General features: G+C 43.3%; 2 protein-coding genes and 1 long non-coding RNA gene across 4 annotated transcripts; 2 read left to right on the top strand and 1 right to left on the bottom strand.

Annotated features, from left to right (window-relative positions):
• Positions 1-758: 758 nt before the first annotated feature.
• Positions 759-5,362, bottom strand: emc10 (ER membrane protein complex subunit 10). 2 transcript variants are annotated; one of them, XM_056407036.1, is made up of 8 exons: positions 5,232-5,362; positions 5,026-5,092; positions 4,363-4,475; positions 4,085-4,198; positions 3,215-3,399; positions 2,821-2,914; positions 1,754-1,851; positions 1,205-1,295 (listed from the first exon to the last, which is right to left on the bottom strand). In XM_056407036.1, exons 1-7 carry the CDS (start codon positions 5,322-5,324, stop codon positions 1,765-1,767), a joined length of 753 nt encoding a protein of 250 aa, XP_056263011.1. In that variant the 5' UTR covers positions 5,325-5,362; the 3' UTR covers positions 1,205-1,295; positions 1,754-1,764. The 2 variants fall into 2 exon arrangements, with proteins under 2 accessions (XP_056263010.1, XP_056263011.1); XM_056407035.1 differs by lacking the exon at positions 1,754-1,851 and having other exon boundaries at positions 759-1,295.
• Positions 5,363-14,250: 8,888 nt separating this feature from the next.
• Positions 14,251-27,775, top strand: LOC130188994 (uncharacterized). Its single transcript, XR_008830685.1, has 3 exons — positions 14,251-14,328; positions 26,279-26,314; positions 26,460-27,775. It is a non-coding gene; the product is annotated as an uncharacterized LOC130188994 (long non-coding RNA).
• A 6,308-nt stretch (positions 27,776-34,083) lies between these two features.
• On the top strand, positions 34,084-61,656 carry mybpc2a (myosin binding protein Ca; the record flags this gene model as incomplete). Its single annotated transcript, XM_056406904.1, has 26 exons — positions 34,084-34,192; positions 34,328-34,476; positions 35,619-35,736; positions 35,960-36,011; positions 39,344-39,400; positions 39,481-39,650; positions 39,883-40,015; positions 41,216-41,340; positions 43,670-43,775; positions 44,431-44,600; positions 45,490-45,655; positions 46,508-46,614; positions 46,702-46,731; positions 47,451-47,590; positions 47,751-47,910; positions 49,106-49,210; positions 49,351-49,539; positions 49,679-49,813; positions 51,353-51,520; positions 51,856-51,944; positions 53,292-53,487; positions 54,781-54,920; positions 57,516-57,675; positions 59,486-59,622; positions 60,839-61,025; positions 61,282-61,656. Coding segments are annotated over 26 exons (3,333 nt in total), but the record flags the coding sequence as incomplete, so codon positions are not given.
• Positions 61,657-72,089: the final 10,433 nt, after the last annotated feature.

The raw sequence follows: 72,089 nt of genomic DNA, 5'->3' as shown, positions 1-72,089 counted from the left end.
GGCTCTTAGCCTCAAGAAGTAAAGCAGCGACAGATTTACCACCCAGACTGTACTTGAGGGCCGCAACGATCTTTAATTTGTCATTCTCAAATAAACACATTTCAATACTTAATGTATACGTCAAGTTATATTCTGTTCTGATTCTTTGAGCAAAGCTTTGTGAAACATTCCTGGACTGCAGAGATTTAATAAAATCTCAATATTGTATTCAAGGAATTCTAAAACCACCAGAGGATGCTGGATGAAGTGAGGATAGGAGACGAGGAAGCTTTGGAACAGGAAGCTACAAACGGTTTGTGGAAATGATGAAGCCTTGAGGAGCATTGGGAAAATAGTTCTGCTCATGCTGAATGAATATATATATATTCATTCAGCATGAGACTAAATACAGAATGCCACTACAGTTGACACTTGTTGAGACGGCAGCAGCTGCTCTTATCCCAACTTGATAAAACCCGTCGTATTTAAAAAAGGATTAAAAGCTGATTGGAGGCTTTCCAGTTCAAATGTGTGGATTTGGTTCCCCCATCGGGGAGAAAACCAGTCAGAAACAGGCCAGTTTAAACTGAAATTAGAGTGGACTATGTCAACATAAAGGTTTATCTAGTTGTGTCTTTCCCTTTATTCTCTCCTTGTAGAACGTGTAATTCATTTCCAGTTAACAGCAGAGAAATGTATGAATGAAAGGACTTTAAATCAGCGTGTATTCATATTCAAAATAAACTACTAAACACCAATAAATAAAGACACACACGCACTACACTTTCATGTGACTTTATTTAGTTTTTTTCTCAGAGCATCATTATCGAAAACAATGAATATTTTACAACATGTAGTCTCAAATGTTTTTCCTTAATTAATCTGACTTTTCCTGATCACTTCTACTGCTTATTTAGTTTTACTTGACTTTACTTGTGTTAAAACTAAACCCGAGCCTCAGAGTAAAACTATGAGTCTAAAACTTTCCAGTCTGAGTGACGTAGAGAGAATTAGTATTAAATTATAATTAATTAGTATTAAAAATGTAGTCATCAGCAGGGCTCAATATCTCCTCTGTGCTGAACAAGTTTAAGTTGTGTGTGTGACAGACAGTCATCCTACTTAAATAATGTTATGTACAGCAATTAAAATCTGCTCAAGAGAACTACAGTTCAGGAAATGTTCAAAAAAACGTGTTATTTGATTGTTGATCATCGGCCACCGCCATTGGCTGCTCCGCCTGCGGCTCCTCCACCCGATTGGTCCTGAGCACCAGACATCATGAGGAAGAGAACGAGAGGCACGATGTACATCCACTGGAGAGGACAAGATAAAAACAATAGAAAAGGGGAGTAAATAAAACAATAGTCGTGTTCAGGACAACAATTCTCAACTGTGATCACAGATCAGTCCCAGATTGGTCTCCCTAGATTAGATTCTATTCATTTTCTGAACTGAAGAAAAGTTAAAAGTGGGTAAGAGAGTAGAAACAAAAAGAAATCTATGTGTCAACACCAAACACATGCGCACCATGTTCACACTGACTATTAAGATCGAGATGGTTTAGAGTGGAGGCTTCCTTGTACAATGCATTTTGGATTAAGAACAAAAATTGAAGTTTTGTTGTAAGTCTGGAATGCATTTGGCACTGAACCTGGAAAGAAATCACAGAGGAGAAGAGGGAAACAAAGTGGTGGGTTCAGTTAGTCGTGTAAATAGATTGACAGATGAGTCGGGACGAGGACAGAACAAGCCACAAGTAAGAAAATAGTACTTCAGTGGGAATCAGCTCTGCTCTCGGCCTCCCCCTGCTGGGGGCTGTGCTGAGTTGGAGACCATGAGGAAGATTGCACCTCCCAGAATCAAATACCACTGGAACACAGCACAGCATCGAGTCAACACAGGTCACCGAACACAGCCGGATACACAAGACGAGCACGGGGATCATCAGGGGGTCAGGGGAGCGGGGGATGGGACACAGCTTCCGTGTGGGAGAGACGTGGAGCTCACACCGACAGCCCCACGCGCCCCAGAGATGACACATGTACACGATGCCAAAGTTTAAACTTGAACTTTGAGGGCAGAGTAATCTCCGCTTACTATGACGTCATGCCAGTAGCGGTACACCGGCAGGCTGAGGCCGGTGTGACAGCTGTCAAGGTGCACCCCCCCCTTTTTGGGCCAAAGATTTTGTAAAAGGGAGGTCTGGGGCCCAGTTGCAAACGGACTCTGGCTCAGTTTGTTTATAGTGGGAAAGCAAAGCGGACAAAGCAACGTATAACCTGCATTCTGACATGATTTGGTAACCATGGTAACATATACAACAGAGGTCTCCCAACAAGGAGCTTGCGAGCTACTTGTTTGAGTGGTTCGCTAAACGGTTCAGAGAAAATGTACCTACATGTTATGAACAAAGTCACGACGTAAACCCCTTTAAATTTCGATATAATCCAATTTTCGGACATCTCACCCCGTTCTAGCGCTCAGAGGACAAACGTTTGGAGACCCCTGATATACAAACACGAGTGCAGGTTTCCCCCCTGAAAAACCACGAAAAAAAACTAAAAGTGAAACCATTTTAGGGGGACATCCCTACTTTTGCCACAAATATTGACAAATGAAATGGCCGAAAAAATAAACTGTGTACTACATGTGAACACATGCATCGAACAAGCTAAGGCTCTGATGGGACAACAATGAGCTCAATGAGCATTTTCATGCATCCATAAACCATACGGGCCATTGCAATCATCAGAGCCCAATTACCGAAGGCAGCAAGTATATATTTAGTCACAGCTTAGTGGTCTTATCAGCACTTTTCTTGTAGGTAGGAGTACTTACATATTTAGCAAAGAAAGATTTCTGCTCCTGTGGATTCTTCCCTTTCTTCTCAGTTTCTATTTCCATTTGTTCAACGAACAGAGCCGTCTCAGGTCTGGAAGAAAGTTGCCCATTAGAATTTAAACAAACCCCGAGACAGAAAGTGTATGTGTAAGGCAGAACAGAGCAGAGCGACTGGTTCTCCTCACGGGGAAACAGTGTAAAGCTGCTACGCCAAGGCAAATAGAACTGAATCAAAGACATCCGAGACAGCCACACAGGAGGATTTCATGAAAGCAGAAAGCTACAGAAGCAATGTTCTACCAAACGCAGTCGAGCTTCATCAAGCAGTGGAGATAGAAAGGAAGAAAAGCAAAAAGCAGAACATTTAGCAAATGTATCATTTAGGACTGACCCTGGTGCATTGACAGGAGCCATGAGGCTGAGTGTGGTGTTGAAAACCTCGAGATCGACTTCATCCTCAACCTCAGTGCCCCTGCAGGCTCCGGGTAACGTCACTATGGAAACACCGATGACGTAACCAGAGACGTCAGTGTGGAGGGAGATGACATCGCTCAGATGGGACTCAACCATGGCACACTGAGGAGCAGAAAGGAGGTCCATGTTAAAGATGAAGAACAAGTTAGTATCACTCACTTTCACAAAATATGGTTATGATACCATTTCATCCAATTGATCAAGTTTTAATTTGAGAAAAACGTTATTCTGAATTAACTTAAGCCGGTTAGATATTTCAGATGTCAGAGGACATAATACATATAATTATTGCATGTCCTTATGTTTTGTTGAGCTATTCTTGATATCTACACACTGCTTAGAATAGAAATCTGAAACACTGATTATTTCTAAATTAAATACGTGTTTTTCATCACATTAACCGGGCAGAAAAAGGAAAACATAAAAGACTGGCTGGCTGGAGGATAGAATATTACTTTATTGTCCACCAGTGTGTAAAATTGTCTTGTTCATACCAAAACATAAAAGCTAGTCAGTCAAAGAATATTAGATATGAGATAAGCCTCGTTCATACACAAAATAAATGAAAGAATTATAATCTCGTAAGCGAACAAAAAAAAAATCTTAAATCCATTCAAATGTAAAAAAAATAAAGTAAACCAAAAAGGAAATTGAAAAAAAATGTGAGAAGTTTTAAATAAAGATACCTTGATTAAAGTCCATTAATTTCACATGTATTATATAGAGGGTTAGATATGTTTTGTGTATCTGAACATAACGTCCTGGTGCAAATAAGTGAAATACATACGGCTCTGACGAATGCTGTGAGGTAACCTTCCATCTGCCGCTCGGTCTGTCTGTCCGCCTGCAGGAACACACGCGGCACTCTGATTCTGTACAGTCCGTCCACTGCAGCCACTTCCTGAAGTTCAAAACAAACGCGGGTGTGATGCCATGCTGAACACACTCAAATCCACGTGTATGACCTCTGGCTCTCAGAACAAGGTTTTTATTTGGGGCAGCTCTGTGGTTGTCCATGAGCAGAATGGGCCCCAAAGCACTTCTTCAAAACGTATCACATGTCACCTTTAGTTTGGCTCTGTCTTCCTCTGACAGCTGGCTCTGAGTGAGGGAGACGCTGGGCTCCCTTCCAGCTTTCAACATCAGTGCTCCACGCACCCGAAACTTTGCGACATCAGCTGAAACAATGCGGACGACAGACAGTAAGTAAGCACAAAGCAGAACGCGCGAGTGAAGAACTGAAGGGGCCTTTTCCTCGGCAGATATGTTGACATTAAACAGTGGTTTATTTAATCACATTAACGGTGGCTGTACTCCACTCCAGGGAGTTCCTGGTATTGTGCATGCTGGCTCAATGCAACAGCTTTCTTAAACATGCAATGCAACTGTGCCATCGTTCATGTTATTGATTTGATATACATATCAGATAATAATAATAAATACAATTTCTATCGCGCTTTTCATCGTACTCAAAGACGCTTTACAACACAATATACAGTATATACATTTAATTGCGTTTGACTCTAATGCAACATGCAGTTACACAACGTTACGTCGGCAGTTATCCACACGTATTGAACCAAACTAAACCTAATGTATCGATCAAATTAAACTGACAGACGTTTGAATTAATGTCTCCATCCTGATGTTAGCGCTGCACAGCTAACTTTAGCTTACCAGCATTAGCAATAACTATAAATCATGATATTAAGAATAAGAGGTCCTCACCAACTTCAAATGAGTGTTCAAGTGGTACAGAGAACCCACTGAATTCAGTCTCCATGACGTCACCAACCTGGTAATACAAATAGAAGATGTATACCGTTAGCATTCACCGGCTCGAAGCTACGGCTAACTTCATAGCTAACAGGTGCAGCTTCCGGTTAACGGCAGTCAAATGCTTAAAGGTTACATTTATATTATTTCACACTTACCCTTCTGCCATTATTACAAAATACAAAATTCGTGCACACGACAAACAAAACGGTCGAAACAGCTGCAATTTTAAATGGGAGTGGACGGGCCATTTTGACAGAAATAGGCACCGGAAGACAACGTGAAGAGAACGAGCAACTCAGCACTTCCGGAGTGCTTTTCAAAATAGAGGACTTTAAAATACGTGCCATGTAAATCGTTTATTCTGTTTATTTCCTTTTAGCATAGTTTCCAAATGCTGATTTGGAAGCTTTTATAGCCCCAGTATAACTAACTATAACAACTCATTGCAATTCATCATCAATCATTAATTTCACTTATTTTTATTTTTTATTATTTTTATTACATGTTACCTGCATTTTAAGATTTCCCACAAATATATTGTTAGGGTTTTAACCAGGTTTCCACAATCGTTTGTCTCAAGCTAAACGTCTGTTCCCCACTCCGACCCATCTCTCCACACGCAGCTATTTTGCGGACCCTGAGCTATTTAAGGTATGTGCTGACCTAGTTTGCATGCATGTTTGTTTACCACTCAATATATCTCAAATTACTTTTTATCTCTCACTTCTGTCATCTGTTGTTGCCAGCGCTGCTGCACAGGAACAGTATTAGGCTTCAAATGAGTATTTTTAGCATGTTGATGTTTATTGTATTTGAACCAGATATACATGTGTGCTGTCTTATAACTTGTCAGCAGCCGCTTCCTGTGCATTTTCATTTGTGCAAATGCAAGAGGTTCTGATTACCACTGTGGGTGCTCAGTAACACAGCTTAGTGGTACCTTATATTTTGGCAGAAACAAAAAAAAGTTGTAACAGGATGAATAATGTACCTAAAGATATATTGAGTTGTTGAATTCTCTCATTTGCTCACATATATGTGGCCTTTATATTTAGAGCACCATCCACTGTAAAATATGTAGTTTATTATATTTCAGCCATTTTGAGCTCCTTGACATTACAAACACACATTTGTTGATAATATCCACCCATTGATTCTGGATACGACACATCCAGGGCCAGCAGAGGCTGCTAATAGACCAGTAATGACCCTCAGCCTTGCTCTCACCCCCACCCCTCTCCAAAAGCCTCTAAAAGTGCAATTTGATCGGCTGAATAATACATATTTATATCCTGTGATGAAGAGGGTTGTTCGTGTTTGTAAATTCTTCATAGTCAGCATTCTATGTTCTACCACAGACTACATTTTATTTACTTAAATTTCCCTTTACAGGAGAAAATACAGAGTCAAACAGAGCAGAAAACTGCAGTTGCACTTATCTCAGGACCAAGATCAGCATCTTCTATTTATATTGTGCCTTCAGCTGGGACCGACAGCTGCAACACGAATAACCTTGAACAACCTTTACTGTATGTCTCGGGGAACACGGGAAGTAACATCAAATCCTTTATGTAATAATAACAAAAAGGCTGCTGAATTGGCATTAATTTATCCTGGATGAAAGTGATTTCCAGAGATACAACAAATGGTGTTGCAAAAATAATATTGTCAGTTTCCAAGGGCAAAATAATAAAGAATAAGCCCACGTTAAAAATAAAACCCATACGTGGATTGCAAGAGATTTTCCATGTGTTGCCAAAGAAATTGCAGAATTTCATCAGTTAACATTTATATCCAGCAGTGATCAGCTACAGGAGGGAATCCTGAATGTTTGTATTGTTCTGATAATTGTAGCCTATTATAACCTATTAGAAAAGACAAGGAATACATTCTAACCGCTTTACAGCAGCGGCCCGTCAGGCTCCACTGATGATCAAATGAGGTTCAGGTGTGGAACTTGGTGAGGCTCCTACCCACCACCAAGCCAGGTTCAGAGCTCAACTAGAGAGGAGACAAAGCCGCTCAGCCAGGGCCTTCACTGTTTAGCACAACCGTCACAGCCCTGGCCCCAGACCCCATCAGCAGGGCATCTACGGAGCAGCCCCTGGCCCCAGACCTCATCAGCAGGGCATCTACGGAGCAGCCCCTGGCCCCAGACCTCATCAGCAGGGCATCTACGGAGCCCCTGGCCCCAGACCCCATCAGCAGGGCATCTACGGAGCCCCTGGCCCCAGACCACCTCCACATCAGCAGCAGAGTTACGCTGCCCCTCACTCTGCTTCTTCAGAGCCGGGAGACATCAGAGAGATGCTGCACATCCTGTGAATACGTCTCCTATTGAACTGCATCCCACAATGAAGCCTGGAGGCGCCTCGCTTACGTTCAGCGGAGCAGAGCGTGCAGTAATTAGGGGGCGGGGCTAAATGATGCACAAGCCAATATATTGATATATAATATTATTCTGATGGCTGTAAAGTCAGCAGTCAACTGGCTTATGATGCAATGAGAGTATAGACGGTATCCTCCAGGAGAGAGAGAGAGAGAGACTGCTCAATGTCACCAGTTTGATTCCAGCCAGAGACCCCCCCCCCCTCATCATTTCATAAATAAAAGAAGGAAAAACAAAGATGGTATATATTTATAAGCTGTCTATTTGTCAATAGAGGAATGCAAATTTCTAAGATTATCAAGATTTCATATTTGTAAAAAGTCAGTGATTTCAATAATGCGACACACAAAGACCAAAGGAAACATTTATTCATTCAAAACTTGCAAAAATTAAACATATTTCAACACAAGGTTTTCAGTATTTCTGAACTGTCGGTGACTTCAAGATAAGTTCAAGTTATAAAAAACACAAATGTTGGGTGAATAAAATTGGTATTCTTTCATTTTTACTCTTCGAATACTTAGTGAAGGTTTACTGTCCTGGCAACAATGTGAAGGTTCATCTGTAGAGAAAGCTTTCATTTTTGGAAGGTATGAATCAATTCAGAATCTAAGGAGATGAGTATCTCGATTCTTACATGAACCGATTTTTCCTCCCACCTCAGTGCTGCACAGACACGTTTTATCCTTGTTTTATGGCAATAACTCAGGGCCGGTTTGTTTGCAGCGTTCGCCGAGCTCAACAGGCTCTAATACGTTGCACCTCCAGAGCACAATTTATGGATCGTTGTTTTATGTCTCTGGATCCCGGCTGCAGTTACTAATTTAACAAATGTTTGCAGTTGCTAAATCCATGTTTAACAGTGGAAGAGGTCGACTCCGGGGCAGCGATATCTGTGGCTTCTCTTATCTGGGGATTTGAGTCGAACCAGAGAGAAAACAGAAGCAGCAGCAGGTTCCTGCCAGATGTGATGGATGTGTTTTATTTCTCAATGCTTATTCCTGGCTGAGGAGTTCTGCTGACATGCAAGAAAACCCCACAAGTGAAAGGCATCCATCATTTTAAACTTCGACATTTAGGCATCAAAGTGCCCAGAAGAAGTTTTGAATCAATTTGGAATCCTTGAAAAATGTGGACCATCAAGAAGTCAAGACTTAATGCGAAAAAAGGACTTTGTTGGAGGGTGTCGCACCTGCTCCACGGTAACACCCAGTCTGACGTTTGCAAGAGCAATAATCTGGCTCACGACAAAAATATCAAAACATTTTGACAGGAATGTCCTCGATATCCACGGAAACCTCTCCCCGCTAATGCTACATCGACCTTAGAATACAGTACAAAACCCAAAAGACGACAAAAAGCAGCAGGTTTTCTCCAATTTGACACAAACATCGACTTGCATGTATATCGTTTGTGGCTAATCGTTTGTGACGTGCTTTTAGCACATTGTAGTTATCACATTACTGTCTGTATGAAGCAGTCTCCCTCCAGGCTCCTGTTGAGCATGTGTGTGTGTGTGTCAAATGAATAATTTTTTTTGCCTACTCATCTCCAGCTGAGGACCAGGGTCACACAACTTTCCTCCCATTCACCGCTGGCTCTTCGGAGAGATTTTTCCGGACTCTTCCCATTCGAAAGCCTTTCTGGTACAGTGTGTTCTGCATTTTCAACACAACCCAGCAGCTTTTTATCTTGAGCATGGTAAAATGTGCGTTTATTGTGTCTCATTTAATTTAGCGAGCTGCCTGCAGGCTACTGCAGAATGGACTAGAACGGAGAAACTATGTTTATCAACTATCGCATGAGATAGACTTTTTGTTGACCATCATCCGATTGGCGAGCCCGGCGAGACTGAGATAAATGTTCGCTCAACGTCAGGTGATCAGGTGTTGCGGGTTGACTCAACCGTCAGCAGCGGACAGCTCAGCGGCAGAAGCGGATGCAGTTGCCTTCGCAGCGGACTTCTTCATGACAGGACTTTCGAACCGAAGACTTGGACCTGCGATACTGGAGCCCAGCTAATGGCTGGAACACCGGGATCTGGTCGCCCCAGGGGAAAGAGAGGGCGAGAGAATAGAGAGTCGAGAACCGACATTCGAGTCAGCGTTCCCAGCAGCAGCCCGCGTCGGGAGTCCAGCTCTGGGTTACCAGCCGTAGCGGCCGCCCATCAGGACATATTGCTGACTGACATGAACCCATGATTCCGAATGACTCAGCTCGGAAGAACCAGGAGCCGGGTAGGAGGGTTGGAGTTGAGGTGTGCCGCTCTCGGTTGCTGGCCGGTCTTCGGCTATCGAAGCATCGGGAAAGACATGCCAAAGGCTCACGCAGTCAAACAAGTCAAAGGCAAGTTTTCCTTCTCTTCCTCCTACTCTGTTACGAAGGTAGACATTGTCAGTAATCAGACCATGGGTGTGTTATTATTAATGACCAGGGTGTTGTGATCAAGCCTTGACTGTGCTGCCATTATAGGGAAAATAAAAACAGCTAAAATAAAAATCTCCTGTGTTATCTGGCGCACCCTTAGTGCGCCGCTGTTTTTCACAGCATTGTATTGCACTGAGCCCATCTGGATATACTATAAGGAGGACCATATACCAATATATTTCATATTTTTTTTTATTATTTTCAGCACCATTATTTGGGGGTTTTGGCTTTCCTCCCCTGAATCTCACATAGACTGGCTGGAAAGTTAAGGAATGGAAAGAGGAGGATAAGGGACAGTTGTAAACTGATTTACCTTGTAACTCCAACAGACTATAGCAAGATCAGATCAGATCTCCTGATATCCTGATCACTACAAGGTACCTTCCTGTTACCATGATTTAATTTAAAGCGTTTACAAAGTCAAAAGTCTAAGCCTTCACCTCACCTCCTCACCCCATTGATTGTGTCCATTGGGAGCCCCCATTCTAAGGGAGACTTTAACTTTTTCCGAGACCTGAGACAGCAATGAATGAATACATCTCCTCTTCTCTCAAATCAGGGATTATCCGTCCTTCATCGTTCATCTCCAGAGCAGGCGGATTCTGAAAGGAAAGAAAAAGCGGGTCTCTGAGACATAGACTACAGTCCACTAAATGACATTCATGGTGCAGAAGAGAATCCTCTCTCCCTCATCTCCATTTTTTGAACTGCTTCTGCTGGCAAAGATATTCGATATTTGTTGGATTTAAGAAAAGTATCACTTTGGAGAATATAACAAAGGGGAAGAGTGGAAGACTGGATGGATTCTCAGAATCAGAATGGTGACTATGAGTAAATGCCTTGACTGTGTGCAAGTAACCGCTGTTTTTCAGCTTTTTTGAAAATGAGGTTTGCGGAATTCTTGAATATTTCAGTGTTTGGCCCTAGGGGGGTTGCTGTTGCACAGAGATATATGCTAGAGGTGTCATTTATGTTCGCTTTTCTCTTCTCAGGCTTCCTGATTTGTTTCACCTGTCATCACACCTGTCTCCTATGCTCATTCAGTGTCAGCCCGCCCCTGATTGGTCCCGTGTGTGTGTGTGTGTGTGTGGGGGGGGGGTCTCTGCTCTGAGCATATGGTGACTGAGGCATGTGACTCCCACGGGGCGCTGCCTTTGAAATGGCGCAGGCCTACCCAGTATCTATTCCCCTTTCCTGGGATGGCTCATTACTCTCTGTCACCGCCTGAAACAACGGTGTCACTTTACTATTCTTAGTCAAATAGGAAAGCTTGTGTATTTATGACGATAACAGGACTTTAAGGGGAAGACGCTGTCGGAAAAAAATGGAGCGATTAATGAGAAAGAAAGTCAACAAAATGTGTGGTTAATTGATAAAAAAAACGATTTTTCCTTCAGTGTGTATAGTCAGAGATCTTCCTTAAATTCTGGGATCAATAAGAAATAGTTTTGCTATAACGACTTATAGGTTTATTAAAAGTGATGCCATCAGTAATCCGATCATAGTCGATGGGTTGATAGAAACTACATCAAACATTATCTCTTGAGATAAGGGAACAGTAAAAATACCTTTGTTTAACAGGAGATCCAGTCGATGCTATGCAGATATTTAATTATGCATATCTTCACTTTTAATCCCTATAACATGACAAAATTGTCCATTTTGCATGAGTCATTGTGATTGTCAATGCAATTGGATGGCTGATAGCTTAATGCCGATAAAACAAGGAGGACATTCTGGGTTTCTTTGCCCCTTGATCATTACCTACGAAATGACCCCAAAGATACACAATACGGCTAAAAAGAGACCAAAACAATTACACAGAGACTCAAAACAACCACAAAGAGACACACATTACTATAAAAAGACACAACATAACCACAAAGAGACACACATTACAACAAGGAGACACAAAATAATTACAAAGAGACACACAATAACGACAAAGAGACAAAAACAATGGGAGAGTGATTCATTCTAGACCTGTGCTGCCTTACCTTTGCATGGACCTGGCCTAAATCAGATATAAAGAAAGCTTCCATAGTTGTTGCACAAATCTTAAGTCCCATTTAGATTTGTGTTTTATGTTATATTCTCTTTCTTTGAACAACCATATTCTACGAAAACAAATCTGTTTCCGATGCTGAATTTGGCTTTGTCTGAACATGGACATATCTTGACTGCTTTCATCTCTAAACTGGTGAAGGTGGAGAGGACCTGCTTCAGCTGGCTTAACGTGTACATCAGTGAAGCTTAACTAATGCAAGCGTTGAATAATTCAGATATCATCCTTTACGGCGGATCACTGGATCATGCAGGACCCCTATAGTTCGTCTGTTAGGATCTGAGTGTTTCCTGTTTTATTTTGAAGTCCCTGTCTCGTTTCCTCTATTTCCCTGCTCTTCCTTCCCTGTGCTTGTCTGTTTCTATCCTGATTGTTTCTAGCCACGCCCTGATTGTTTCCACCTGTGTCTCCACCTGTGTCTCGTTTCCCTGTGTATTTAATCTGTTCTTTCTGTTTGTTCGGTGTCGGATTGTTTTTTGTTGTTCCTGTGTGGTGTTTGTTCGTGTTCCTGTCCTGGAAATAAACCTTGTTTTTTGAGAAACTCCTGCTGCGTTTGGGTCCTCCACACCACTCCCCATAACATAGTCTCTCATATCCACTTTAGATCCACAATGATTTCAACCGATTGAAAGTCAGAGTATAAATCACAACCGATGAGCTGTGAACACTTATAATAGACTTCATTTATCTTAAATGTGTAATGTAAAGCCAGAATACACAGTACGTGGAACAGACTCAAGAACCTGTTATGTTCAAACAGCCCTCCATAATCTTCCTCGAGGGTATTTTGTTCTCCTTGAACATCTGAATCTCGAGTTGCACTCGCCTCAAATAGCCGCTCTTCAATCTCTCCCTCTCTTTCTGACCAAATTAAAGTCTCAGAGAATGTTTATTGTTACAGCCAAGGTTACGGCAGCCGGGGCGAGTCGGGCAGCGAGGAAGCAGGCGAATGAAAGGAAAGTGAAAAGCTGCTTAAATCAATCCTTTTACACTGATGTGGATATCAACCGTTTTTGGAAAAGAAGGCAGATAAAGGCCACGGACCAATATGTACAATAATAAATATACTGACTTTTTCCCCCCCGTTTTTTCCAATTCACAAGGTCAGTGACCTCCCCTCACTGTCTTTGACCTTGTGCTTCACTGCAGAGGGCTTTCTGCCCCATAAACTGCAGGCTGTTGACAGCTCTGCGGCTCCTCAGAACAAATGGGATTGTCAGAGGCGAGAGAAACGCGAGGCTGCAGCTTTGCTGTGGATTTGATTCCATGTTCTCTTCAGATTGTGGACAATTGTAAAGTTATTGGGGTTGGGACCTTATTTTCTATTTTTTAATGTTAAAAACAAGAGCCTCCTCTGGGTTTTCGACAGGTGGCTATATATATTCTCTAGTCAACACAGATTTCTAGCGTTATAATTTAAGACATATAAATATTTCTTTTATCAACATTGCAAATAAGGAATTAATTGTCAATCTGCTCTGTATTTAAAAAAAAAGAGCTGCTAAGTGAACAGTTATCACCACTGATAATGTCATGTAGAATCCATTAGTACAACAGGTTGGGTTGCACAGGCATTATATTACAGGTACACTTTATATATATGTCTAACATCAGGTCCAATGCAGGATAAAGGAAGGAGACTTTTGGCTAGTGAAGGAATGGTTTGCTCCTTGGAGAGATTATGTTCCATCGCTTAACTATCCATAAAACATCTTCAGCTTCCCAGAAGATAAGACATCTGTCATCTGCATCCACACAACGGTGCATCCGTCTGATCTCTCAGTCCTCCAAGATGAAGATAAATAACAGACCCTCATCTGCTCTCCCTCCCTTCCGCAAAAAGAAAAAGCCAGATATAGAAACTCGGACTCCACCTCAACACTTCATCTTCGTTTGAGAAGTTTGGAAGTGCACGAAAAAGAGACATTGAACACAAGTCAGAGTTAAACTCACAACATATCTGAGCACTTTCAGCCACTGCTGCATCCCTCCATCCGTCAGCTGGTTCCGGCTCCAGGACCTAACGAGTTAATCAGCTGGCAGGTTTCCTCGAGGGCCGGACTTTTCTTTATTGCTCCGAAAGCGCTTTTACCCCTAATGGTGTCTTCTTCCTGCTCCTCAAAGCTCTGCAGCTCCTGCCAAGGTTTCAAGTGACAGCCTTTCTGTCACTCTCCTCCCTTCTTGTTCCACTTGTCGGGTCGGGTGGGTGGGGGAGATGAAGTCACCGACAGCGGTGTGTGTGTGTTTGAGGGCGGGTGTGGGGGTGTTGAGGTGATAAAAAGAGATGCGGGAGGGAGAAACAGGCAGATCCACAGACAAGAAAGGAGAAAGACGCTTTGAGGAATCACTGTCAACATGCCTGAGCCACCAGGTAAGCTGGTCCAACCTGTAGGATTATACCTGAGTTAGTTTATAGTCCACTCATAATAAAACGACACTAACATGATCATAAGATGCTTGATTTGTACTTAATGTGCAGTTGGCATGTGAATGGAAGCTGTTAAACTTGGGCGCTCCTCTGTGGTGTGAGTCTTACCTTCATCAGTGGTGACGGACGGTCTTCATCAGCTTTGCTCCTTTACTGACAATGTTCGGACTATATATATAAACATCTCTTTTCAGGGGGGGAAACAAGTTTTCTTTTTGTCAATTTTCTAACAAATAAGGACATACATGCTATAGTGATGGAAGCAGCATGTGAATGTCAAATATTCTTATAATTAGAAAGTCAAGATACAATGTGCTGAGTTTTTGTTTTATTTGATTAAACGCTCGTCATCAAAAAGTAATGGAAAGAAAAGCAGCTTTGAGAGGAGCCGGTGGCTCATTTATAGGAGCGTACAGTGGTGTTGTGTGTCAGTCCTCCATTCATTGAGCCGAGGACAGCAGGAACACTGTTGACAGTCCAAGTCCAAGGTTCAAGTCTTTTTATGCAGAAAAAAAATAGTTATTCTTTGTGTTCATGTTTTTTATCATGTTTTTGTATTAGCTCAAATGGGAAGTAACAAAATGTCAAAAACAGGAATATAAACTAATGTACAATGTGTCTCATACACACCGGCCGCCAAGTCAAGTTGTTTGTGTGTCTAACACACGTAGCAAATAAATGTTTCTGATTCTGATAAACAAAATGAGAGAAAATAATGCATAACAAACACAAACAAAACAAAATACAGTAGATATAACCAGATATATCCACATTTTAAAGGTGGTTATGTAGGGCACAATGCAGAAAATAAAATAATATTATTAATTTTAATATTATTATTAATGCTAATAATCATAATAATATGTTTATAATGTGTACACTTTTACTATACATAAACCCAATGCTGAAAAATGAACCCAACGGCTACTGAACCATATTGCAGATTTTTACATATAGTTCTATTGTTTTTGTAATTCTATTTTGGCTATTTTTCGAATAAAAATAGCCAAGAAAGTAAGTCCTGTCAGTTCCCCATAAACTACACGTGTTAGATTCCAGCATGGCATGACCTAACCATATTGATACACCAACGTGACCTGTAACATTTACCCATCGAGGCTGTAGCGCATGTCGTAATGTTGGTGTCAGTCTGATAGATGCCCCGCTGCCTTTGTCAACGGTGACCTCAAAGCACCGTAAATCAGCGCTTCAGACTTGAAACCGGAGGAACGAATGCATGCATGAGGAGAGGGGGGGGGGGGGTAAATGAAGGCAGGAGAGGAGCAGCTACCCCCCCCCCCCCCAAAAAAAAACCCCAGCAGAGATGAGGGCGATGATTTGTTAGAGGGACCTCTGCTTGCATCGTATCTCTGCCCCTCCTACACCTAATCTACCTGACTCCCTCATCCTGTTACTCCGTCTCCTCCCCTGGCATCCCCCCCCCTCCCCCTCCGCCGCCGATCGGCAGGAAGTTCCCCATATGGTTGTTATTGTGTGGGGAGAGTCACAACTCCCTTTTTTTCCCTTCTTCTTCTGGATTTCAGTCCAGCCGTCACTTTCTCCGTCATGGGCTGACAGTGATCCTTTTTTACCTTCGCATTGAAAATGCGGAAGGTTATGTTTTGATCGCCGTGTATTTATTTATTTATTTGTATGCGTGTTATTCGCATAACAAAAAAAGTTTTTAACCGAATCGCATGAAATTTGGTGGGATGATTGGTTATTATCCGGGGACCATTTCATTAGATTTTGGGATCGATCGGGTCAAAGGTCAATGTAAAGGTCATGCAAAGGTCAAAATCTTATTTTTACCATAGCACGGTCAATTTGTATCCAATTGGCATTCAACTCATGCCAAATGTTCATAATTCAATGCCCAATCTTGTGATATGCGAAGGTATGTGCTCTACCGAGTGCCCATTCTAGTTTGCTTATGGAACAATTTGAAAACTGCACCGGATAAAAATCAGAAAAAAATTATGTATATTTCCTCGGCCCCTCGAAAAGCTCTCGTCGGAGACAGGCGTCAATGTAGACGTGTGATGAAATACAGACGTGAAGGATTTGGACGGAGCTGGAATCTTTCCCTTTTCACTCTCAGTATTTCCACCCTCGTCATATCTTCTGAATGTGTCCCCAGGAATGTGTCCTGACATCACACGTATCATATTCCCACATCACATAGCTTCACTCGGGCTCCTCTTGTTCTTGTGTTTCCATCCATCCCGAATCACTGGCCTTCTTGAACTGTCTCACTCCCCTCTGCCCCTGTCGATCAGCTGGTCACGCCTCTTGTGCCCCCCCCCCCCCCCCCGGTATACTCAAGAAACCCAGTGGATCAGGAGGAGCACGCATCCCAATAAACAGCCACGAGAATAGTTCTGAAGCGTTAAAGCTGCGGCATCGCGGCTCATCGAAGGGAACGACTCCTCTGGGATCGGAGGTGTGTTTCCACTTTGTTAGCCCTTCATTGACCCATTAAAAAAAGACAAAAACAGCCTTTCTCACAAGAAGCTCTGACTTAATGTGTTGAACCAGTGGGTTCTTTGGAAACTGTTTGTAATTAGCGTTGCGCACCAGTGTTGATGGTGATAGTTTCAAGATGCCAGGGTGGTGATTCCTTTGCTGAGCGTGTGCAGAAATAACAATCCAATTATTAATTCCAAGCAACACTGCCAGGGACCCACATCTCTACCCAAACGGACCGGGGCTGGACTCACAAAGATAGAGTTTTTGCGATGGCCTCACTATTCCTTCCCTCCATAGTTTCTGATTCAACAACGGCAGGTCACCTGTGCTGACAGGAGAAGAATCTCAACGCTGAGTCTTGTGGATGGAGAAGATTTCGACTTGCTTCCGTTTGCATCTTTGCGTTGACTTTGCATGCAATCTACTCCCGGGAAATGTCTGCGCCGCGTTTGGCGTGAACACAGCATAAGTCCTATTTCTGCTCTGAGATTAACGCCTGAGGAGTCAGCCGCCCTACCTCAAGGCTAACTCGGAACCAAGAGTCATGTTTCCAAAGCCAAAGCCAAATTACCTAGATATCACGAGAAGGAGCAGAACATGAGAATGCAAATGTCTGAATCGGTTGAACTGGATATTAAACCGACTTTACCAGCTCCCTGAAGTCTGATTTAGCCTGTGTGTGAAAGGAGCCGCTCGTTGGGCCTCATGCTAGAAGCACATGTACCAACAGACTTCTTCTCTGTTCGAGGGATTTAACACATTTCTCTTGGGTAAGATCCCAACGTCCCAGCGGTCCAGACGTGTCTTAAGAGTCACGTGCAATTAGTTTCATCCAGGATACAGTTTTCCACCAATGGATTGTATGTTTCATTACATTGAAGCAATTTCTTCATTTGCAAACCCTCCATAATTCAAAATGATGTTAACATTATCCTGCTAATAATTATATATGTATTAATAGAGCTTATATCACCACGGATTTAAATCGGCTATTGATGCTATTGTGCAACACTACAGTATCAATATGAATATCTTAAATCATTTGACCTCCAGTTGAAGTCATCGATGGCTTGTGGGGCCAGACGTTTTTTTATAGGAACCATTTCTTCGAGTGCAAAAAAACGCTGACTCATCTCAGGATTTTATCCATGCAGCACTCGTCCCAATATAGTTTATAGCGGATCAATTTAGACTTCCAACTGTAGTCTGACCATTAGCTTGAGTCTTTTGGAACATCATAGAGCCGTCTGAAATATGCTTGTGAAATCGAGCCCGCTGAGCATCTACGTGTCCATCTTGTTGTTTTTGGAGAGAGCAGCAGTTGTTCAGTGGAAGGTTAAACCTCCACCCTACTGGCTGCACGCTAGAAGGAGATCAACGTCCGGCCACCCCACCCCCGCCACCACTGATCCAGTCTAGCATTACCTCATACCGAGGCTCTCGTCGAGCTCCCACAGACCGCCCCCCCCCCCCCCCCCCGCCACTTGATGGAATGATGACAGATGCAAGCGACCGCGCTACGATGCCTTACGACGACCGCGTGGACGGAGTCGTGATAAATCATCAACAAAGTCTCTCCGAACAAGAAGCCCGAGAACGTGGGCCTTCATCTAAAAGCGTCCTCTGCGATTGGAGAGAGGCCTCGGCCTATTTGGAGCGCGCTCTGTGTTGGAAGACAAAAGGAAATGAATGGAACGCTGAAGTGGTTGACAGCTTAATGCGACGTTTAAGAGCCGCCGTTGTTTACCGAACGCCACAGATTCCTCATCCCCAAATGAGAGCTGCGTTCGGCAATTTATTTTCTCGTGTTGAAACTGCTTTATTCACGGAGTAACAATTCATTAAAATCGTCGGGAAAGTTTACAGGATCGCCGTGAAATCTAATCTGCAGTTCCGTACCACTTTTATCTCTCTTCCAATTCTATTACCACCGGAAGCTTTTCTTTCTCCTCTCGTACATCTTCCTCCTCACGCGTGACAGGGAGGAGGAAGAGGAGGGGAGGGAGAGAGACATAGCTGGTCATCATTTATGCTCATCACTATAACCCATGTTATAAACAGCCGGCCCCGCTAAACATTCTCTCCACAGTCCCGCGTGTCTGATCCCTTACTCCTCCGCCACAGCAGGCACCGGCGTTACAGCGCCATAGACGGAATAACACAGGGATGTCGACACCGTTCAAGGTTTATCATCTCCGTTGGAAAAACATTAGTGTGACCTTTCTCTTTGTGGAGAGGTCTCTGTAGAGCTCACCGCATGTTCCTGAGATCAACGTTAAAAACAAGACATTTGGAGTTTCCATAGCCACTTCATTTATCAGTTCGGTGTAACGGCTGAAACAGTCAGATTGTGGATTAATTAATGTGTCGTTTGATCTACAAATACTCAGATTACTACCATTGTATCACCTGAACCCAATCAATCCTTTATGATCCGTAATGAACGTGTTACTTTGCATTATAGACCAAAGTAATGTTCATGTTGGGATCTTTTTTTCAGCAAAAAACGATATAATCCACTCAGGATCTGATAGATACACTAGACGAGAGCGTTAAAACTAAACTTAAACAAGTTGTAAAAAGAGGTTCACAAGAAGAAGAAAAAATCCTTGACAATATTAATATATATTTCAGCCAAAAACAAAAAGCAGTTTAACCAAATATGCCAAAACGTTCTCATGACTCCTGGTCAGTGTGTTTTACACCTGGCAGCTCAGGGAACATGTGTAGAGGAGGGAAGCTCTGCAGGAATAGACATAAATATATCTAGAAATTGTTATGCTCCTACTACCCACATATTTATTTTAGGAATCTCAATTTAAAGGGATATAAATATTTATACGGGCAATAACTTGTTAAAACTCACACTCAATGTCTTGCTGGGGAAAGGTGCCACTCCGCTCATGATAATGAATCAGATCATCAAGGTTGCCAACTTGGAACATGATTGAGTGGTCGAGAGGGCGGAGGCTTAAGTTCACCCTTATTCTGCCGACAGCACCACCGTTCATCCTCCTCGTAAAAACGGTGAAACTCCATCAGTCACGCTCTGCCCCCAGCATGGACGCCATGCCAATTGGCAATAAGACCGTTTATACCCATCCACACACCGCTTTATGAATAGATTCTTGGAATATTAATTGTCTCTTCAGGCTTTACTGTCAATAGTCCCCATTTCGATGATGTATATTGGAACATTATGCAATTGCAAAAAACACATCTCAGCGTGGTTTAAGTACAGTAGCGGCGGCGTGTCATCATGGGGCATTATAATAAAATGAGTTGCTTTTAAGGTGGGATTAAGGTGCTTTTAAGGCATTGGGGGATTCCCTGTTGAATAGTGCTGCCAGATAAGCACGGAAATTGTAATGGATTGGAGAATTAGTGACTAAAAACATCCCACCGAAGCAGAGCTGCTGAGTTCAATCGGAGTGTGTGGGGGCAGTTTTCATTATTAATTTTGAATCAAAATTCCACAATTAAAATCCGAAAACACAACCAGCTTGAGGATAACATCGTTGCACCAAGAGAGCTGTGCTAAAAGGGTCCTCCAACGATTTAGTATTGCACTTCCATAAAGTTCATGGGACTATTACGAGGGATTAAAGAAAGATGAAATCCAATGCAGTCCCCAGTTAAAAACATGCAGACCCTCCAGTTCCCACAATGCAACTCGATAGCGGGCTCTCTTTTAAAATGTTCTGTCTTTACAGCCAAGTCGAGATAAACTTGACGTCTCCAATGCGGTTATTTTTACCAACGAGCTGGCCGCAGAGAAATCGAAGACATTTTACAGGCATTTTTATGGGCCGCTACTTTGAGAGTGCTACTTTAAGAATAATCTCTCTCCGGCCTTTTTTTCTTTTTCAGTTTACTTTAACTTGAAGAAGAAAGGGAGCAGCTGAATACTGATGCAACACCGAGTCTTTCCGGAGAAACACACTTTGATAGAATGAGAATGCAGACCGGTGCGTACGTGAGATTGTTTTAGCGTGACACGATCAATAATAATAATAATAATAATCTCAAGGAAATATTTACACGGATGAAACATCCTCTGCTTCTTTGGCTCGGCACATTTTGTCTCCAGAGCATGTCGGACTCCGTAAAAAAAACCCGCAACCCCCGCTACGTGGCGGCCCTGGATGCAAAGCGCCGCACTCACACCACGTGGCGGTAACACGAGCTCGGAGATGCACCCGTAGAGTGGCACATTCACGCAGTCCACGGGTGCAACCGGGGTGCTGTGTAAACGGGCATCAAGCTGCCTTTAACACAGCGTGAGTCGCGGGAATGAGTTACCACCAATCGGGGTTGAGCTCAGCCGGGGCCCGCCCCCACTCTGTCGTTGGCACGTTAGCTGCTGCCATAGCTCACGGTTGTAGACACGCTTAAGTAGCTTAATGCATGCAGCAGCACTCTCCAACATCGAGCTCCAGTCGAAAGAAAACCACTTAAGTGGTGCGTTCCTCAGCAGCAGCATTATAAAGAAAGGAAGTTAAAGAAACAGCTGCTCGGCATCAAAACACACTTTCAAACAAATAAATGCGCGTGAGGAATGGTGCTTCTTTTTTGAGAGAGGAAGATCTCCAGATTGCAATGTCGGGCTCGGCCTGACTCCTTTGGCTCTCAACCGACTGAACAAGCAGGAGACGAACGCAGCAAAGGAAGACAGGGAAATGTCAAGAGAGATTAACGAAGCGCATTCCACAGAGGTTACCCTTCAAAAGCAAAGCGGGAGGAGAGAGAGAGAGAGAGAGAGAGACTGTAGAGAGTACAAGCACAGAAATGTAAATCCACTCTTTGTTTTTCAGTTGAAAGAGTCGCTGAGTTTTTCTTTTTTTCCAGCATGTGATCAAATAATCCTCAAGGAGCATCATGCATTGTTGGTTCACATTGTAATAATCTCTGGCAAATATATTCATTAATAAATAGGAATTTAACTGCAAAGTGTAAAATATGTAGATAACGCCATGGAATGAAGTCTCATTGCATGAGCCATGATGGCTGATGAGAAAAAGAGAAGACATAACTTGACTCGAGCCTCGTCGACAGAGAGTCCAACGAGACAGAGATGGGGAGGTGTTTCTTATCTAACTTCCACGTATTTCGCTATTTCTTCGAGTTAAATGTTGACTGCGCTGTGTTTCGTGGATGTATGAGCAAAAGTGGAACATCATATTCAAAACCATGTTTTCATTAGTGTGTATCCACTTGTTTTTCCGTTACCTTCGAGCTCATCTTAGCCCGTCATATCTCAGGCATCACATGACTTTCACCCAGGAGACCAGTGTTCGTGTTACGTGATTGATGTTTGGGACGTGTTTAACCACCCGAGCGAGTGTTTCTGTTTTTAATTCCCAGCGTTAAACTGCATGTAGCCAGTTAGACATCAGCCAGCGCATGAGACAGTGACGGGTCAGCATGCGGCGAGTCGGGATGAGAACGCGTTGCATCTCATTGTTTTTCTCGCCCCCAACCTCACTGTTTGGGTTTACTCTCACTGTTGTGGCTCTAAGCTGCAGCAGCTGTTTGCAGCCAAAAAGCTATAACAACTTATCATACTCCACCTGCTCAGAGAGATGCAGTTCAAGACTATCTGGTGAACATAGTGACATAAAGACTTCAAATGAATCACAATAACTGCCTCCAAATTGGTAACATTTTTTTTATTGTGTGTTAAAGAAAATGCAGCAATCAGACTGGAGCACACCATTTTGAATAAAACATGTCGAACCGTGGAATCCAGTGCAAGCAATATATATATATATATATAATATATATATATAGTTATATTTAAATATCTACATAGCATTCCATGCCATTTAGTGGGTGCTTAAATCACACGTTTTAAGAAAGCATACATCTTTTAGTATCTGTGGTTAGAAACAATTCCCCAACAGGGGCAGTTTTAGTGCTCTGCTCTTTGAAAACCAACACATGCATACTTTACTAATCCAAATGTTGTTATTATTTATGATCCAGAGTCATATTTTAAAGCATTAAAGCCTTCGAATTTCAAATGATATTAGCGATAAGCTTTTGGAGATAAAAACTGTGTAAATGAACGCAGAGAGCATCAGTTGTGTATTTAAAGGCAGAACTGACAACAACATCACCTTTTCAACACGCATCTCACATGACATCTGGTTAATATAAATGTCTCATCTCCCTCGAGCTCTTAGCGTGAGGCTTCACATCACCTCTGACCTCTGTTGGCCTCGCTCATTCTTCTCCTCTCTCCGTGTTTTAGTTTCCACCTCTCGGGGCTCACCATCTTGCGTAACACATTTTTTCTCCTTCTTCCTCCTCAGAAGAAAAGCGGAATCCGATGAAAGTAGGGCAAAAGAAACGTTGGGCTGGAAAAATGCTGAGAGTAGGGATTTGTAATAAGTGAGGAGGAAGAAGGAACACGAAGAGAGACATTACCCATTTAACAGATACCTGGAAGAGAGAGGGAGACGGACGGCTGCAGAGTGAAATGATCTGCGGCGGGGAGGGCCGCCGATGAAGCGTGGACGCTAATGAGAGCGGAGATGGATCCACGCAGACAGCGTGTTCATCAGCTGTGCATCCCCCTCGGCGCCGGGGGGGTTTAAGGGCCGCCGTCGTCCTGGCTGTGGCTTAACGGCTTTTCCCACGAAGAGAGAGAGAGAGAGAGGACCAAATCAAGCGGGCTGAAGGAGAAGCAGGTCACTTTTGGATAATTACAGGGATTGAAAATTAGATTTTTTTTTTTTTTTTTAAGTTCCCCCATCTTATCAACCTAAATCACAGAGTGGAGCTCCATTAGAGAACAATGTGACCACTCCACTGATTGAGATGCTGTAGATTTGCCCTATGAGTACATGGAGCTGATGAAACTCGACTTCCAGCCCTCGATTGACTCGGCCCATAGCCTCCCATCCTGTCTGGTTATTTATAGCAACGCTATAGTGACGTGGCTTTATGGATGGGTTGGTCCATCACTTCAATATCTTGACAACTATAGTTTATCGTGGAACTGTGTATACACATTCATGTTCCCCAGAGGATGAATCCGACTGACTTTGATGATCCTCTGATCTTTTTTTGTGGTTCCGAGTGAAACATTTTAAAATACAAATGTTCTCTGACGCCGTAGAGAACATGCGGTCCGTTCTGGGAAAGATGGACTCAACGTTGATTTACTTTAACCTCTTTTATCCCTTTGCCATCCTTTTTTTTAAAACATGTGCTTTAACATCACATTCTGGATTCTTCATATTCAAATTCAGTTTTTCACACTCACTTACCTTTCATTGCCACTTGGAGCCGTCGTAAAACGTGCCTTGAATGGCTTTAAATATTTTCTCAGTGGTAATTTCTATGCTGCGTGATACTTTATGCATTTTCTTCCTCTGATCATCTGCATACAATCTTTCAGTTGGGACATCGAGAACCTCGCACTGTATTTAAACGAAAGAACAAATAGGAAAAACTGAGCAGCGAAGAGCTTTTAAATTAGATATGAAAGGATGATCCTGATAACATCTACAAAATCCCTCCACAGAGGAGGTAGCACACAGTCTGAACAATATTTGGGGGAAACTCAATCTTCTGCACTCAAAATGTTGCTGGAAGTAATGAAGGAACATGTGATCGCTGAGGATCTTCATATTTTACCTATTTTCAGTTCCCCGTGGCACGAAGATCTTTTATCTTGTTTGTTAGAGCCTTTTCAGTTTTTCGTATCATATTTTTTAAGTTAAGATGTAAAGAAAAAGGTTATCAGGTAGAATAAGAATCCGTCAATAATTTTCTTAGCATCCACTTTAGAAAGAAAGCCAGTCTAATCTCTTTACGGTGTTTTTCTCATGTGATCCTTAATATTTTGTTATATTCATGTATTGTTTGTGAGAGCCTGCACAGATTTTTTTTTATCCTGCAGGATTTTGCGTCAGCCGGAACGACGTCTTTAAATGGCTTCACGTGTTCCACGTACACCATAAAGTGGAAAACGGTCAAATGAGAGTTTCTGAGTATCAATAACTTCCTCTCGGTCTCATTTGAGATCTTATATTGATGTGCAGCCGCTTCACTCACAATAAATGAGGCACTGACTGGGTATTCACACGATGACAATTGTGACTTTTACATCCAAACGTGTTTCATATACCAGTTTATGACATTCAGTTATGTTATTGTCTCTCGGTGTAACTCCTCCAGTTATATTCTGCTGTGTGATGCCAGTCAGATATAATAAATTCTGCTTGTCGACACTTCATGTAATGACGACCTGAAATTCAGTGACCGACTTTCTGATTGACAGTCGTGGGGGAATCGATGCCTCGGCCGGGACCTAAAGAAAGTTTTTACCGTCGGATGTGTCATGAGTCCCTTCTTGGATCGAGATTCTGAGAGCGGCATTAAAAGGCCGCTGCGTGGAAAACAAACCTTATCCAAAATAGAGGTGTCACCCCCCCCCCACCCACCAGTATGCCAGATGCAGTGTGCCAGCCTGCAACACAGGCAGGATGCCAAGGCCTGACCTGATATCTTAAACCCAATGTTAAATAGGCTCCCGGGACAGTTGGGTCGATCGACGCCAAGAGCGGTGTCCTCCTCGCCCATATCCGTGGCTCGGCCCGTTTCATGTGCACGCTCTCGCTGCCTCGACGGAACGCGGACGACGACCGAAGCACGGAAACCTTTTTTTAAACGTTTAAACGACGGGCCCTAACGAGGGCACCGACCTGTGGAATGATTGAAATAGACGCTCGTGTGATACGAACGCTGCCAGAGATGAATTATGACTCTGCAGCTGTGTGCTTTAGTTTGTCTGGCAGACAGAAGCCGCTGCCTCATCTGCCATCTCATTAGACGCCCTTGAGCTTCGAAAGTAACCCAGATCTGGGATCCTGGAACTTTGATGTACTTATCCTATCAAAAGCATTTTTGTCTGGAGGCCGCCCGTTTCTGTATTTTTTAAGCCCAATTATTCCTCATGATCTCTGAAAAACGTACTTATATTTATCTCCGCCTCACTGTTGCTGTAAACCACTTCTTATTTGAAGCATGCGCTGTTCCTCCACTGAAATACAATCGTCTCTCACAGAAATCCAGAAGAGGTGCATGACGGTCGCCGGCATGTCGTTTCCCTGTGCGGCGACTTTTCAGCCTGTCTTTATGTTACGGAAATCAACCCGTTTATTTTAAAGTGTCTGTTTGTAAAGGTGCTTATTTCTAAACATGATGCATATTTATTGTTGATGAACAGAGCGAAGAATAAGTGCCGTCAGTTATGTTTATACATTATTATAAGTTCCTGTCTCCTGAGGATTCAGATACATGATGCAACTCTTCAAACAGTTTACCGAGCGTCGGCTTTGGAAGCCGTGACTATCCAAATATGAAATAATTAGGAGGTGCACAATTATTTTACATATCTTTTTTTTAATTGCAGCAGCCAAGGGCGATGAGACTGCAGCAGCCTCTGCTGGTAAGTGCCTTAACGACATCTAATCTGAGCCCACGAGCTCCAGAATTAAAATAACCACTAAAAAACTCATGTTTTAATAAAAAGCATCTGATGAAGATCGTTTGATTTTTTAAAATAATTTCTTATTCTTTCTCTTTTTTTTCAGCCACGAAGGGTAAGAAAAACACTGTCCATCCAGTGTGTGTCTGTCTGTGTCCCATAGATGTAACTGTCATTCATTTTCATCCCCATTCTTCATCATCCTCATCCTCATCCTCATCCTCATGATCATGTGTGTGTTTCCCCTCATTCAGAGAACCTCGTGGAGGAGGAGGGTAAGAGTTGCAGATGAAACAAACACAGAACTCAGTAACTTCTGTGGTGATGGGACTGAGTGTGGAGATATGCATGACACTCACACACACACACACACACACACACACACACACACACACACACACACACACACACTAAAGTAATCAGTGCTCAGTGTTTCGACGATATTCTTTCATTAGCGCTGAGGACAGGAGTTTATTTAGAGCACCAGAGATGCTAATTTAATTTGGTGTTTGAGCGAAATAGAACGTGTTTAATTTATGGATAAGCATCACATATATGTATATATATATACTGCATTGGTGAGTGTGTGTGTGTGTGTATTTTAATTTCCTATTTTAGCTTGGGTATACGTAAATCTTTACATACATGCAAAGTCATCTTTCACATTTGTCCTCCAGCTATTGTAAAAGTGTCTTTTTAGCATTGTTAGCGTTCCTCATTGAAGCCTTATGGGATTTGGTAATTCTTGGTTTCAACAAAGTGCAATTTAAAATAAAAAGAGGTCATTATATGAGACATCGCGTTATGCACATGGAAAAACACACTGTTGAACTAAAGTGTATTTATCACATATTCAGTTTGCTTTAAGATGAAAATGGAAGTTTGCATCAAGCTGATGCACGAAGCCCAAACCCTCGGGATGAAACTGCATTTTATTATAAATGGCAACCTCAGCAATAATTTGCTTTATCTGAAAGTCAACCAATTCAACTAAAATAAAAGAGCTTCGTCTCACTACTTTATCATATTTCCCTAGAAATTACAGTATCAAGAAATTACCGCCCACAACCATTTATTTTGAAATGAAACGTGGGACCACACAGCATTTTAAATGATCCTGCCATGAATGGAAATACTGTCTGGTTGCGTGTGACATCTGCCACGTAGAGTTGTTTGTTGAGTGTTCCTCCCCACGGTCACAACACGATTAGTTAGTCACTCAACCTGCCAAGGGGTCGCACCCGATTCACATGTTTGAGGAAGAATCCTGAGAGACATTCAGAATGGCAAACTGCTCCTCTCATTTCACTTCCCTGTTCCCCGGAAAATCCTGACCTTTTCAAGAGAAATCCATATCGGGTAATGTGTGAACTGATTGTGTGTGGGTACCCCACCACAGCAGAGCGGCTATGAGATGCGAGGGATGTGTCCTGTGTGTATACATCAGGAAGAATCATGTTCTGTGGGGCAGCTGCAACACTGCACATGTGTACAGGCTACAGAGTGTGTAATGCATGTTTATGGAGATTTCCTCTGCCAGTGGCACACATTCAGAAATAAGTAATGAGTCCCCTAAGAGAGTCAAACACACTTTGTCGTACATTTATGTGCAGAGTCTATTTATGCACAATGTTTCAGTTCACCTCGTTGGATATAATGTCAATTCACATTATGGAGCGACTGCAACAGAGGGTGCGAGCAAGATAGTTGTACACGTGTTTGTGTGCGTTTCATTGTCTATGTGCAGATGCTATCATTCCAGATGAATTATGGTGCAATGACGAGGTAGAGCAATACATTTTACTAATAATGCGCCTCCTTTTTAATCAGTCATTTGACTTTGTTTAAACTCACACAGCTCATGTTATATTTCAATGTTAAATGGCTGATTTGTACTCAAAATTTTAAAAAACATACCTGAACCTGGGCGTACATAAAACCCAAGACTTTGTAAGAATGATTTAACTTCATGGCAGCATCCAACGGTAGGCGGTCAACTCCCAGAAGATCAACATAATGTAACTGTGGCAGTACAACTGTGGCAAATACAATAAATACAAACAAATATCAATAAATATCAAAAGTCAATAAATAAATTCAATAAATAAACAAATCAATAAAGCAGCTGCTCATCATTTAACAGGCATATTATACAGAGCACAAACAACAGCAAAACAGAGATTTTTTTAATAGACACATAACAGGATAACAACAAAACAATTTGTAGTAATTAATTTTCAAGGCTCATGTTGTGTTTGGCCAATTATAATATGGTTCAAAATGTGTTCCATGTTCATTATTAAGCAATGGCCCTGTATGTCAGTGTCAGTATGTCAGAATCAGTATGCTGTGAAGTGTGTGAGAGTGTGTGTGTCCACTCATCATATGTGTTGTGTTTGTGTTGTCATCTAACCATCTGTTAAATTATCATTATCTAAAAAATTATCATTCTCACAATAAATTGTATGAATCATCGGGTGTATGTCTGGAATCTGCATGTGTGTGTATCTGGTCTGTGAAATACGCATATGAAATATGTCTTCATTTGTTGTCATTCATTTCTGTTTCATTGTTTCATTTGTTCATTCACTTTGCGAACCTTCTGCTGCGTTCTCCGCTTCCTGATGTGAGCCCTTTGGCTAAGAGCGTTGTTTGGAGGTGTTGTTGGCTGGAAGGGAGAGCTCACTTCTAGTTGTCTGAGTACAGGCTCTTAACTTACAATCCTGTATTTGTTATTATTGTACATGGAAATCTTGATAAGGTTATGTATTTTGTATTGTATTATTTATTTTATTTGTATGTTATGTAAATATATAACAAAAAAAAAAATGAAAAGTTCGGGATGATTGGTGGGATGATTGGATGATTTATTATTATATTGGGGGAGATCAAGTCAGATTCAGGTCAAAGGTCAAAGGTCAAAAGGTCTCATTTTTTACCATCTTTTTTTCATGCAGCCCAATTGGCATGCAACAATTGCCAACATGATGCCAACATGTTCATCAATCAATGCCAATATTTGTGATATGCTATGCGCATCGTAGTGCCCCTTTTTGTTTTGCATCAGGTGTTTTGCACTCAGTGCAGTGCAGTGCAGTGCACTTAAGGCGGTCAAAGGGTTGGCATGTGGAGCCGGTGGAGCCCCACTACTTTACCAGCGCCATTTCATTTTGGCTACCACGGGGCTAAAGAGGGTTGCTCTATAGTGAAGACCTCACTTTGACCTCACTAAAAAAAAGGTAATTATAATTATATCTGCAAGAATCAATCAATTTTTGTTTTTGTTGTTTAATGAAGCAGTCTGTAATGATTTAACGCAAAAGCTCTAAAGCTAGCTAAGCTAGCTAAACTAAAAAAACTAAAACTCTGTTGAGTGAGTTTCACACATGATTTTTTTTAGTTTGGGAACTACCGGGTCCAAATTTATGTACTAAGCAAGTAACTACATATAGTGGACATAGTGTATTACATGGAAGTGTAATTGAGACACTGCAGGGTGACAGCGCACTGATTCCCTCAACAAAAAGGATTACTTCATGGTTTTTGTTAATTTTCTCAAATGATCACTTTTTTTTTTTTTTGCGCGTAAACAAAATCAGCAAACGTAAAAAGCCAGGGTCAGACGATAACAAACTAGTCCGCGGTCTCACGACTGGGAGTTACGCAACGAGCCTGTGTAGGTGGTCTGGTGTTGACGTTTTGTCTCATTTTGCCACTTGTTAGCAACCGCCTTTCTTTAAATATGAAAAAGCTTGAACATTCACGCAAAGGGGTTTTTAATGACGTATTTTACATTGTTGAACATAAATATTAAAACTCCTCAGCTGGCGTTAACCACTGTCTTATATACAGCATCAAACCAAATGCTGACTTGTTGGGACTCACTCTCATTGATGTCAGTGTCATGAATCCATCCTTTGATAAGCAGCTCTTTTCATTCATAATCAGTGGGAGGTGTTTTAACCTTTAATTTCCATGTACCACCTGTTTTCTTTTCGTTCAGCTAACAATGAGCCTGAGGATGGAAAGGAACATACAGTTTCCCAGCCTGCCTGTGTTTCCTGTGTATGTGCTTGCTTTGCATCCACCACTGTGTGTTCGTGCACACGCGTATCTGTTGACTGTTTGCGGCCGTCAAATGCGTTCTGGATCAAATGTTTTCACAGATGGATTCATTATAACTTGTGATTGTGTTCCAGTTCGCAGAGATACGGCCCTCGAATATATTCCTGTACATATAATATGTCATAATAATCACAAAATCAATCTTTGTTTATGTTGCAAACAAAAGTGACAAAGTGTGTCACGGCGAGAAAAGGGATGTAAAAGAATAGGATGACAACTGAACGCAGTCACAATTTAAAAGCAGCTCAAGTCACATCAGATAAACCGTCAGATGAAACAATGAAATGAAATACAAATAGAACAGAGAAGTCCATGACAGCAATGAAAAACAAAGTGATTAAAAGAATGAATCCACCAAAGCATCCGAGGGAATGTTTTGAGTGTTTCGATGCTAAATTAACTTTTGTAATGTGGTTTATACAAAGTGATATATTGTGTATTTATTCTGGATATATCACGTGTGTGTGTGTGTGATTTGTGGACGTCAGACAATATACTCATTAATGTATAGTGCAATGGATACAGTCATTTGTTTCTTTACATGGTGTGTGTTACATGTTTGAGATACTGTGTGTACTGTGTGTGTGTCACTCTGCGAGGTGCTCTGATGATACATGGATTATATGCTGAATAAGTAATATAGTATCAGATATATTCTCTGCATAGGAGAACATTTTATGGATGGAATGATTAATACGTTTCTATTTTAGTGTAGTAATACCCAGTCTGGGATAGAATATTTGATAACCTTTTATTATAGGGATTCATATATTCCTAATCATTTCATAAGAATTCTCTAGGAAGGTTCCTAGAAAGATTAATTATCAGTAAAATTGTTGTTTTATTGTTGTTGTTTGTGTTTTGGAGGAGGGTGTGTGTGTGTGTGTGTATATATGTGTGTGTATGTATGTGTATGTATGTCTGTGTATGTGTGTGTATGGGTATGTATATGGGTGTATATATATGTTTATGTCTGACATTTTTGTACTTGTTTTATGTTTATATCACTAAACAAGTAAAAAAATTATCAGTAAAATACTAACAGTGTTCAGTTGGTAAAAGCTTAATTATCACCTACAATGATTTTAATCAGTAAAGCTCACATGCGAGTATATGATGCGATGTATGAAGGATTGCCATGGTTACAGCGGTTGAGATTAGGTTACAACAGCCACAGAGATGGAAATAATAACTTAGATTGGCCTGTGGGATTTAATGTTTGAATGCCACTATTCCATCTTAAATACTGATCTTAATTATTGCTTATTCATATTTGTATATTTTTTCTGCCTATTTATTTAGTGAATTATTTTAAAAGAGAATTAGGCAATTTGTGCGTCTCAATATTTAAGCCTATTGCAGATGATCAGAACTTTTGTAATTACAAAAAATGTCACCTTATTTATATTAATTTGTAATTCCTTCACTAAGGATGTCCCCTTCCAATGAGCTATCAATACTTTCTGCGTTTATTATCAGTTATTTTGCTAGTATTTGTCAAACACTGAAAACCCTCTTATAGAGTGTGTGGGGAGTGATACAGACAGATGGACATATGCTTCTTTATCTGAATTGTTTTGAAGTGGAGGCTCGTGATCATAAAATGTACACAAAGTGAATCACAACTCGTTAATTAAAACAACTTTATCAAAACAACAAAAAACAATATAATAAAGGAGCCGGCTGGACTTAATGCGAGTAGTCCAGGCCGGCAGCTGGCGCTTATGCAAAGCTCGGCTTTTCCTAAACGTTTTATGATTATGGTTGCTGTGCCAGCTTGAGATTTACACGGCACACACACACACACACACACACACCTGTGGCCGACGCTGAAACAGGAAACAAACAGCAGACTACCGCATTAAAGTCCACCGCTTTGTTGAGCCAACCGTACACACCAAACTCCTCTTTTTCCGCTGCAATAATTTAATCAGACTTCGCTTTTTTGCTCAACGGAGTCCCTTTGGGGTTCTCTTCCTTTAACAGGAGCATATGTTGTTCTTCTTAGGAGGAGAGTCTGAAACTAAACTGGGTGAGAGAAATGATGAGGATGTTATGAGGGAATACCAGGCCCATAAAATAAAGCGTTACTAAATACTTTAGTGGTTGCTTTCATTGTCACGAATATAAATCTGCAGGATTTTCTTCTCATAAAAAAAATCCCTTTCTGCTAACGTCTAATATCCAAAACGTAGCTTCGGAGGGTCCAGCACAGTGAGTGAGCTCACTATGCAACCCTCATCCCAAACACAGCAACTGTCCAATGTAACAGTGGACGAGTGCAAACAATCAAAGTGTCCCCTGGGTGCCGTTCCAGGATCAGCTTCACCCACTTAGCATTCTAACCAAGACCTTTTAAATCATCCTGAACATCTGAACTTGGATCTGTCCTCAGGGGCACTTTTGATTAAAAGATCAAATTAACTGAGCCCATAAAAGCAGAGAGAGAGAGAGAAAGAGAGAGGTGCTGAGTGTGTGGCTCTCTGAATTTATGTAGGCGCATGACCTTAACTGACATGTGACCCTGGATCCATTCTCTCAGCAACAGCTCTCGGCCAATGGATGTCCACCCGGGGCCCGACTCACTCTGCTCGATTGGAGGTTTCTCTTTACTTGCCGCTTGTCCATAAACCGTCTCTTCCGGCAACACGGAGAGTACGTCCGGCCCAGGAAGTGAGAGAAACAATGCAGATTATGTAGGGTTAACCGACTTCAGCTAAATTAAATAGATTTTTTGTGTACATCTTTGCTGAAGATGTAACTCATTAACAGATAATTGTGTGTGTTCTCTTCTTTTTTTGTAAAAGAAGAAAGAAAAAAAAGGATTTGTTAATTACACTGAGAAAGAAAGATGTGTTTTTGGGAGTGTGAGAGCGCGTTGATTTAACGTGTGAGCGTTCCTCACCTGAAGTCAACAGTATCATCGGGCCAATTAACGCTCGTGTTCGACAGCCGAGCACCGATACTGCACCGACTGACGTGTTCCCCGCTCTCTCTCTCTCTCCCCCCCCCCTCTGGCGAAGAGTTGCCTCCCGATGGTAAGAGAAACGAACACGTTGGCGTCTGTGCGAGCGCATCAACTGACAAGCAAACACCTCACAGAGGTTGCCTCAATTCACTTGCAAAAGAAACGAGTGAACAGATAAGAGTCTCTCGTCTTTTAAGATAAAATAAGGGAGTACAGCCACGGCTTAGCTTCTGTCAGGGGGGCAGGAGATTCTGAAGACAGAGGGGATCTGAGGAGTTCCTTTATTCCCTTGGTCGCCTGTCATCTATCGGAGGGTCCCAAATGGTTTACGCAGTGTAACAGCAAAGGAATTACTCGCTGAACGGTTTTGACTTATGGAAAAACTGTTGCTCAGTTGTAGTTATTAACCGCGCAGACGGAATAGATCCCCGAGCTCAGCGGGAATTTAGTGGTGTAAGACTTGGGAGTTATTCTCATGAGGTCTTCCCATATCATCCGCAAATAGATTTCACTGTAAAAGCAACCACGAATAAGAAGGCTGATGCGGTGGTCTGCTCGGTCTTCTTGTTGTCGTCTACAATCTGTTGGTTGTGTGGCCCCCGGATCGTCATTTCCAGCTGCAATATGCCCTCTGTGATTCATCTGTTCACCACCCTCCACAGAGAATGTGCCGGGGGAGGATCGTCAGCTATCGGAGACGAGCAGCATTTTCGTGGAGACGCCGGAGAGTGTGACGATAACAAAAGGTCTGGCAAGAGGATCCGCCGTAAAAGTCCTGAATGATATCCAAAATGAAAGCATTCGCCCGCTGAGGGCCAAATTCCTGTTGGAATGCTGTCAGCTCGTCTATTAGAATAAATGACTGCGTCTCACCCTTGCAGGAAAGGACGTTACATTTGTGACTAAAATTTACTCCACGAACCTGTTGAGGAAGCCGAACATGAAGTGGCTGAAGGGGAAGTGGCTCGACCTGAGCAGCAAAGCTGGGAAGCACCTGGAGTTCAAAGAGGTCTACGACAGGAACACCAAGGTGCGTCTGTGCTGACGTCACCTTCGCATAGATTCATCGCGACAGAGATTATTAGCCGAACCGTGGCGATGTTAGTGTGCGGACCACTAAGATATCTCAACAACTGGATTTCCATGACGTTTGTGCCTGCTTGAGATATTCATGGTCCCCAGAGGATCATCTGTGTGACCAAGATGGGCTCATTTTACAAATAAACTGTAGACTTTTAAATCATTCTGAATTGCAAAAAAAAGGACATGGAGGGAATGATGAGTGTGCAATCAAACAAATGGTATATCGATCAACCAGCTGACTCCAGACCCTTTTTGGCCACAGGAACTTTTCTCATGAGTTTCGACCGCAGAGACCAGGCTCTAAATTAAGTTATATTAAGTTACATTAAACCTCCAATAACAGCGTTGCACTTTTTCAAAGTACATGAACTCCCGTGATGGGGTTTGCAGGGATGACCATGATGGATGGACCACGCAGAGCGCCGCGGCTACAACGAGCGTACCGCTTCATTCTTAAAACAAGGAGGTACTCGTTTATTGATTCAGGACCTTTTTAGGACGAGGGCAGATCATTTGTCTTTGTTTCATGACGTGAAAAGTAAAATGAGTCTGTTGCTTCTCTCTGCTGTTGAGGAAGAGAGCTCGGGACAGCGAGCTGTGAAGGAGAGAATACACGTGATTTTCGTGAAGGAGAGAATACACGTGATTTTCGTGAAGGAGAGAATACACGTGATTTTCGTGAAGGAGAGAATACACGTGATTTTCGTGAAGGAGAGAATACACGTGATTTTCCCGTTGTGGGCGCTTTCTCACTCAACAGATGATTTGGACACACACTTACTGTAGCTCCCCTGCATTTCATTAATTACAGCACGCATCAGCAAATACCACGACGCAGTACATGAGTTATTTTTTGATGTAAAAATGCAGGCGGCAGAGTGTGTTCACACGGCATGTCGCCTTTTCATACACACATATTTGCCTCATCGTCCCAGGTGTTCTGAAGGGATCTTTTAGGTTCCAGATGGCGAACCTCTATTGGTCAAGCCGTGTTATCTGTATACACGGGTTTGTGAGCACGTACTGCAGAACTGTGTGTGTGTGTGTTTGCAGCAACATCATCCCTCTCTCTCGCTCTCTCTCTCTCAGATCTACACTTACGAGATGACCATCATCAAAGTGGTGGACGGAGACGCCGGTGGCTACCGCTGCGAGGTCACCATCAAAGACAAGGTTGACACCTCCTCATTCGAAGTCACCGTGCAGGGTAGGTCTGCAAGACAGAAAGAAATCTCACTATTGTCATCTTCCATTCGCCCCCCCACACACACACACACACACCCAGCCAATAACTCAGCGAGTGCGAGACACATTAGGGCCTTTCACTGAGTGGCCGAGCGAGGTCACCGCTCCATTATTCCTCCGCTGCTCGAGGAAGGACTCAACCCAGCCGGGCTCTCACCAGTCTCTCTCCTTCTGTCTGCTTTCAGGTACAGAAGAAGAGAAGCAGGACAACAACATCTTGGACTCGTTTAAGCGATCGTGAGTGTCGGCGAGGGTCTGCTCAACGTGTCAGCCGCCGTCACATGTCTCCCATACGCGCCTCTGTAGACCTCTGCCCGTGTGTCTGTCCATCCCTCAGTCGGAGCCAGAGTCTGTTTTTCTGTCTGCCGCTCTGTCACGTCTCAATGCGTCTGCTGCCTCGGTGCTTTTGGTTCAGCTGGAGTCCCTCATGGTTTAAAAAGCATGTCGGCTATTTCATCACATGTCTCGGTGGCGGTTTCTCAAGGGAGTCTTAAAAAAGAAAAAATATATCCCCTCACTGTCTATTTCTGTCTTGTGTGAAGTGTATCTGTGTGGCTTTTTTTTGAATGACTTTTTAAATTATTTATTTCAGCTGCTCAGGCTGTTTACAGTACGCGTCCTGTAAATCAGCCGACGCCTTCCCACTGAGATGTTGAGTCTCCATATTTGTAATCTGTGTTTAAAAAATATAATTTCCGTCCCTCGTTAAAGCGCGAGCAGAAAGACACAGGTATGACGACAGACACAACAGGCTAAAGGCAGCATCCTGTTTAGTTGAGGTAGGATTTTAGAAGGAGAGAGAGAGAGAGAGAGGCAATGCTGGTGTGATGGATGAAAAGCGAAACGTTTGTACTCAAGAGATAATGAATGCTTTTAACGCCTCGTTGTGTGGAGGTCACGTGGAGGTCATGCAGCTCAACCTCCAAAGGGTAAGTGAGGGATCCTCATCTGTGTGCTTCTCAGAACATGTCTTACAGACGTAAAGACATGTGGTCTACCTCCAGTCTTTCGGACTCTCACTCCTTTTCACTCCTTGTGTTTTTCATTGTGTGTTAGAAGTGACAGGCTTTGTTCTCTTCTTCAGCGCATTGTCGCTTCTCAGACTGGTTGGCCTGATGAAAAGCCTTCAGAGGGAGACAGAACATATTCAGTGCAATACATACTACAAAACAGGGACATTTTATGTTTAACAGTATTTTTCGGGACTCGGGACACCTACCTTTGTCACAGGGTGAGGCTTAGGTGTAGAGAGACAGGCTGGACTGGAAAAAACACACTTTACTTTGGAAATGGTCAAACAAAAAAACTCTGGCTTGAAAGCAACTACAAAAAAACACTAGGAATCACCATGCGAACAAAGAGTGAGCGTGAGACATCGAAACAGAGACATTACGAGACTCAGATAAAGACAGGAGACAAGAGAAAGATTGGCACAATTTAGAGGGGGAGAACACAGGTGTACGGCATGATACAATCAGGGAGACAGGCGGGGCTGAGGGCAGGTGAAGGTAATTAACCAATCAAGGAGACAGGCGTGGCTGAGGGCAGGTGAAGGGAATTAACCAATCAAGGAGACAGGCGTGGCTGAGGGCAGGTGAAGGGAATTAACCAATCAAGGAGACAGGCGTGGCTGAGGGCAGGTGAAGGGAATTAACCAATCAAGGAGACAGGCGGGGCTGAGGGCAGGTGAAGGGAATTAACCAATCAAGGAGACAGGCGTGGCTGAGGGCAGGTGAAGGGAATTAACCAATCAGGGAGACAGGCGGGGCTGAGGGCAGGTGAAGGTAATTAACCAATCAAGGAGACAGGCGTGGCTGAGGGCAGGTGAAGGGAATTAACCAATCAAGGAGACGGAGACACAGAGGAGGGCGTTAAAACCTTGGAACCAACACAATCCCGACCACTGTAAAGCTAAAGAGAGTGAAATGTAGGCATAGGAAGGGAGGTAACAGTGAGGACAGTTTTAAAGGAAGGTACTCGACCAAGAAAAAGAGATGTTCAGATTACAAACAGAGGGACAGTCATTCTCTGCTCAGGTAGACGTTAGTTACTCCCCAGTATCTTTATTCATACGATAGTTGTTTGCTACTATAACAATGTTCTGTCTGTCGTGTGTATTGTTCCTTTAAGCTTCGTGTCAACACATATCTAATACATGATGCATTTGTTTATCACTATACACAGTGACACTTGGAGGAAAACTGTTTGCATTTCAATTTCTTTGTTTTCGTGATGAGCATCGAGTTCCTCCAGCGAGAGTGTTTCTAATAATATGCGCGAGAGAGAGATGAGCGCGTTGCACTCTGCTCTCACTGCACATGGTCGCGCCATGAAAGAGAGCTCATTATACTAATCCCCTGATTCCCATTGGCATGTGAACTTCAACACAACAGTATTTTGGGGAAAAAAATCAGTGAACTTGAGTCTGGATTCAGAAAGAAATAGCGGTGAAACAAATGCAGTGTATGAGCTATCTGACGCCGTCTGATGCAGCACTCAAGGATCTGTCAAAAGTGCTCGAGTAGGTTGAAATGTAGCCGTTGGTGCGGCCGCAGTCGACGGCCAACATCGTTTTCACGCTCACCCGACCACTCAGAACGAGGGCATCATCACCTTGGGGGGATTTGCTTGCTTATGGGACTGGCGAGGGCAACGTGGATGGATGTTATCCTCGGATGAACCGTTCATCCATACGACGAACACGATCACTCGGAATCGCTTAGACATTATTGGCATTCATCTTGCTCTCCGACGGGTTCGTTGAGCCCCGACGAAGCCGGAAAAAAAAGTGTTCACGGCGGAAAACGACAAGCACAAGAGCCCGGAGACATTCATCGGCGGGCGCCGCACACGGTTCTCGTCACCTTGTTGAGACTGATGACACGAGACCACGCACACTTCTTCTCATCACTTAGATGCACGTGGAGTGTTTAAGCCGCACCGTAAAATGTTCTTATGATTCTGCATGACAAGTTGTGTGTTGAATCTCGAGTGTGTTCTCCTCTGATGAATATTTCTCCGAATTCCATATTGAAACGACAACTTTAGCCGTGCTGTCACATCGGTCGCTCACTTGTGCTGCTCGAGACAATAAGATGTTTGGATTCAAACATGAGTATTCTGCTTATAGCCTATTGTTGTCATGTCTCCCGCTTACATGTGCTTGTGTATTGTGATTGCTGTCTGTCACTTGGATTTAGGGCATGATGGTAGCTTGTAGTCCTCATCAAACGCTCGGCTCTATGTTCTCACTCATCCTATTTTTGCATCTATCTGAGCACAGGATGAACAAAGGGTAAGATTTAACTACAGCCACTAATTCAATTCATTATAACGCCACCATGTGCTTTTGTATTTGCTCACATTTCCTTTGTTTGCTTTATAACGTCCATGTCATGTCTGTGTATTTATAGCTCTGTGTAATGTGGGATTAACAAGGACGTGTTATAATGAGTGTGTATTTTTCAAATAATCTTTTTGTGCTCGCCGTGTTCAGCGGTGTGGTAAATAGCTCAGGTTTATTAACGCACCGATATTATCCCCCTCGACCTCTGTTCTTTGAATTCCAGTGGAGATGGAGGGGAAGATGCTGGTGATCTAGACTTCAGTGCCCTGCTCAAGAAACGGTACGACCATCGACTTCGGGCCACAGACGCTACACGATAACTTCAACGTGGGTCTCTTACGTTCGGTTTCTTTTCCTCAGGGAGAGGAAGCAAAAGGTAGAAGAAGTGGAGGTGGACGTGTGGGAAATCCTGAAGGACGCCAAGCCCTGCGACTATGAGAAGATCGCCTTTGAGTACGGCATCACGGACCTGAGGGGCTTGCTCAAGAGGCTGAAGAAGATGAAGAAGGTGGAGCCCAAGAAGAGTGAAGGTGAGGAGCGAGGGACGAGACAGGAGAGGTGTTATGAGGCAAAAAAAGAGACGAAGAGCGAGGCGGCAGCCAGGAAACAAGAGCCGTTTAATGCAGCGGGCTGTAAATACCAGCATGGGGGGGGGGGGGGGGGGTGGAATGTGTGTTGGCATATGCTAACTGCTGGTTGGCATATCTGGATTATTTGGCTGTCAAACCAGTGGATGAACTCTACTGGATTATTTCTTGTCAGCTTTCCTGAAGAAGCTGGAAGGCGCCTACTCTGTGGACAAGGGCAAGAAGATCCACCTCGAGGTGGAGCTGGCTAACCCCAACACTCCAATCAAGTGGTTCAAAAACGGACAGGAAATCAAACCGTCGGCCAAGTAAGCAAATTGTGCACTGAGCAGTATGTACGGTATGTGTTGACGGGGTGCACTAGGACACCACGTGACCAACGTTGTTCAGCATCTCACACGCAACCATTTAGAAAGGTGACGTCAGCTCGGTCTCCTGAGGGTTCAGAGTTTGAGGCCTTAGGGAGGACGTTGGGATCGGGCCTGGGAGGTAAGCGGATCACGGCCATTAAACACTCTGGACATCACTGGAACTGCACTTGGTAATGAATTATCTGTGGGTTCCTACAAGCGACCCTTTCCAAACAAAACGTTATGTTTACGGGAAAAAACTACTTGGCTCAATTCGGAAAAGACCATTTTGGTTTGAATTAAAATACGTCTGAAAATGACATTATTTAAGTATGGAGGTTGCGCAACAAATAAAGCACCGTTTGGGTTACAGTACAAAGTGATGTTATTTGTGTGTAACTTCCCGACTTAGAAAGTGATGTGAAATGTTTGGGTTGTAACAGGCAAGTGATGTTACTCAAGTACAGATGTTACATAATGTTTTGGTTGCACACTGGACACGAACAGAGGTCTTCAGAGGGAAAGTCGTATGTTTTTGGACCCATCCATCCATAGCAGGCTTTGTCACTCTTCATCGTAACCGCTCCTGGCTCACCAATCAATACGCATGATTACATACAAATCGATTACGTGGCTTACATCATATAAATGATAATTCTTCATCTGCTGTATGGGAGCAGCTTGAATTAAGGAGCGCTCTTTTTTCTGAGGAACTACATGTGTCTGAAAAGCATAAACGCCAACAAATAAATTCAAATGTAATGCTATTTTAAATGCCACTTTAATTTACTGCCTCATCTCTTGCTATTCAAGTTAAACCCACGAATGTCAGTTGCTAGCTTATGTTGTCCAGTGATGTGAAATATTTCCCATCACACCTTCTTTTGTGTGCGATGATGATGAGCCTGTGGCGTCACAGGAGGTAGTGCTTTGTTTTTTTGTTACCATGTCGTTACGGCAACCCAAATGTGTGTGTGTGTGTGTGTGTGTGTGTGGGAGCACACACTCTGAACAAGAATGTGTGTACTCTGAGTCAGACTCTTAGTCTTCAGGCCTCTCTATGCACCTGATTTGCCGAAAGCACTTATTCATTATTTTAACTCTCTCTCCCCTCGTCTGTTCATGATCCTCCTCGTATAATCTCCCCCCATCATGCAGGTATGTGTTTGAGAGCGTGGGCAACAAGCGGACGCTCACTATCAACAAGTGCAACCTGTCCGATGACGCAGCGTACGAGTGCGTGGTCGGGGAGGAGAAGTGCTTCACGGAGGTCTTTCTCAAAGGTACATGAGTCACTGTCTTCGGAGGAATCCTTCCTGCATACGGAGGAGGGTATATATATATATATATATATATAGCAAACACTGTCATCTGAGTGTAGAGATGCTGGACAGCTCTGTTCCCTCTGTGTGTCTGTTTGTCATCTGTTTATTTTAATGCTCACTCAGCCTTAATGAGTGGACTTATTGCTTTGTTATTGTCATGTTTACCCGTGGTTGTGCTTTACATATTTAAGTGCTGTCACATTTATCACAGGTTGGCTGATATGTGAGTTTTTGAAGGTCACTTTGACTGACGTTCAATTTAAATATTAACTTAATGTGGTAATATTGGGTATATTTATATTGTATACCACAATGTTTTAGTACAAGTATTCTTATATTGTTGACAATGATAATCATAATATTAATAATTAATAATAATTACAATGTACGACTATCACTTCTTTTAGTTTTATTAGACACACATTCTATTTTCTTATGTTGTAATATATTATATTTTATGATATAATATGATATTGTATTGCATTATATTATACTATATTATTTTAAATTATTTGATGTTATATTATATCATCTTTTATGATACTATATTAAATAATATAATATGATAATGTATTGTATTATAATATACTATATTATAGTATAGTGTATTATATTATATTATTTACAATTATTTGATGTTATGTTATATCATATTAAATTATACTATATTCTAGTTTATTACATTATATTATTTTAAATTATTTTATTTCATGTTATGTTATGCCATATTACATTATACTATATTATATTGTATTTTATTCTACGATATAATTTGTTTTAGTCTCTGGTGCTGAATGTATATCTCAGTGGTCTCTTCTCGGTCCTCTGTGTGTATGTGTGTGTGTGTGTGTGTGTGTGAGAGGTTGGAATAGATGTAATTAGGTCAACTGCTTCTACGTTAATCCCATACTTTACTTTGTGTGCTCGCTGCCGCCCATCCTAATTTTACATTATCAGAGGCCATACTAAAGGGTAAACTCTTCACCACAGACATGCAGCTATAGTGCATGTCCGTGTGTGCGTCTTCACTTCATTGTGTTGTTTGTGTAGATAACAAGCATCATCCATGCCACTGTTGGCCTACATCCTCTACGTCAGCACCTTGCTGCTGATTCATCTCGATATTACAAAACGCAGTGGGGAGTTCAGTCGATGACGAGTCAAAACCATAAACTATCATTCACAGTTTGAATGGCATTAAACTCAACACTCACAAAACTCTAGAAGCAACATGAGTATTGGGTCGTGCAAGTGTACATTGTGCTTGATTGTGTCACTTTAAGTAGTCGCTCTGCTCCACCTCTCCTAAATGGTCAGTCGTCACTCAGTAAATCTCTTGAAGGTGTTTTCAGCAACACGATCTCAAATTACGCCGAAGACATCGAGCTCATTGAACGTTTTGTGAGTGCCACAGTCACGTCGTACGTGTTTCTGTGGCTCTCTTTTAAAGCTGAGGTTAAAGAGAATTGAGATGCCCTGAGGGGCGACTGGATACCCGACGATGACAAATAGCAGCGCATCAAGCATCACACCATGTGGTTACACTTTGTGACTCCCACCACCTCGGGGGACTCGGGGTGCCTTCCACCTCGGCAAGACGGAGGTGGCACTGATACAGATTTCAGGAGCACGTTGTGCTCTGGGTGATCGTCTGTCCTACTTATGGAGAACACTCATATATACAGGCCGCCTTCCACCCGTCCACAGAGGAGGGAAGATACAAAAATACACGATTTACAGCTGATGCTGTTGTGTCTAGATCTGGATTGTGTGTTTGGAATCAAAAACTCAACATGAAAAGCGTGTTTTTCTGATGAAATTATCAACTTGAGCTTGATGAAGCTGATTGATCTACAGCGAATTCAAAATCATACAAAACCTGTGAAACAAACACGTTAATGAAATTTTTTTTAGTTTTTAGCCATAAATCATACAAAATGACTAGACATCAGTGATAAAACTGATATCGTCATGATTAACCCAACGATGTGGGTTCACTTCCTGTATTAGTAAGATACATTTATTCCGTGTTGTGCTTGATTTGGACCCAGCTGATACTTTATTGGAAATCAAGACTCTGCATGTGCTAGAATTCAGCCAGGCTCCAAAATGATCGACCTTACAAAATAAAAGCCTCAACCACTCGACTGGAACGCCGGCTCTGTTCATCCACCTCACTCGTTTCGTCCTCCTCAGTTTTCCTCTCGTGGTTTCCCCGTAGATCTGCTACGTTTTTACGACTCTGCTGTTTTCCGAGTTTGATTCAAAGCTTTGCGTTTGTCTTCAGAGCTGCCGGTCACCATCACCAAGCTGCTGGATGACGTTCACTCCGTGGCCGGAGAAAAGGTGGAGTTCGAGGTGGAGGTGTCCGAGGAAGGAGCCAACGTCAAATGGTGAGCCGGTATATCAGTTCTTTCGGAAATGCATTGTTAATGTGATCATCTGTGGGCTCTAATTATTACAGATATTACAGAAATGCCTGTATCGATGAGTAAACGGAGGCCCAGTAAAATAATAATAAAAAGTTTGATGGGAAACATTGGCAAAACTCATATAGTAGTATTTTCAGTTCAGGTAATGTATGTATAACATGGCAAGCTAGCTACATAGCTGAATAGTTTATTACATTTATGTTGGAGTGTTACAATCTTCTGGAATTTGACAAGCCCATGATAATCTAGTTTCTAGCTAGGTAAACTTTTACTAAATTAAATTAAATTTAAAGAAAGCCAGTGTGCAGAAGCCTGTCTTCACTGAAGGAGCGCTTGTTCTCAGCAGGACTTAATGATTCCATTCACAAATAATCAGTCAATGTGATTGAAAAGAAAAACAAAGTTGTCTTTTAAAAATACGACTTCTTTGTTTCTTCTAACTTTTCTTTTGTACAATAATAGAAAAACCCCAAAATAGATCGCTTTGAAAATAGGCCAAAGTCTAGCGATCCCTGAGGGCTCTAGCCATGTAGAACGTTGCAGACATGTCAATCAGCTCCCCCTCCTCTGAAGCGTGTGTGTGTGTGTGTGTGTGTGTGTGTGTGTGTGTCCTCAGGATGAAGGATGGAGTTGAGCTAAACAAGGAAACAGCAGGTTCAAAGTACCGGTTTAAAAAGGACGGGAAGAGACACATTTTGATCATCAATGAAGCTACGAAGGAGGACGTCGGCGTGTATCAGGCGCTCACCAACGGCGGCGAGTCGAAGGCAGAGCTGGAAGTCGAAGGTACTGGTTCCTCTGTTGGATTCAGAATACACGTTCGCGGGTCACCAGCTGCTATATAAAGTTTGTTAACAAGTATTTCAGACATGGCTGTTTTAATTCGGAGCTGAAGGGGACAGTTAGTTACACATCAGCACGTGTTGATGTTTTCCTTCCTGACAAGCATGGGAAGCAATAAATTATCCATTACTCATCTCATGATTGATATTACTCCATTAATCCCGTGTTATCAGTCGTCCCATCACATTATTCGTCATGCTGATTTTCTTCTAAACCTCCCAAATTGATGGTTGGGTCTGGTCCGGCCCCTCAGACACCAGGCTAGCGAAGGCGCGACAGTTGGAGCCAGACGAGTCTCTCAAATTGATTAGAGCGTGAGAAAAGTGTCTTAGTACACGAGCTGATCAATATGAACGCAGTGTTGCAACCCAGATCGCAGAGACTTCCTGAATAAGATGGAGCGACATTATCATCGTGTCCCACAATGTGTTCGATTCATTATATTAAATGTAACATACAAGGAACGGTTCGGGGCTTTGGGTAATAATCCAGTTAATAGTCACGTGTGTTTGTTAAGTGTGAAGCTATAAGCAGCAGCTATAAAGACTTTTTGTTTGTACGATCTCGAGGATCCTTTTCTTTTTTTTTAAAGTGCTTACATCAGCAGTCACCATGCATTGTGGTACCTCATATGATGATAGATGAAGACATTCATTTCACATACAATCTTCCAGATATTACTTTAAGGACAAGAGATATAATGCTAATTCCTCAACAATATCAAACTATTCTTGACAAAGCTTCTTGCTGAATGTTTGTTCTTCGAGTAATAAAGTGACTGCGGTGCATTTCTAACATATACACACAACGTTACTGATCCATGTTGCTTCAGAAAAGGAGCTGGAGATTCTTCAGAGCATCGCCGACCTGAGCGTGAAGGCTGCCGAGCAGGCCATGTTCAAGTGTGAAGTGTCCGATGAAAAGGTGACGGGGAAATGGTTCAAGGACGGCGTGGAAGTCCAGCCCAACAAACGCATGAAGATCACACACATCGGAAGGTATTAAATCAATGTCTGAATGTCACACACACACACACACACACACACAATCATATAACTATCACAATGAGTATTGTCTACCACAGGGGTCGGGAACCTATGGCTCTTCTGGTGACGGCATATGGCTCCCAAACAATTTTGAGTTGAATAAATAAATAAATCTCCGCCCGCCCCCCTGTAATTTTCTCTATCGCGCCAGATGACAGCAGAAGTAATTTAAGGTCCTTTTCTGAAAGACATCTTTGTTCTTTTATTAAACTAAACGTCTGTTATTGATCGTCTCTACACAGCAGCATGTCATTCTGTCTCTACGTGTCGCGTTGACACTTCTCGGCTCTCCGTCTCGCGCGCCTCAGAGCTCCGATGCCGGCGCACGCATCGGGGCGGAGCAAAGAAAAAGTCGCATTAAAAGCAAGACATATTTAATTTATTATACGTTAAATATACTATATGGCTCTCAATTAAATATATTTAGAAATATTTGGCTTTTATGGCTCTCCCAGTCAAAAAGGTTCCTGACCCCTGGTCTACCACATGGTTTTGCAAATGATTAACGAATGTTTTTATGAGTTACTTGACCCATTTTTTAGGATAGGCTGCAATCTGTACACACACACACACACACACTCATCTGCACGTCGTACACCCCCCTAGGGTCCGGGGTTTCGCGTAGTAATCCCTCCATCAGAGGAGATACGCCAAGACAACAGCGGTCACACAAGGTGAAAGACGTTGAGAATGTTTCTCACTCTGCGATATTGCCCCGCGGAGCATGTTGCCACGGCAACATGCATAATTGCCGGTCACAACGAGTGTTGTCTCCTTGGTAACATCTGGCACTATGCCCCCCAGGATCCACAAGCTGATGATTGATGAAGTGATGCCTTCGGACGCTGGAGATTATACGTTCGTCCCCGTTGGATACGCCCTCTCTCTCTCTGCCAAACTCAACTTCCTGGGTGAGAGCGCCGCGCAGACCGGAACGTGAAGCTTTTGACGAGCTGACCGCATCTGAATGAGACTAATTCATATATTTTACCCCTTAGAAATCAAGATTGAGTATGTTCCCAGAGAAGGTAAGTATTGTTGTTTCAAACCACATCATCATATTTACAGTGTCTGTATAGATCTATGCGAGGGGCTGATTTAAAGGTCCAATAATCATCTGAAGTTGGATAGAAGCAGTGTCAATATGATTGAGGTCACTTTTCTTTATTTACTTATTGACTTTATAGCTTTAATGCTAAACCTGTATGAAAACGGGTGTGCCCTGCTCACCAGGTTTAGAGAAAGTGAAGTAAAACAATATGTTTCAAATGGAAATCTTGCAGTTTTCAATGTAAACGCATATTTGAACTTTAAAAAGTCTTTAGAAAAAGTCTTAAAAAAAGTATGAAAGTGTCAGAAACACATACTGGTGCTTAAGGGGACTCACAGGAACTAGTTGAATATATGAAAACCAAAGACTGGGTTGGGGTTGAAAATAGGTATGTTTGTTACATAACTGGCCTTAGGGTCAAGTCAACATTGACTTTGATTTACACAAAACACTAACAGTGGTGTCCTGGGTGAAAGTCCCGAGTTTGTCTGGCTCATCCACACTCGACTCTCTGTCTCTTCATTCTGCGTCTAACACTGACGCAGGTGCACTGCCGTGACTTTAAACACAGGCCATGAAAGGTGCCTCATGCAGCGGCACTATCGGGTCCAGGTTGGACGGTGTGTTATGCTTCTCACCTGAATGTCCTCCTCCCCCTCCCCTGGCTGTCTCCTCCTCGCACGCTCACAACGACAGACCCTCCCAAAATACACATGGACGCCAGCGGCAGCGACGGCACGAACACCATCACCGTGGTGGCCGGAAACAAACTTCGCCTCGACGTGGAGATCACCGGCGAGCCGGCGCCCACCGTGTGCTGGATGAGAGGAGACACGGTGAGGAGGAACAGGGAGGACTCACCTCAGACACACTCAGACACACACTCTCTACCTGTGTGCGTCCATCAGAGCAGAACGAGAAGAACGAGGCATGACGAGAGGAGGTGGAATCCGTGTGGCAGCGGCGTCCTCACGAGACTCGTTTGCTCTGTCCTAGGTGGTGCCCGAGGCCGAGGGGAGGGTCCGCGTGGAGTCAACGACGACCCTGAGCACCTTTGTGATTGAGGGGGCGGAGAGAGGCGACGAGGGCCCCTACTCCATCACCGTCACTAACCCCGTCGGAGCGGACAAGGTTGAACTCTTCATCAAGATTGTGGGTCAGTGGATTCTGCTCACTTTTGCCTCTTTTTTTCCTTCCTTTTTATTTCCTCTGTTCTGTTGCTCCTCCTCTACTTCTCCTGCTCCTCGGGCTCTGCTCTTGAAACTGAGATTTGATCATGAAATAAGTGAAAGATTGTTGCAGTCGGTGCCATCTTTTAAACCCATAAATCATCTCAATGTTAGGTCCATCCCAATGCCAGCTTTAAAATATGCTGAATGTGCATTAATTAATTTTGATTTATTATTTATTAAATTCTAAACCGTTTGTCATTTGTCATCAGCGAGATGGCACAGTGTGCTTTTATGTTTGTACAGGTCAGGTTAGCAAGGTGCATTTAAAGCAGTTAGACGTGGTCATCACATCAGCAAGGTTCATTTCCTATATTTGAAATGGAAAACACTTGTAGCATAACATAATACTGCATGTTTGGAAAATCTATGCCTTGCAATGTGGCTGTAGAATAAAAGTATCCTTTAGGCTTCACCATTAGCAGACGAGATATTCTGAATATATATGTATCATAAATATTTTTTTAGGCAACTCAAATGTTCCAATTAGCTTTCATGAACTGAAACACACGGTGGAAGAGATAAAGCTCCAAGACCGGCCAACGCTGAGGTATTTGATTTATTTTACTTTGAACGGGGCCCATGTGCACTAAATTAACATCATGCGTGATTGAAAACAATTTGAAATCCACCACTGAGACCTCACATTCATTTGTCGTCGTTTACTGAGGTCGTTTTTTACATAGATTTCTACACAATCTGACTTATTTTTGTAACCAGAGGAGTCTCCTCTTGATGGCCGTTAGAAAGAAAGCAGGTTTAAGGTACTTATGCATCGTCGTCTGACAGTAACTAATATCTGCAATGTTTTAAAGGCATATTAAAGTATCTACAACACTAGATCATGCTTTGAAATACGATGCCGTTCTCTACAGTAAGCAGTGTGATGTGGAAGTGCACTTAATTTGGCTAAATCTTTGCACTCTAAAGTTATTTGACAGGTAAGTGGGGATGACCAGTCCTGTGAAATACACATCTGAATAATTTTAAAAAGCTAAGGATGTGATGTTTAAATGTTGTGCCTAAAAACCCCCTCTTAGGTCATAATTAATCCTTCTCTCGTTTCTCCCTATGTTTTATCTCTCCTCTCTTTCCATAAAAATCTCTAACCCACCTCTCCAGATCTGCCCAACCCTCCTGAGAATGTCAAATGCATATCAGTTGGCGAGGACTTTGGCACGATCACATGGGACCCTCCTGCATTCACCGGCGGAGTTCCCATTAAAGGTACCCCTGAAACTTCTGGTCAGATCTTATGTCCACCTCCCCGGAGGAAACAGCAGTTCAGTATCCCCTCTGTCCATCCCATGTGAACAACTTTCTCCAGAACAAATCATTTTAAAGACTCCCGTATGTTCTTCCTCCAGGGTACCTGATGGAGAGGAAGAAGGTCGGCTCATCCAGATGGACCAAGCTGAACTTTGATGTCTTCGAGTCCACCACATACGAGGCTAAGAAGATGATCGAAGGCGTCCTTTACGAGATGAGAGTGTTTGCAGTCAACGGCATCGGCATCTCTCAGCCCAGCGGAAACTCAATGCCCTTCATGCCCATTGGTGCGACGCCATTTATCATCAGTAGAATGTTTAATTACCGGAGGCTTTTCACGCAATGCTCATTTTGAGGCAGCTTAACCTACCTCCCATCCCATTTACACTGGGTATTAACGTATTAATGAGCTCCTGTCTTCCTCAGCCCCCACCAGCGAGCCCACTCGTCTCACGGTGGAGGATGTGACCGACACTACCTGTGCTCTCAAGTGGCGTCCTCCAGAGAAGATCGGAGCTGGCGGCATCGACGGTTACATCATTGAGTACTGCGTAGAAGGAAGTAAGTACACGCAACATGTCTGTCACTTCACAGGAAAGGCGTGTACGCACAGTGAAAGTTTAATTTGTGCGATTACATCAATATGTTTCACGCAGAACAGGCCGATTACGTTATTTCTTACGAAGCAGGGTTGTGTTTTCCGAGGTTGTGCATCGCTAATTAAGGCATCGACCAACGAAGTTCTCCGAAAGGGACGACAACAACAATGAGGCTCCGCAGTCCAAACAAAGACGGCAAACTTTATTACTCGATGTCACGTTGACAAAGGCAGAACAGATCAGGTCAAATCCTTCCATTCTTACCGTGTCACGTAAAAGCCCCGAAACATTTACACTGTAACTGTTTACCATAAGAAAAGTGAGCGTATCACTAAAAGCAAACTCAAATATGTTGTTCTTAGTTTATACTCTAGGTTGAAATGTACTTATTGTAAGTCGCTTTGGATAAAAGCGTCTGCTAAATGACATGTAATGTAAAATATAAAGTTGATAAGTTGTCTAATCTATTTGAATTTTTATTGAAAAAGTGCTGCAACTGCTGCTATTTCACATTGCTGCTGGTATGAATAGTGTAGAGTTGTAGTGGATTTTATATATACTTGCACATGTAATAAGTTTGTTTTAAATTAATACATAAATAAGAATATAATAGTTAATAGTTAATATTGATTTTCTCTTTCAATAGATTAATGTGAAATATTGGCAGTGTAGTATTTCTCATTTTTGTGTTGTCCATTTAGTCTTAAGAGAGATTTTTTATACACTCTAACAAATATATATAAGTTAAAATAAATTGGTTTGCTTAACAGACCTGTATGATTAAGACAGCTTTTTTGTTTTTAGGTTTTGGTTGATGTTCATCCTTCTCCAGCGTAACTGTCTTTGTCTCTTTGGCTAGCTAACAGGCAAAGCAATGCTAAAGGAGGATGCACTAGCTAAAATAAACCTGGCGACGTTTGCTAAGCTCCTCCCCCAGTGAGCGACTGCCAAATCATAGCAACCTTAACTTGGCAGCGGGTCTGTCGAGGACCTCCAAATAAGAGCAATAGCAACCAGGAATTTACGTTCCCTACCGAAGAGCATTTCATTACATTAGTTTGTGAGGTTACAGGTTATGTTAATAAACATAAAGCCCCATTCTTGACTACATATCTACAGTTTATATTGCTCAGTCTTGGCCAGGCTCAGTTTATAGTCTCCAAGTGCATATTCAAGACCAAATTTGTTAAGATTCCCATTCCATAACCTGTCGGCTGGAATGAAAGAGTCTGCTACAAACAGTGTTTTCAACCAAAATGTGTTAGAGATTAATCAACTTTTGCCGACTTCCATCCGAATGCAAGGACCCAATATTTCAGAAATCACTTTGAATTTTGAGTGATAAATCTCCCGCGTTTTTTTATGCAAAGAGCATAACATGCAGCGGAGGAATGGTCAATTAGACACACCTGGTTCCTGAGCAGTTTCTCTACATTATCCAGAGAGCTCTGGATTGTTTCTGGTTTTCTGACCTGCTCCTTTGACGGCTCTCCTTCCTCAGGTGATCAGTGGGTGGAAGCCAACAAAGAACCAGTTGAGAAGAACCAGACCAGGGTGAAGGGTCTCCCAACGGGGGAGAAGATACTGTTCAGAGTGGTGGCGATCAACATCGCTGGACGCAGCCCCCCCGCTACTCTCAGCCAGGCCGTCACCATCAAGGAGATCGTGGGTGAGAGAAGAAACCGCCATGATCGAGAGACATTCAACTCAACGGCCGTGGTTTAAAACGTGCCACACTTCTCTGCGGACACATTTCCCAGCGTTGGTACCAGTCAGTACCGATGTTAAAAAAAACGACATCTCATTAAAAAGCTTAGCACTGGGTCTTAGCTGTTATACATGGATTATTTCTTGACCACATCCTGCATCCAAAAAGGAATAATGCCACTGTGTGTCTTCCCAGTAATACATATGGACATCTTACATATGCACAGTCCTCCTGCACCACCCACTCCAATTCTACTCATCTTTTCCTTCTCCGTCTCTAATGTGCCTCCCAAACAGAAAATCCAAAGATCCGCATGCCTCGCAATCTGAGGACCAAACTCATCAAGCTTGTGGGCGACAAGGTGAACTTGGTCATCCCCTATCAGGTTAGTCTGAGTCTGGCCAAGCTTAGCAAGAGCAATTACGCCAAGAGTGACACGAAAGATTCCAAGGTTTCCTCCGCATCACACCTTTACTAAAATGGCTATTTCAGACTTTGAAGCCTTTCTAAACAAAGTCTGGGTCGCACCAACACACATCCTTTTTTAAACCTGATCATGGTTCCCCTTTAAATCAAGTGCACCAAACGTGTCTTAAAATTTAGAAAGATTTCATTTAAACCCAACAGAGAAAACATGCTGAACCCAAAACAGGAAATGGCATAGCATGCACATTTTTTGATTTTGATTTGGGTAAGCAAATTGAATTTTGTTTTAAAATTAAATTTACAAAAAACTTCTTTGTTTCATTAAAAAGAAATGTATTTACTCATTTTGAACCTAGTTTTGCTAAACTATAATTAAAAAGTATCATCCTTTCTCAAAATAAAGTCACATACAAAAATCACACAAAATGGTTTATTCAAGTAAAACAAATAAAATGGACCAAAACCACAGGCAAGAGATATCAGCGGCAGATTGATTGCTCATTTCTGTGTCCACATGCACTTTATTTGTATGTGTTGGATCGGTCAAATAACCTCATAGCTGTAAATGTGACGGCCCATTTGTTTCTTCTTCTTGTAAATAGTAAATGAAATCGTCAAACTTTGCAGTAACAGAAAGAACACACGGAGAGAATTACAGCTTTTTGAAAGCAGCCTGCAACATGAAAACATGGTAAAAAGAAGCGAAGTGTAAGTAGCAAAGGGGAATGCATTGTTACAAATAACAATAGACAAAAAAAAAGGGAGCCATGGCTCTACCTGCTTTTGAAGAAGCAGATGAAAGCCAGACGGAGGACGTGGCTACATGACGCTCTGCTGGGAGGAGAGAGCTGTGCCATCTGGACGAAGAAAAGGATGCCCAAACTATTCCAATGCCAAAGCTCGGAAGTCACCTTATAATGACTAATAAAGGAAGACTCGTTTGGAAAAGTTCTCTGAGATCGGATCGCATGTTATCTTGTTTAATAATGGCAAATAAAAAACGTTTCTTTAGCAGATCAATGACATAAAAAAAATAAAAAAAAGTAGTAAAGAAATAAACAAACAGTAATATGTCTAAAATAACAGTAGTAAAGGGGTACCATGGACCAATATATGAGGAAGCATAATACCTCTTAAAAATAAAAACATTTAGGAATGTTTACTTCCTTCATATACACCAGTCATATATCATATCAACGTGATCAACTGGCAAACCTATCGCACCTTGTTATTCTGTTTATTTGGCCCTGTAAACATGTCCTCCAGAACTTTACATTTGAATCCCTTTCCATAACTCTGACTGCAGGGTAAGCCTCGCCCTGTGGTGACCTGGTCCAAAGATGGCGTTCTCCTGGAGGACAGAAGCGTGGGAACCCGTACCAGTGACGTGGACACCATCCTCTTCATCCGCTCGGTCGAGAGAGCCCACTCCGGGAAATACACGCTGTCCGTTCAGATCGAGAACATGTCGGTCAGCGCTGACGTGCACATCCAGGTCATAGGTCAGTCCCGCCCCCGAAACCCAGCTCCACCTGCGGACACACGCTCGCCGTGTTCCCTGTTAAATCAGAACGCTTCATACTTCACAAGTCACACGATTAATAACCTGCTGGGAAGGGGATGATGGCTTGAGCCCAAATCTGTGACATGTCATGAGAATTTGATGATAATTCCTCATTTCATACTCCCAGGGATCTGTGGCTCAACGCAGCAAATCATCAAAGCGCCAATTCCTCCCTCTGGTTTATTAATCCGGGCTCCTGCACCGCCACCGCGGCCGCCAGCTCATTCCTCATTTTAGGGCTCGTCTCCCCGGGTTAGGGTGTGTCGGGGGGGGGATTATTTGGCGGGTCTCCACTGAGATTATGTGCGTGTGGACTGGGATTCTGAGGGCTACTCTGTCACTTCCTCCGCTGAGAAGGTTGAGCTCATGGGAAGCTGCACTCCTCTGATCGGCGTCCTCTCAGCAGGAGAGCGAACAGGAAGGATTTCAGAAACAGTCGCCGACGCTCACTTTTTCCTTCTGTACTCCGCAGAGGAAGATTAATGGCGAGCACACCGCCATGTTGTACAGTAGTTCTGTACGGCGCGGCCACACAGAGAGAACAATGAGAAACACAATGCATTCTTCTGCTCTGCTGTTCCTCAGTTGGGCAGATCGACACCAACACAGTTTCTTCTCGTAGCGCCTCCCCACCTCTCCTTGAACCCGCCTCTTGCTCTGCTCCTCTGTCATTGCCAAGTCTCTCCCACCGCGAATGTTGATTTTTTTTTTTTACTCTTTCACTTCATCAATCCGTCCATCTAAAACAGGGGTCCCCAAACTTTTTCCTGTGAGGGCCACATAACTTTTCCCTTCTCTGATGGGGGCCGGGGTCAGTTTGTAACAGAGAAAATGTGACGATCACAGGGGTGCCTAAATGTAAACATTTATTGTTTTCCAGAAAGCCACACATAACCAAATATTAATAACCCTTTCCGGGATCGTCACAGAAAAAAAAAGTCAGGAAATAAATAACACTATTTATGAAATAGATAACAACCAAATACCCCTCTCTGTGTTGTTCACAGAAAAAAAAGTCTAGGATTTGCGTGGCCAGACTGAAAATAAATCAATCATAATGCGTCTCTGGCATTGTTCAGGGGGCCGGGCCAAATGTGGAGGTGGGCCATATCCGGCCCGCGGGCCTTAGTTTGGGGACCACTGATCTAAAAGCTTGCCTTCGACAGTTAGTGATCTCAACTAGCAAAACCCTCCGACCCTCATCCTCCGTCTCCTCTCTCGAACCCACCAGAGAAGCCCGGTCCTCCCACCGCCGTGCAGGTCGTGGAGGTGTGGAGTTGCAACGCGGCGCTGCAGTGGGAGCCGCCCAAGGACGACGGCAACAGTGAGATTATCGGCTACACTATTCAGAAGGCCGACATGAAGACTAAGGTACGCTTGGAGGGAGAAGAGGAGAGGTTTCAGGGGTGTAATTCACCGGAAGTCATATCGGAGGTCTGCAACTGTGAAGCAGAGGATGTGAAAAATTAAATTGTGTTCGGTTAAGATCTGCTTGAAGAGCACTCAAGTTGTTCAAAACCTAATCCTAAACTAGAATGAACATAATCTGAACAAGATTATGTCACAGTGAAGCAGTTCGTGTTCAGCTTCACCGTTACCCACAATGCTTCTGTCTTCGTTGTCATTTCAAAACGCTTTCTCACATTATCATTCAGATGGTTTGTTGCTGCTCTACATGAAGAGCTAGTTTACGACACGTTGCATTAACAAGCAGGACAATAATCCAGTTCAAAATGTTCCTTTGGATTCATTTTTTTCCTGGACCCTATGTGTCCTTTGACTCCTGGACCCTAGTCCTTTGACTCCTGGACCCTATGTGTCCTTTGACTCCTGGACCCTAGTCCTTTGACTCCTGGACCCTATGTGTCCTTTGACTCCTGGACCCTATGTGTCCTTTGACTCCTGGACCCTATGTGTCCTTTGACTCCTGGACCCTATGTGTCCTTTGACTCCTGGACCCAAGTCCTTTGACTCCTGGACCCTATGTGTCCTTTGACTCCTGGACCCTAGTCCTTTGACTCCTGGACCCTATGTGTCCTTTGACTCCTGGACCCTGTGTGTCCTTTGACTCCTGGACCCTAGTCCTTTGACTCCTGGACCCTATGTGTCCTTTGACTCCTGGACCCTAGTCCTTTGACTCATGGACCCTAGTCCTTTGACTCATGGACCCTATGTGTCCTTTGACTCCTGGACCCTATGTGTCCTTTGACTCCTGGACCCTATGTGTCCTTTGACTCCTGGACCCTAGTCCTTTGACTCCTGGACCCTATGTGTCCTTTGACTCCTGGACCCTATGTGTCCTTTGACTCCTGGACCCTATGTGTCCTTTGACTCCTGGACCCTAGTCCTTTGACTCCTGGACCCTATGTGTCCTTTGACTCCTGGACCCTGTGTGTCCTTTGACTCCTGGACCCTAGTCCTTTGACTCCTGGACCCTATGTGTCCTTTGACTCCTGGACCCTAGTCCTTTGACTCATGGACCCTATGTGTCCTTTGACTCCTGGACCCTATGTGTCCTTTGACTCCTGGACCCTAGTCCTTTGACTCCTGGACCCTATGTGTCCTTTGACTCCTGGACCCTAGTCCTTTGACTCCTGGACCCTAGTCCTTTGACTCCTGGACCCTATGTGTCCTTTGACTCCTGGACCCTATGTGTCCTTTGACTCCTGTGTCCGTTGACTCCTGGACCCTAGTCCTTTGACTCCTGGACCCTATGTGTCCTTTGACTCCTGTGTCCGTTGACTCCTGGACCCTATGTGTCCTTTGACTCCTGGACCCTAGTCCTTTGACTCCTGGACCCTATGTGTCCTTTGACTCCTGGACCCTATGTGTCCTTTGACTCCTGGACCCTATGTGTCCTTTGACTCCTGGACCCTATGTTTCCATTGACTCCTGGACCCTATGTGTCCTTTGACTCCTGGACCCTATGTTTCCATTGACTCCTGGACCCTATGTGTCCTTTGACTCCTGGACCCTATGTGTCCATTGACTCCTGGACCCTATGTTTCCATTTGACTCCTGGACCCTATGTGTCCATTGACTCCTGGACCCTATGTGTCCTTTGACTCCTGGACCCTATGTGTCCATTGACTCCTGGACCCTATGTGTCCTTTGACTCCTGGACCCTATGTGTCCTTTGACTCCTGGACCCTATGTTTCCATTGACTCCTGGACCCTATGTGTCCTTTGACTCCTGGACCCTATGTGTCCATTGACTCCTGGACCCTATGTGTCCTTTGACTCCTGGACCCTATGTGTCCTTTGACTCCTGGACCCTATGTTTCCATTGACTCCTGGACCCTATGTGTCCATTGACTCCTGGACCCTATGTGTCCTTTGACTCCTGGACCATATGTGTCCTTTGACTCCTGGACCCTATGTGTCCTTTGACTCCTGGACCCTATGTGTCCATTGACTCCTGGACCCTATGTGTCCTTTGACTCCTGGACCCTATGTGTCCTTTGACTCCTGGACCCTATGTGTCCATTGACTCCTGGACCCTATGTGTCCTTTGACTCCTGGACCCTATGTGTCCTTTGACTCCTGGACCCTATGTTTCCATTGACTCCTGGACCCTATGTGTCCATTGACTCCTGGACCCTATGTGTCCATTGACTCCTGGACCCTATGTGTCCTTTGACTCCTGGACCCTATGTGTCCATTGACTCCTGGACCCTATGTGTCCTTTGACTCCTGGACCCTATGTGTCCATTGACTCCTGGACCCTATGTGTCCTTTGACTCCTGGACCCTATGTGTCCACCTTCGTAATGGCTGCTAACTAGTCACAAAGGGCAACGCCTCACTCTACCGTCATGGTCACTATGTTGTGTGATTGGACAGGAAGTTGGACCAGAAGAACAAGGATGCTGGGGAGATTGCACATGATTCAGTTTATAACGTTCTCAACCTCAGCTATAAGCCTCTTTCAACTTCTCGCTCTCGCTCTCTCTTCCTCCCGCATCAGGATTGGTTCACGGTCTTCGAGCACAACCGCAGGCCCAGCTGCACTGTCCCCGACCTGGTCATGGGGAACGAGTATTTATTTCAAGTGTTCAGCGAAAACATCTGCGGCCTCAGCGTCGAGGCCGGCATCAGCGGGAACACCGCCATCGTGGGCAAAACAGGTACCCCCCCCCCACACACACACACACACACACACACACACACACACAGCCGTGCACTACAATGATATGCAAAGGGAACAATGCAGAGAAAAGTGAAGGTATCGTGACCAAATTACAAGCGCGAATATGAGTAAAACATAAACTAATATGATTTATAACAAACAGTAATAACTTTAGAACAGTTTTTTTAGCTGTGATTAATTACTTGGATGTAATTTAGGGGGAAATGAATTCACGCTGATTATATTTAACTGAAATATTCTTTGACTGAGCGTTATATAACATTTAATGCCGGCCACAGATTATGAAAGCAACGAGGCTGGGAAATCAACCCCCGCCACCAGCCAAATGCTGCTGCTGCGGTGGTGTTGTTGCCTTTGCTTACTCCATCAGAAAATGTGGCAGCCAACCAGACACAACTCCTTTGTGTTCCAAGCACTCGTCTGGCCTATAAAATCGTGAGGATCGTTGGTTATAGTACCCACCTGACATCATAATGAAACACAAGTTAGTAATCTGCAAATTGAAATTTGCTCGTGTCAGCATCTGGCGTGGAAGACGAAACAATCCCAAAGCGGTGGAGAGACACAACAGTTGGTCAACGATGAAGCGTCTCAGTCCTCGTTTTACACACATCCTTCAACAGATTTGACCGTGAAAGGGGGACACCGACGAGCCAGAGGGTTTGTTGTGGGGTTAAATTGAGACATGTCCATCAAAACATGTCATAAATATGTTTAGAGGACTCAAATGTAGCTGTTACGTTAATATTCATAAATTGTATTGTAAAGATATAAGATCATCTGACAGAGATCATGAAATCCGGCAGTATAACACAACAATGGACAGATGATGCTGCTGTTCCACCTTCATACCTAATTTACGTCGCTTTAAAATGACATTCTCCAAGGTGACTCCTCTGTCCTTGCCTCCTCCACTGGCATCTTCGGTGATTAAGACAGTAGGCGAGGGCAAAACATTTCCCGTGATTTATTCACCAGAAATGTTCTTAGTTACTCGTCCGCCATCGGGGTGGCGCCTGAGGCTGCTCGAGGTGACCTTCCATGTTCATTGATCAGTGATGTGACAGATAATCATCAAAGACAGCAAGTAAACAAAACATTATCGTCATCGTTTTCCTGATCATGTGAACATAACTCTTTTATAGAACAAGACAGTAAATATAAATACTGAAACAATATTACACCTCATTTTTAAAAATATTCTTGAGCAAATACAATCTTTCATCTCAACCCATCAAAAGGTAAAAGAGCTGAATATTAATTTTGAATACCAGCGAACACATTCACCTCATGTAAGGAAGCTAGACGCCGGCACGCTGACGAGAGGTGAATAATGCATTCTGCGATGGAGAGCGTTTGAATTACTACGGACCTGAAGCTCACACGGGTCTGTGTGTGTGATTGTTAGGATCTGGAGTTGGTGTTTAGTTTTGTGTCTTGTTTTGAATTTGTGATTGTCTGCCCTGGTCCTGATTGTTTCCTTCTGTGTGATTGCTGGTCCCGCCCTCATTGTGTCCACCTGTGTCTTGTTCCCCGTTGTCCAATCCTCTCACCTTGCCTGTATGTAATAAACCCTGTGTCTCATTCCCAGTGTGGCTTCGTACTGTTTGGTCCGCGTGTTTGTCCTCCTGTTCTGGTCTGGTCTGTGATTTGTGGAAAATAAATATAGTTGTGCAGTAATGTCGGCATTTGGGTCCTCTCTCGCTGCGACAACCCGGACTACCCCTGACAGTGATGTCAACGCACGACGTAACACGACGCATGTTTACACTTCTCCACCCGTCCAGGTTTGTCCCATAACCGTCCACCTTTCAAAGAGGCGGAGGTGACCCATTCCCCCAAGTTCACGGCGCCCCTGGTGGACAGAAGTGTGGTGGCAGGTTATTCTACAGCCATCAGCTGTTCCGTCCGTGGCAACCCAAAGGTATTTACAACGTCACCATAAACAAGTGTGTGTCACTGCGACTATTTTTTAAATTCTGATATATAAATCAGTTGGAGATTGTGAAAGCTGAGGTTCTGCAGCAGGACGACAGCTCCCACACTTCTTTGAATTCAACAAACTCCAGCTACCAGCATCCATTCGTGTTAAAAGAAGACTTTAGTGGTCTCTCTAATGGCCACCAGGGGGCGACTCCTCTGATTGATTGTATGGAAGTCGACAAGTACATTTTAATTAAAATTAACGATAAAGCCGATGTTTTAGGACGAGACTAACTCGTGCGTGACAGATTGCAACCACGCCCGTATCCGGTCTGGGAGTTGTTTTTATTTGAACATTTATCCTTTCAGTTTGTTTTCACGTCATGAAAGCATGAACATGTCTTATTCAGCGTTGGCCTTTCCTCCACCCTCTCATGTCACTTGGTTACAAAACGCCACGATTGCCGATTTAATGCGTTTTAACAGCAGTTAACAAACTAACGGGTGACATCACTGTGACGACATCGACTTCTTACCTGCAGTCCATGACCTCGCCTCCTTTAGCCGACCGTCTCATCCGCTGCTGTTTCGTGAGCGATGCTGGTTGCCATGTTGACTTCATCTCAACCTCCCGTTTCTGTTCCTGACACCAGGATGCCAGGCTCCTCGGACAACCCGAATAATATAATCCCACCACCCCCATCATAGTTCTGTTGCTGCCCATAGCTCCCACCAACGTCCTCGTTTCCAGCCTACACAGCCAGTTTGGGTGGTTTGTAAGCCAAAATGTTCTTCAGCCAGAGCTAAAACCTCCTTTATCATCATCATCATCATCATCATCATCATCATCACCTATGGAATAAAGGCGATGTCCATACTGTAGCTTGCAAATAAGCCAACTATACATTCCAGCGCCAGCATCCTGGCCGCTGGCCGCTGATGGATGTCGTGCTCTAGTGTCGAACACAGGATTGTGACGCCTTTGCAGCAGGAATGTATTTTTATGTCGGAAGCAAAAAGATCTTTCACACTTTTTTTTTTTTATCCCTCGGAATCGGCAAAGATTTGTCAAGCCGAAATGTTGACCTAATTCCACCTCTCCCTCTGCTCTCCTCCCCTCCCCTCATGCCTCGCTCTGTTTGTATATTCCCTCCTCTCCTCTATCCCGCCAAATGTGCCTCCTCCTCCTCCTCCTCCTCCAACACTCTGTTCCTCAGCCAAAGATCATTTGGATGAAGAACAGCATGATCATCGGTGAAGACCCCCGGTTTCTGAGTCGGAACAACCAGGGCGTGTTGACTCTGAACATCCGCAAGCCGAGCACGTTTGACGGGGGCAGATACTGCTGCAGGGCCATCAATGACCTCGGGCAGGACGAGGTGGAGTGCAGGCTCGTGGTTCGAGGTACGCCGAGCTTCACTTCCATAACACCAGTTCCAAAGCTCTTCAATAAAGCTCAGCGTGACAAATCTCCATCTGCTCGGTGCTTCGACTGATCTCTTCTCGTAAAAAAATATATATATTTCACTCGGAACTCCAGCCGCTCGCGCTAAAAATAAATCACCTTATTGTCTTTGGCGGTTAAAGTTTCTGAGTGCTGTAGTTCCTTTAAACCGGATGATCTACTGCTGATTTGAATGTCTCTCTCTCTCCCCCCCAGCTGTACGAGAGAAAGGAGTGGAGGCGAAGGAGTGAGCGACAGCGCGAAGCCGCGGAGGATACACTCGAACAGGAATAATAATGGATTATGTATAATGGGATAGTCATGAATAAATATGATTAAAATAGATACCCCCCCCCCCCCTTCGACCCCCCCACCCCGTCCCCTCTCCCTATACACTTGCCTCTCACCGCTGCCGTGACGAATGCCACATCGGTAATGTGCCACACAATCTTAGCAGTGAGCTGCCGCCTTGTCACATCCTGGCTGAGTGCAGTGTAGCACCGCCCCGCTGTGACCACACACAGGCGGATCCTTCCTCTCTGTGAAGTGGACCTGTCACTGAACGCACTTATAAAAACAGCCTTCCTTCCATTGCGTCTGTTGTGATGTTTTTTTTATAGCGCCGGGATGAATTCATTATTGCGATGCAGCGGTATACAGCACCGGAAACCTCCTCAGTGTGACCGACCGACCTGGCTGCACACCTCAGGGTGCTCGGTGTGTGTGCGTGTGTGTGTGTGTGTGTGTGTGTGCGTGTGTGTATGTGTGTGTGTGTGTGTGAGCAGCCCGGTGACGGTTGAGTGGAGGGATCACTGTCCAGCCAGGCCTGGCCGACATCATGAAGCCACCGGGATTAAAGAGGTTCTTATACACAGATATAGATAGACCTGCTGCGTCTTTCATGCTGACACACATGCACACGCACACACACACACACACACACACACACACACACACAGTAGGAGACACACTCATTTCCCAGTTTTTAATATCCTCGGTTCCTTCTTATGCCGCCTTCACACTATGAGGCAAAAGAGCGACAGGCTACAAGTCGTGTTCAGCGGACGCCAGACAGCCGAGCTGCTCCGTTGAAGGGAAGTGAGGCGTCAGCCACTAATATATTTTTGTTTCACCATGTTCCATTTGGTCTCCAAACTATTTTCTTCTCAGTGCTGTTTAACGACATAACGGCATCAAAGAGCAATCGAGCGACACTTCCACGGCGACTCGCCGGCGGCGTTTTTTGTCTTGCTCGTTGCGAGAGAACACAGCATTAGTCCGGCCCACGGGAGATGTGAACGGAGGAAGCGAGGAAAGAGACACGAGGAGAGGAACCGAGGCGACATGCATTCAAGAACTGAGATGTCGTTGCCACAGAGCCTCGTAATGAGTTTAATGAGCTGCATCATCTGGCCGTTGTTTTGTTCACGCGCTGCACATAATGATTTCAGTCAGACGAGCGTAACGGTGATAATGAAAACTTGTATATTAACAATTTTCAGAAATAGATATTTCCATAGATAGCCGGGGTGCTAGCCCTCAGCACAGGATGCACCGGTGTGTTCCCTCGCTTGCAGCCACCTAGGCTCCTCAGGATTTGGGACGTCCTAAAAGACGGAGCGGCGAGAAACAATTTCCGGGTCACAAGTCGGAGGAGTGAGAGGCGAGCACACGGGGGAGTTTGAAGATAAACGAGAGAAGGCGCTCCACTTATCACCGCGTGGTGTCTTATGACATCCTTCACGTCATGACCTATAGGGGTGGGCCTCACCAGCTACATGGCTTACACTCGTGCACATGCAAACACAAACACACACACACACACACACACACACACACACACACACACACACACACACAGCGAATCAGGGTCTCATTAGCAGCACACACTAGAGACTAATTAATGCACCCATCAACACTGCCCTAATTAGCTCTCCCACGTCATTATTGAGCAAACGAATTACGGCTAATTTACACACCCGCAAAACAAACACGGCGCCGCCTCTGCCGGGAGAGTCCGCCGCGGCTCGGCTCGCTCACCAAATTAAAGCCTCACCGATGTGCCGCAGCCCGGACCCCCGTCCCATGTGACCCTCATCTGAATGAGGAAGAAATGTCAACATGGCAACAGATGAAACAGGCTGTGGAGTTGCTCACTGCAGAATAAATACATCACCCTCCTCTGGAGATGCGAGGGTACTTTACGCTGCAGGCCCGTCCCACCAGTGACCGGCACGCGGTCCTGGTCTCCCGACTGTCCAGCAGAGGGGGTAAGAGCACAGTGACAAAGACCACGATGATGACCATCATCAGGGTCTGAGGGGTAATCGTGAGTGGCAGGTTATTAAGAACTATTACATTACCTCCCAGAACACAGCGGCCTAATCCTGACTCTTGGCACTCACTTTGAAATCGTCCTCACCGCTGCGCACAACAGATTGAATTCCCTCCTTTTCATTGCGGCGTGTTGTTAAGAGACGAGTTGAAACAGGGTCGAAGCATAAAAGCCCAGATGAAGCCGGGGAAAATCCTCCAGATTCCTGAAAGTAGGCCACGATTGGATGCACAGTCGACCTGCAGCGCAGCGCAGAAGCTTAAATCCTGAACCCTGTCGAGCAGTAAATGACTGCAAGCGTGTGTGAGGGTGCGAGAGTGTGTGTGTGTGTGCGCGTGGTGTTGATGTGATCTTATTGTCAGTTCACCTGAGACACAGTGTGCTGCTGATTGACACATGAAAGCGCCGCTAAAGATACACCGCATGCGACTCTGCGTGGAAGTTTTGGGAAAAACAGATTCTTTTGAACAACAGCGTGTCACCTCGATACTCCACCTGAGCTCTACCCTCAAAAAGAAAAGTGATGTTCAGTTGCTAAGCAATCAAACTAATTGTATCTACCGGCAACACACGCCAGCCGTATGCAACTTTCAAAAGCACGAGAAGGTGCTACATGCCTCCCGCCTTCTCACACAGAAAGCTTGAAGTAAGCAAGAAGAAGAGAAATAATAGAGCATTTTGTCCCCCCCACCCCCTCCATCATAACCTGTGACACACCTTAAGGCTCTTTAAATGTGTGATGTGTGAATAAATAATTCATGAGGAAGCATGGCAGCGCATGAGTAAACCACCGGCTCCTTCCTGCACACTGTATCTGCTTTGTGTCTCTCCAGCATGAGAACGGGCCTCCGACGGCGAAGAAGAAGAAACAACAGAGAGTGACAACGAGCCTCGGCTGTTGTGTCTGCGCCTGTGTGTGTGTGTGTGTGTGTGTGTGTGTGTGTGTGTGTGTGTGTGTGTGTGTGTGTGTGGAAGGAAAAAAAGAAAGACAGAAGCAGACCTCCTGAAACAGTAGGATGGAAGGAACTATAATTATGCAAGTAATTATACATGAAATCACAGACTTGGAGTGAGAAAGAGAGAGAGCGCGCGAGAGAGAGAGAGGAGCACTGGAGCGAAAGAGCCTTGCAGTGAGTCTCATCCATGTAATTACAGTATAAGAACTATATATATATATATATATATATATATATATATATATATATCATATAGGGCCGTACACATGTTTTTTCTGCACACAATGTCCTGTCCACCCCCCCCCCCCTACTCCTCCTGCCCCCACTCCTGTACTCACACGGGCTTTTTGTCTTCATCTTCTGTTGCCCGCGCGCTGCTCTATGGAATACCAGTGTGACTTATGCCCCGTGTCATCGTGTTCAATGATTAAAGAGCCCAAACCCTCCCTGAGCTCACGACCCATATAATGAGCACAATGTATCTGGCGGTGGGGGGGTCGGCGGCGGCCTTAAAGGAGAGAGCCGCCCTCACATTTCACAGGAGTAATGACAACTTCATGACCACATGCGGCCGACGGACACGGAGCTTGTGTCCGTGTGAGGGAGAATCCTCCAAAGTGAGGACATGCGGGCTGGTTTGGGTCGGAGGGTCTGGAGTGACGGTGGAACATTAACAGGGACAACGTCTGTGTTCTGCAAGTCAGCAGAGTTCAAAATCACAGTAAACGTCAAATAAATCATTCATTTCGTTAGTGTGTGTGTTTGTTAGATTGTTTCCCCATATATACTGTTGAAATAAGACTTTTTGGTACACAACAAAAACAGAAGCTGGAGTGAAATTAAACAAGAAATGAGACATTTTCAACTTTTTTTTGCAAGTTTATAAAATTAGAATTTGGGCTGGTTTCAGCTTTAATCAACTTTGACACAAGAGTGCTGCAGGAATGAGCCCCAAAACATACGTGTTAACCTCTTGTGTCCACCATTTTCATATTACATGTCATTTCGCCGACGCTTTTATCCAAAGAGACTTACAATCATGTTACATTCATACACCGTAGACGCAGCTACAGGGAGCAATTCAGGGTTATGTGTCTTGCTCAAGGACACATCGACTAGGGCGGGGATTGAACCTCCAACCCCCTGATTGAAAGACAGACCTGCTGACCGCTGACCCATAGTCGCTTATTGTGTGGACTAGTCGTGATCAAAGGTGAGAATTTGACCAATAAATCCACGGCACTGCTTTTTGTGTCAGTTCCCTCTTCTTTATGACCAGTAGTCATCCGGTGATCCCACACCAGTCTGAGATTCCTTCGCTTGTGAACGACACCTTGAAACTCCTTCACTATCCACACCAAAAGGAAGTCAGCCAGCTTTTTTCTATTTAGTTTCATCTCAGCAGATACCCAAAAAAAGGAGCAATATTTCAGACCCTTTCCATTAGACTTGGAGGTCAGGGCGCTCATCTTAAAGGACAGGTTCACATTGTTTCAAGTCTGTCTTTAAACATTATTACATATTGATTTGCTTATTTAAATGGTTACTGGGTGCTGTAATCATTTCTCCTTTCCATACTGGCCATGTAGAGATTCCTATAATAAAAAGTGACAAAATATACAGTGGGAGAGAGATTGGTGCCACAGCCGTCACAGTAAAGCACCGGTAAGATGTCGGACTATTCTCATCAAAGTCTCACCGATTTGAGATATAGCTCCTCAGTCTTTACGGGCTGCTCTCGAAAATGTCTCATCTCGTATATTGATTGCTCTCGCTGTAATGAACATGTCTGCCGAATTGGACATTTTGTTCAGAATTGATTAATAAGATAGAAAAGGGCAGAGAAGAATGTTATAATCCGGACTGGACTCAGGAATTAAAGTACGTTAACCCTTCGCGGGAGTTAGTAGCACCGTTTTAGGGAATAAATATCGCCCACAGAAGGTTCTCATGAGCAACGCGTGTGGGTGCACACATATACACACATATACACATGCATGTGTAGGTGTTTTAATGTGTTGGCACACACAAGTGAGCCACATATTGTGTATGTAAATCCATCTGCGACGTGTGAAGGGAAACGTTCTGGAGAAGGTTGAAAACATACGCAAAAGACCAACGGCATTGATGGAGACACTTCAAAGGAATGTTGCTCCAACGCCGCACAACTACACAAAAATGACCACACGGTCATCTGCTGGATGACAGCAGTCTCAATGAAGCGACATGCGTGAGCTTTACACAACTTCAGAATGGAAAAGAAAGATGGTTATTGCGTAAGAGCCAATATCTAAAAGAAAGAAGAAGAATCCAGTTGGTTTTCATTTCTCTTTTTCTGAGCTGACCACTGTGGGACATGATGGTGCGTCTGTAGCAACGCCGGTCAGTCACGCTCCGGCGTTACAAACGTCTGATGATTGATCCGCTCGGTCGCGTAACAGACAAGGACTACGAGGCCATTTGAAATGGCAGATGCCGCCTCGGGTAGAAGCACTGCTTCATCACGATGCCTTTCTCACTGCCGAGCGACAGCCGCACGAGACAAATGCAGGGTGAGACTCTGTGAATATAGTGTGACCCAACCTGTCAGAATGTATGATCACAGATTGGATCAGAGTGTAGAAACAATCTGTGAACAGACATCATAGAGTCTTTGTCTTGGCTCAGTTGATGTGTGAAACATGAAGCGACAGTGATTCCCAACCAGGTCCTGCTGCAGTTATATCAGCCAGCGGGGGTAAACCTATATAATACTTGATTAAACAAATTAGGTTTATGTAAAATGTCCCCTTAACTTTATATGTAATACTTGAATTTATACATAAGGTTCATGTATGAATTTGCATCAATTTAATTTAATCAAATCTCACAAGGATTATTCAATGTATTCAGACTGACTCAATGGGATAGAAAAGCATAATGTTTAATTAGATGCTTTACATTGAACTGATGTCATAAAATTAGATGGAAAATTTACATGTAATTGAAATACTTAAAGTCAACGTTTTTTGGATAATTATTTTTTTGAGTGTACTCGGAGAGACGGTGGTAGAGCTCAACTAATTTAAACAAAAAGGAATTATTCTTTCTGAATAAAAAGCTTTAACACCTGCCCTGTGTTGTTGTGTGTAAACTAAGCATTTTTAGCAAGTGACCAGAAAGTATTGGTTTAGTGGTTAAAATACTGTAGTTCGGTAATAATATTGAAATATTTAATTTAAAGTGTAATCTAAGAGCTGACATGTATAATATCAAATCTATGTTTTCAGTAGTGTATAAGAAGTATTAGTTGTTGTTTTGTTTGCTGAAAAATGAGCCATTCAAGTCTACAGGGCCCTTGTTTCTACGGGAGCCCAGAACGGACAAACTAAACTCGGAACGATCCGAAAAACGTCCAACTTTTATTGTATCGTGTTAATTTAGAGGAGTGAGAGGAAGACTATTCAGTTAGTTGTGATCTGCACCAAAACATGCACACATTCATTTTAAAGTAACGGCTGAATGGGGAAGAAAAGAAAACCTCGACCTAGTCGGTAGTGAAATAAACATAAGGAATTAACAGTTGAAATAGTTAACTCAAAGTAATGGCTAAATGTTTAAAATACTGTAGACGGTTAGCTAACAGTCATGGCTTAGAAATGTAAGAAAGACACAATATTATAAAAATATTAAAAATAAAATAAATGAATTGTTTTCAATGACTTAAAAGCTATTCAAATGAAGACGTGTGAAACATGACTGCAGGTGGTGTTGACCGAAGTGCACCTGATCATTTGTTAAAGACGTGAGAACAAATGTTTGGGAACTTCTGCTGTTTACCGATTGGCCCAGAAATAGTTCATGGTGCTTTGTCTTACTGTACAAAATTAGAAGGCCTGATAACCCGCCAGAGGCCAGACAGCGAGGCAAACACATTATCAGTCTGTCTTTTCCCGGGAAAATAAATGACTCATAACACTTTTTGTGATGGGGAAACAGCAAGTTTTGAACAAAAACTCTCAAACACCAGCGTTGCCTCGACCAGAACTGCACTGAACTTTTATCAGAGGATTTCCTGGTCCCTCGTCCCTCGTTCCTCGTCCATCACTCTCCCCCCTCGAAAGAAGCTCAGAGATGCCACCACACGCAGTCCAGGACACCACATGAAAACTTCTCAGTGAGGACTGCAGCTGCTCTGGAAGTCAGCAAAGAATAACTGAATATACCTTTTATTAATTTCATGCCACTGTAATTGTCCTGCCCCCCCCCCACTGAGCGACTCCTGATCATGTCTATGGGGAATAGACCTGTGTATATGCCCGTGCTTTCATCTGCTTTATGTTTAGTAGTATTATTAATATTTTACGGGATTGTTTTTGTTAAATTATTTTTGCACAATTTGTTATATTTTTTTGCTGCTGCCGTGGTTTTTTATTTTCTGCTTCTCCTCAGATTTTGGGGACAGCGTTGCACTCTAGGTGGGAGGGACTCATCTGCTATCACAGGGTGGAGGGGAAAAAATGCCTTTAAGGTCTTTCATTAAAACAATTACGCTAATTTCACTTTACTTGCTGAAGAAGAAAAAAATGGAAAAGTTTAATTTGAAGGAATCCGGGGTCGGGAAAAATTGCAAGCAGAGAAATAAAGAAGTACATTAAAAAAGAAGTATAGGTGAGGAAGAAGACACGCTTAAATTGTCACGATTCAAGCAAAATAGTGATTTCTGCTTTATATATGTTTCATGGCGGCTGCAACGAAGACAACAAGGGCCGCTCAACATTAAAGGGATCAGAGAGATTGTTCTGCTCTCCCTCCTGTATCATTAAGGATGGAACATATGTTATCTGCAAGTTTCTTGTTGAGAGTGATGTTATTAGTTTCCCCGTCGTATGACCACCGCCTCACAATTAGATCCTTCAGATAAAATCAAAGGCTTCTGTCGGAGCTGTGGTGAGTTATTAATTATAACAGGCGGATCTAAAATAGGACGGATTACATTTCACAGTGATGGCACTTTTCTTTCCCACTTTGTCTTTTTTGTCACACAACAGAAGTCACACAAAGAGTTGTTGGCTGCAATACATGTTGTCCTCACATCTCTTGTCTGTCAGTCACATTCAAAGCCCCCTAGTGTTAGTACTCTGATATGTACCTCAACAAAAATGAAAATAAACAACGTTCAACCGCTCAGGTCCAGCTCACTGTCGCCATGCCGTCCAGTCGAGCTGTGACTTCTACTGTTAAACTTCTGTTGGGCGTTATCGCATACAACCTCCAAAATAGTTATGCTATTGGACGTAGTTGGAAGTAGTACATAGAATACATCCCTGTCCCATCGGTGGTTGATGGAATAAATATGTTTGAATGGAAGTGAAAGACATTTTTTATTGTTATGAAGTGATCCAAATGGTCACGAACGTAATCGGTTTTTGGAATCATCCAGAAGATAAGAGGATGGGCCCCTCCATCTCTCCGAGATGGACTTTATAGTTTATATTATTTATTATTTAGTTATTATTTAGTTGCTTTCGGTCTCTTTCTAGTAACTTTGTGTCTCTTTGTAGTTTTTTTGTTTCTCTTTATAGTGCGCTTTGTCTCTTGAAAGTCTTTTGGTGTTTCTTTGTAGTAGCGTTCTGTCTCTTTGTAGTCTTTTTGTGTCTCTTTATAGTAGCGTTCTGTCTCTTTGTAGTCTTTTTGTGTCTCTTTATAGTAGCGTTCTGTCTCTTTGTAGTCTTTTTGTGTCTCTTTATAGTAGCGTTCTGTCTCTTTGTAGTCTTTTTGTGTTTCTTTATAGTAGCGTTCTGTCTCTTGAAAGTCTTTTGGTGTCTCTTTGTAGTTGCGTTCTGTCTCTTTGTAGTCTTTTTGTGTCTCTTTATAGTAGCGTTCTGTCTCTTTGTAGTCTTTTTGTGTCTCTTTATAGTAGCGTTCTGTCTTTTTGTAGTCTTTTTGTGTCTCTTTATAGTAGCGTTCTGTCTCTTTGTAGTCTTTTTGTGTTTCTTTATAGTAGCGTTCTGTCTCTTTGTAGTCTTTTTGTGTCTCTTTATAGTAGAGTTCTGTCTCTTTGTAGTCTTTTTGTGTCTCTTTATAGTAGCGTTCTGTCTCTTTGTAGTCTTTTGGTGTTTCTTTGTAGAAGCGTTCTGTCTCTTTGTAGTCTTTTGGTGTTTCTTTATAGTAGCGTTCTGTCTCTTTATAGTCTTTTTGTGTCTCTTTGTAGTAGCATGTTCAAAGTCTCTCTGCAGCTGTTGTACTTCTCTCTGTAATTGTTATTTTTGTTTCGTTGGGGTCACGTTGAGTCTCTTCCTGGTTGTTATTTGTCTCTTTGAGTGTCATTGTGTAGGTGAAGGCTAGAGGGGCCCCTAACACCCTGGGCCCCGGGGTCTGGGCCCATACAGCAATCCATCCAACTTAGTTTTTAATTGAATTTTTGTATAGCCTTATCCATTCTTACTTTAATTTAAATATATTTGCTTAATTACAACTTTCTGATGTAAAATGTCAGTATGTTAGGTACACCTTGATAATACTAATGCAGTGGAATACGACAGTCCTGCAGTAAAGGTGATATGTTTGGTTATAAATTATTAGCACATTATCTTGAACTACCCCATTTATATCAGTGAGGGGAGGCTAAATAACAGGACCACCACTCTTTATAATAAAAACAGTTCAACAGGTCTATAAACTGCATCCTTCAAAATCATCATATGGTTAAATCAACACCTGTCTCAACATTTTTTACATCAACCAAACTTTATAACCTCCATGAAAGGAGGATTTATTGCAGTACCGTTGTATTGTTTTTTCCTCAGTGTGCCTTGACAAACAAACAAGGCATATGTTGGCTATCGTAATATATAAATATGTTGCATTGTCTCACTCAAAAATAAATTATTAAAAACGCAATAAAACCCTTTTTCTTTTTCTTTATATGGCAAATCTGCTGCGTCTCATTTGACTTGCACTAGCGTGACTTACTGCAGCACTGGAGTCCAACCTTGGTCTGGCTGGATGTTGGTGGTCTACCACCACGGGAGCTGCAGTAAGGCCCCGTCAGGAGAGGGCCCCTGGGTCTTGACTCCCAGGCAGCCAGGTCACTGTTCCTCCGGTTCACATCATCAGGCTGCATTCCAGAGGGAGGAGTCCGACGTTTGACGGGCAGGCCTGCTACTGGAACACTTGGAAGGACAAGCTCAAGGTAAGTAGTGGAGGAGGAGAGGAGGCTTAGGCATTAGGAACTCGGCCATAATCATGTTTGGCTCCTGCAGAGAGAGCACGAGCAGAGGATGCAACATGCACGGACGCCCACATGTGTGTGTTAAAGACAATCGGCTCACACAGCCACACGGCCAAACCCATCAACGCTCAAATCCATGCATGAAGACGAAGGAGCACACACACAGGCAGTACTGCTGTGTTGCATTCAAAGTTGACTGTATACTGTATAGCAAACACACACGGACACACACACATGTATGTGTATACACTTGTGCAGGTTGACTGCGACAGCAACATTGTCTCTACTGAACAGGAGAAAAAGGGAGCGAGTAAAGATAGCTGGAGGGAGAGGGAGAAAAGAGGTAGAGAGAGGGGACGAGTGCAGCGGTTTTGAAAGCGTTTGGCTCCAGTCAAATAGTTGCCATGGTTTCGAGATGTTTCCATGGAAATGCTAGCTGCCAATAAAAGATTTTTTGGAGGAGGATCTTTGCAGCAGGTTGGCAGTCAGGTGAGAGCGATGCGGGAGAAGGGAACAACAG

This window comes from Pseudoliparis swirei, chromosome 23 (genome assembly GCF_029220125.1).
Source record: "Pseudoliparis swirei isolate HS2019 ecotype Mariana Trench chromosome 23, NWPU_hadal_v1, whole genome shotgun sequence".
Taxonomy (NCBI): domain Eukaryota; kingdom Metazoa; phylum Chordata; class Actinopteri; order Perciformes; family Liparidae; genus Pseudoliparis; species Pseudoliparis swirei.
Note: the sequence above shows the minus strand (reverse complement) of the source record. Positions and strands in the feature narration are given on the sequence as shown.

Excerpts from the sequence above, each read along its gene's own strand:
- emc10 (XM_056407035.1), bottom strand. The coding sequence starts at position 5,324 with ATGGCCCGTCCACTCCCATTTAAAATTGCAGCTGTTTCGACCGTTTTG. Across the intron at positions 4,476-5,025 it reads TGAACACTCATTTGAAGTTG|CTGATGTCGCAAAGTTTCGG; the intron begins GTGAGGACCTCT and ends GCATTGTTTCAG. Across the intron at positions 3,400-4,084 it reads TCACAGCATTCGTCAGAGCC|TGTGCCATGGTTGAGTCCCA; the intron begins GTATGTATTTCA and ends TCTGCTCCTCAG.